This window comes from Rattus norvegicus, chromosome 19 (assembly GCF_036323735.1).
Source record: "Rattus norvegicus strain BN/NHsdMcwi chromosome 19, GRCr8, whole genome shotgun sequence".
NCBI lineage: Eukaryota > Metazoa > Chordata > Mammalia > Rodentia > Muridae > Rattus > Rattus norvegicus.
In genome coordinates this window covers 14,644,253-14,715,715 of record NC_086037.1, presented here as the reverse complement: position 1 = coordinate 14,715,715, position 71,463 = coordinate 14,644,253, and the positions used below count along the sequence as shown (strand labels likewise).

The following is a 71,463-nucleotide window of genomic DNA, read 5'->3' as shown; positions in this document are numbered from 1 at the left end:
ACTGACCCTGGACTCTGACCCCATAGGTAGCAATGAATATCCTAGTAAGAGCACCAGTGGAAGGGGAAGCCCTGGGTCCTGCTAAGACTGAACCCACAGTGAACTAGTCTATGGTGGGAGGGCGGCAATGGGGGGAGGGTTGGGAGGGGAACACCCATAAGGAAGGGGAGGGGGGAGGGGGATGTTTGCCCGGAAACCGGGAAAGGGAATAACACTCGAAATGTATATAAGAAATACTCGAGTTAATAAAAAAAAAAAAAATGTCCATGTCGATGGTCCAATAGAACTGAGGTGGTAGAAGGCAGCATTCTGACAGCTGGCTTGCATTTCCCCAGCAAATCAGTATCTGAAAAACTTCCTTCCTCTCCTAGGTCTCAGAAAGTGCAAGAGAGCTGGAATTGGACACACACCAGGAAGAGAGCTTCCTGAAGAATAAGTTGTTTTCTCAGGAGTCCCTGATGACCAACACCCTGAATGGTAACAACAGTTTTTGGAAGAGTATTCATCCTCTGAATTAATTTGTCATTTCTTAGAGACCCTAAATTTATATATCACTAAGCCAGCCTGACTGATTGAGTTCTTACTCACTTTCTTCTTCAGAAAACACCACTTGAGAGACAACTTGGGGGACCGCCTTTCATTATGTGTGCTAGAGGAGACACAGCAATACATCTGTGCTTCTACATGTTCGTTAAGAATCTGCTTTTAGAAATATTTTTGTTATGATTTTAATTGAAGTTTTCTTTTTGTTGTTTCATATTTATATGTTCTTGTTACTATTTTTATTTTCAAATATTTTTAAATATTTTTATTCATTTTAACCCTGTTTTGTTATAAAAATGTATTCGTTATGAATAAAAATTGAATTCTATCTCTTGACTCTTAAGACCATCATTCTTACTCAAGGGTTCTGTCCCCTCCTGTGGACTTAGAACTGACAGCTACAGATGGATCTCTGCATGTTCCATGGAGCCTGGCCTAATAAGTGAATTCAAAGTCACCAAGGGGTACCCAGTGTGACAGTGTCTTTTGTGTGAATAATGTGGCTGTTTCTCTGACACACACTTTATGATGTAATCACTGACACACTTTACCCAATTGTTAGGGTCCATGTGGTTCTTCTGAGAGAGCAGCAGATGCTCTACCCTGTGAGTCATCCCCACAGCTCCTGTAGGTTGCTTTTGTTATTCCACATGAGGTGCTGTATTAGGTGGACAGGATCACCTCCAATTAAATAGAGAGATCTCAGGAGATGTGTGTTCACAGGGAACTTACTGAGCCGTGCGTGCTCAGTGTGTTAGGTTGTCAGGCATCCCTACAGGGCTCTGGTGTTCCCACTGCTCATTGTGGGTCAGGATCATCCTCCAGCATCACTTAGTTTCCATAATAGAGCAGATCTTTTACCTATTATCAATGATGACCACATGTATTATGCACATCTGATAAAATACAGAACAGAAACTAGCTTCCTCTAGGCCAGCTCGACATAATCAGTTTTTTGATTGTTAACAAGAAAATTATTTTAATCTGAGCCATTTAGGGAGGAACCTCAAGAACATCCATAGTGAATATAGCCTGCAGCTGTGAACACAGGTTTCTTTTGGAGAGCAGGCCTGTGCAAGCCCAACCGAGGTAGGACAGTTCAAGCTACCCTTTTTCCATGGCCAATCAGGTATCATATTGAGAATGTATTTTTTCCAGGTGACTGATTTCCAATTTATGGAAATGATCTAACTTACTGAGAGTGGAGGTGAGTCAGAGAGTTAAAGTACAGAAGGAATAATCCAGTATGTCCACAAAAGCTTGCTGTCACCCCAGGGCTTTTAAAAGCTCAGCAGCTAGAGAAGCAATGTAGTATTTGGTTATTCTCATGCTTGGGTCTAGTCATTCATTATAAGCTGAACATAACACAAAAAGAGTCATCTGTGTCACAATAGAAGCTAGTTGTAACTCGATTTACACCACACTATCACATCACCACCGTATTTGAGGTTCTCAGTTACTATCTAAGAACCTGGAAGAGGCCTGGGTCTTGCTACACAAACTCATAATTTATGTCTTCATGACACTGTGTGCTTTGTTCTGTTAATGCTACCTTTGGCATACAAAGTACACCTTGGATACTTTGTGCTGACATCTGTGACCTGAGACAATAGTTCATGTCATGCCTAACCTGCATAAACTGTCCTTAGAGTACAGTGTGGTATGAGGGGCCTTCTTTTCCTGTGAGATAGCAAAACATTACCACTCTTCAGTCAAGTCTGTCAGCCATTGTCCAGTGCCTGTCTTGAGATGTCCACCTTTTCAGCTGAGAGTCTTCATCCAGGCTGCTCTGTAACTTTGTAGAAGATTAATAGGTTCCAGCCCTAGGATTTAATTCAGTGTGACTGTACTTGCCGAACATGCTCAAAGCCCTGTGATCCACCCTAGCCCTCTGTGCTTTAGAGAAAGAAAATAAAGAACCACATTGCACTTGAAGTTTCTCCTCCAACAAAAGGAGAGCCTGCATAGGGCCTTTAAGTAACTCTAAGCCCCAGCTTCCCTACAACTCCCTCCATCAATTCCATTATTGGTGTGTTTTCATTACTACTCACTTTCTTCTGTGTGCAAAGAATGTGCACCATGTCAGTAAAGTGTGTGTGTGTGTGTGTGTGTGTGTGTGTGTGTGTGTGTGTAGTCCCTAGTGAAAACTGTGGAGGTACATGCAGACTCATGCTACTGCTGTCCCATGGCACCTTGCAGGGAACACTGAAATGGTGGGCTACTTTACGACAGCCTAAACCAGGCTATGCATGGTTTTCAGTAAGATTTTGACGTCATTACCACTACAGAGAGCAGAAACAGCTCAGCAGTTACATGTTGCTGTTAACAAGATGAGGCCAAACCTCATCCCATAGAATGTCAGGTATGATTTGATGGCAGGAAATTAATTCAGGGCTCAAATCAAATCAGTCAATTACAAATAAAGTGAAAAATACAAAGAGTCAAGAGAACCAAGTTCTGTGTGTTGGGTTTTTTGTTTGTTTTATTTTTTTTGTTTCTTTTTTTGTATTTTTGTTGAGAAGATCCACCAGAGAGGCAACCCCTTCCTCAAACAAACTGCACACCAGAGACAATACCTAAATTGACACAATTAGAAATGAATGGGGGAATCTAACATGAGGCAATGAACAAATTCAACAACCATGAGGTCTTACCTCAGAGGCCTTTACTCCAGAAAACTGAAAATCTATTTGATATTGGTACTTTCTAGACAGATAACAATTACCAACATAAACACAGATCTGGGAAGGTACATGGATAATTCTCAGAAGAAAATAGATACAGTCAGTATAGTTTGCCCCTCCCAAAATTAAAAAGCAAAATTTCTGGACCCTATGGCTTTAACACAGAATGCTATCAGATTTTAATGAAGACCTAATAACAATAGTGCTTCAATTATTCCACTATATTGAAAGAGAAGGAACAATGTCAAACTCCTTCTCTGAGGCCATAATCAACCTGGTGTCTCATCCACACAAGGAGCTCCCTACAGAGAGTGTAAGCAAGCCAGGGGGCCAGGGTGAGTGCTCATGGTAGGAGAGACTAGCAGAGGTGCTGTGGCCTTGGTGTGCACAGGCTTAGGGCTGGGGCAGGGTGCGTGGTGAGTGTCTGTGGCCACTTGAGCTGGGTCCCAGTGGGTGCCCAGGGAGGTCACAGGCCAGTTGTGCATCTTCTACCTGTCTGCGGGGCTTCTGGCCCAGCCACGCACAGCCTTCATCCTGGACATCCACAAGGACAATGAAATCAGGAAATGGGGGGATCCCCTGAGACTCTCTGGCTTCTTTCGCCCTGCACTTGCAGTTGCAGCCAGAGGAAAAGCTGTGAGTTCCCCAACTCTTCCCAACCACTCAGGTCTCCATGCTTTCCCACTCCAGAGAGAAGGAGGGCAGGGCGAGCTCTGCTGCTGCCTGTTCCATGCACCCAAAGCCTAACTTTTGTCTGGAGGTCACTGCTTGCCCCTGACCCTGCCCCTGACCATGAACTTGCCCCTCCCCCTACTCCTGACCCTGCCCCTGACCATGAACTTACCCCTCCCCCTACTCCTGACCCTGCCCCTGCCCTAGGCACCTAGGGGAAGTGAGGAGAGCCTGAGGGACAGACCCCAGGTCAGGACCCCCAGAGGCTTGTGTCTCCCTTTTCCTAGAAGTGTTATCCTCAATTCTCCACACTGGGTTTCATTTGCAAGGAATTGGCAGTTGGAGGGCTTTGCTGAGCCTGGGGTAGTGGTGGGACTTATGATTGAGGGAAGTCTTTCAGGGAGATGGAGGCCTTTCTCAAACTCTCTGAAATCAGGTACCCTCCCTGGTTTGAGAGCCCTGGGAAAGTTGGGAAGCCACTTTTCCCTGTCCTGTGTGACTTTCCCTCCAGGGTGGGCTCTCCTGCAGGAGACACTTTCACAGGCTTCTTTAAAAGCACCTTTTCCTCAGATCCAGATCAGCTGTGAAAACAGGCTTCTCCATGTCAGGGTGAGAGCTCCCCCTCCCAGCTCAGAGCTACAACTCCTTAGGATCCTCCAGTCACAATGCTGGGTGGGTCCCATGGAGGAGTTAGAGCAAAGTGCCCCTTCTGAGAGTTGACTTCTGAGAAGAACAGACCAGAGAGAACAGAGTGCATCCCAGGGGAGAAAAGAGGCCTGAATGATTTTATTTTATTTTATTTTATTTTTTTTGGTTCTTTTTTTTCGGAGCTGGGGACCGAACCCAGGGCCTTGCGCTTCCTAAGCAATCGCTCTACCACTGAGCTAAATCCCCAACCCTCTGAATGATTTTAAATTGGAGAAAAACCCCATATCCACCATCTAACAACTTTAGGGTGTGTGCATGTGTGGACTTCAGAACCTTAAGGTCAGATTTTCTGATAACAGCTGCTAGGGGAAGCTGAAGTCTACTGTGGGTGGGATTGTCCCAGGCAGGGAGGGAATCTGACTCTGCAGGCCTGGCCAGCTTCTTCATTCTCCTGAAACTAAGTGTTGGTCAGCTGTAAATCTGAAGTGAGAGTGGTGTTTGTCAACTCAAATGGATGACATTTCAAGTCTCACACATTATGTGAGAGAGACACATTTAGCCACGGGTGATTTCAACTTACTTCTGTAGAAGTGACTGGGAGCCAACAGAGGGAAAACATTCTTGCCTTTAGCATTCTGTCTGTATTAGAGACTACAGGGACTGGCTTCCTGGACAGACATGGCCAAGCAGACACACCATGTAATGGGGAAAACCTGAGGTAAGAAATGTCCTGGGGACAGTGATTTCAGATTGTGCCTTTACCCAGGAATGTCTGTTGCCATTAAGGCAAGCGGCCTTGGGCCTGCTAAGTTGTCACTATGTCAGGGTGTCTCTGCTCTTACACCTGCATCAGGACCTTCTTAGATGAAGGCCTCTCTTTAAAAAAAATGTATATAATGCAATGTTTCTCAAACTCTGGGCTACGACCACTCACAAAGAATGTATATCAGATACCTTGCATATTATGACTTATAAGAGTAGCAATATTAGTTATGAAGTAGTACTGAAATAATTTTAGGTTGGGAGTCATCACAGTATTACAGGTGTGCAGCACTAGGAGTGTTGAGAACCACTGCCATAGAATCTGACAGATGGGAGCAGACCAGAAAATATTCCTCCATTCACATAACAATTAAAACCCTAAATGCACAGATCAAAGGAAGAATATTAAAAGGGGTAAGGCATAAATATGCAGTAACAAATGAATTCAGACCTATCTGAATTACACCAGACTTCTCTCTCTCTCTCTCTCTCTCTTTTTTTTTTTTTTTTTTTTTTTTATTAACTTGAGTATTTCTTATATACATTTCGAGTGTTATTCCCTTTCCCGGTTTCCGGGCAAACATCCCCCTCCCCCTCCCCTTCTTTATGGGTGTTCCCCTCCCCATCCTCCCCCCCCTTGCCGCCCTCCCCCCAACAATCTAGTTCACTGGGGGTTCAGTCTTAGCAGGACCCAGGGCTTCCCCTTCCACTGGTGCTCTTACTAGGATATTCATTGCTACCTATGAGGTCAGAGTCCAGGGTCAGTCCATGTATAGTCTTTAGGTAGTGGCTTAGTCCCTGGAAGCTCTGGTTGCTTGGCATTGTTGTTCATAAGGGGTCTCGAGCCCCTTCAAGCTCTTCCAGTTCTTTCTCTGATTCCTTCAACGGGGGTCCTATTCTCAATTCAGTGGTTTGCTGCTGGCATATGCCCCTGTGTTTGCTGTATTCTGGCTGTGTCTCTCGGGAGAGATCTACATCCGGCTCCTGTCAGCCTGCACTTCTTTGCTTCATCCATCTTGTCTAATTGGATGGCTGTATATGTATGGGCCACATGTGGGGCAGGATTTGAATGGGTGTTCCTTCTGTCTCTGTTTTAATCTTTGCCTCTCTATTCCCTGCCAAGGGTATTCTTGTTCCCCTTTTAAAGAAGGAGTGAAGCATTCACATTTTGATCATCCGTCTTGAGTTTCATTTGTTCTAGGCATCTAGGGTAATTCATGCATTTGGGCTAATAGCCACTTATCAATGAGTGCATACCATGTGTGTTTTTCTGTGATTGGGTTACCTCACTCAGGATGATATTTTCCAGTTCCAACCATTTGCCTACGAATTTCATAAAGTCGTTTTTTCTGATAGCTGAGTAATATTCCATTGTGTAGATGTACCACATTTTCTGTATCCATTCCTCTGTTGAAGGGCATCTGGGTTCTTTCCAGCTTCTTGCTATTATAAATAAGGCTGCGATGAACATAGTGGAGCACGTGTCTTTTTTATATGTTGGGGCATCTTTTGGGTATATGCCCAAGAGAGGTATAGCTGGATCCTCAGGTAGTTCAATGTCCAATTTTCTGAGAAACCTCCACACTGATTTCCAGAATGGTTGTACCAGTCTGCAATCCCACCAACAATGGAGGAGTGTTCCTCTTTCTCCACATCCTCGCCAGCATCTGCTGTCACCTGAGTTTTTACCTTACCCATTCTCACTGGTGTGAGGTGAAATCTCAGGGTTGTTTTGATTTGCATTTCCCTTATGACTAAAGATGTTGAACATTTCTTTAGGTGTTTTTCAGCCATTCAGCATTCCTCAGCTGTGAATTCTTTGTTTAGCTCTGAACCCCATTTTTAATAGGGTTATTTGTCTCCCTGCGGTCTAACTTCTTGAGTTCTTTGTATATTTTGGATATAAGGCCTCTATCTGTTGTAGGATTGGTAAAGATCTTTTCCCAATCTGTTGGTTGCCGTTTTGTCCTAACCACAGTGTCCTTTGCCTTACAGAAGCTTTGCAGTTTTATGAGATCCCATTTGTCGATTCTTGATCTTAGAGCATAAGCCATTGGTGTTTTGTTCAGGAAATTTTTTCCAGTGCCCATGTATTCCAGATGCTTCCCTAGTTTTTCTTCTATTAGTTTGAGTGTATCTGGTTTGATGTGGAGGTCCTTGATCCACTTGGACTTAAGCTTTGTACAGGGTGATAAGCATGGATCGATCTGCATTCTTCTACATGTTGACCTCCAGTTGAACCACCACCATTTGCTAAAAATGCTATCTTTTTTCCATTTGATGGTTTTGGCTCCTTTGTCAAAAATCAAGTGCCCATAGGTGTGTGGGTTCATTTCTGGGTCTTCAATTCTGTTCCATTGGTTTATCTGTCTGTATCTGTACCAATACCATGCAGTTTTTATCACTATTGCTCTGTAATACTGCTTGAGTTCAGGGATAGTGATTCCCCCTGAAGTCCTTTTATTGTTGAGGATAGTTTTAGCTATCCTGGGTTTTTTGCTATTCCAGATGAATTTGCAAATTGTTCTGTCTAACTCTTTGAAGAATTGGATTGGTATTTTGATGGGGATTGCATTGAATCTGTAGATCGCTTTTGGTAAAATGGCCATTTTTACTATATTAATCCTGCCAATCCATGTGCATGGGAGATCTTTCCATCTTCTGAGGATTTCTTCAATTTCTTTCTTCAGAGTCTTGAAGTTCTTATTGTACAAATCTTTTACTTGCTTGGTTAAAGTCACACCGAGGTACTTTATATTATTTGGGTCTATTATGAAGGGTGTCGTTTCCCTAATTTCTTTCTCGGCTTGTTTCTCTTTTGTGTAGAGGAAGGCTACTGATTTATTTGAGTTAATTTTATACCCAGCCACTTTGCTGAAGTTGTTTATCAGCTTTAGTAGTTCTCTGGTGGAACTTTTGGGATCACATAAATATACTATCATATCATCTGCAAATAGTGATATTTTGATTTCTTCTTTTCCGATCTGTATCCCCTTGACCTCCTTTTGTTGTCTGATTGCTCTGGCTAGAACTTCAAGAACTATATTGAATAAGTAGGGAGAGAGTGGGAAGCCTTGTCTAGTCCCTGATTTTAGTGGGATTGCTTCAAGTTTCTCTCCATTTAGTTTAATGTTAGCAACTGGTTTGCTGTATATAGCTTTTACTATGTTTAGGTAAGGGCCTTGAATTCCTATCTTTCCAGGACTTTTATCATGAAGGGGTGTTGAATTTTGTCAAATGCTTTCTCAGCATCTAATGAAATGATCATGTGGTTTTGTTCTTTCAGTTTGTTTATATAATGGATCATGTTGATGGTTTTCCATATATTAAACCATCCCTGCATGCCTGGGATGAAGCCTACTTGATCATGGTGGATGATTGTTTTGATGTGCTCTTGGATTCTGTTTGCCAGAATTTTATTGAGTATTTTAGCGTCGATATTCATAAGGGAAATTGGTCTGAAGTTCTCTTTCTTTGTTGGGTCTTTGTGTTGTTTAGGTATAAGAGTAATTGTGGCTTCATAGAAGGAATTCGGTAGTGATCCATCTGTTTCAATTTTGTGGAATAGTTTGGATAATATTGGTACGAGGTCTTCTATGAAGGTCTGATAGAATTCTGCACTAAACCCGTCTGGACCTGGGCTCTTTTTGGTTGGGAGACCTTTAATGCCTGGTTCTATTTCCTTAGGAGTTATGGGGTTGTTTAACTGGTTTATCTGTTCCTGATTTAACTTCGGTACCTGGTATCTGTCTAGGAAATTGTCCATTTCCTGCAGATTTTCAAGTTTTGTTGAATATAGGCTTTTATACTAAGATCTGATGATTTTTTGAATTTCCTCTGAATCTGTAGTTATGTCTCCCTTTTCATTTCTGATTTTGTTAATTTGGACACACTCTCTGTGTCCTCTCGTTAGTCTGGCTAAGGGTTTATCTATCTTGTTGATTTTCTCAAAGAACCAACTTTTGGTTCTCTTGATTCTTTCCATGGTCCTTTTTGTTTCTACTTGGTTGATTTCAGCCCTGAGTTTGATTATTTCCTGCCTTCTACTCCTCCTGCGTGTATTTTGCTTCTTTTTGTTCTAGAGCTTTTAGGTGTGCTGTCAAGCTGCTGACATATGCTCTTTCCTGTTTCTTTCTGCAGGCACCCAGCGCTATGAGTTTTCCTGTTAGCACAGCTTTCATTTTGTGTCCCATAAGTTTGGGTATGTTGTACCTTCATTTTCATTAAATTCTAAGAAGTCTTTAATTTCTTTCTTTATTTCTTCCTTGACCAGGTTATCATTGAGTAGAGCATTGTTCAATTTCCACGAATATGTGGGCATTCTTCCCTTATTGTTATTGAAGACCAGTTTTAGGCCGTGGTGGTCTGATAGCACACATGGGATTATTTCTATCTTTCTGTACCTGTTGAGGCCCATTTTTTGACCAACTATATGGTCAATTTTGGAGAAAGTACCATGAGGAGCTGAGAAGAAGGTATATCCTTTTGCTTTAGGATAGAATGTTCTATAAATATCCGTTAAGTCCATTTGGCTCATGACTTCTCTTAGTCTGTCTACGTCTCTGTTTAATTTCTGTTTCCATGATCTGTCCATTGATGAGAGTGGGGTGTTGAAATCTCCCACTATTATTGTGTGAGGTGCAATGTGTGTTTTGAGCTTTAGTAAGGTTTCTTTTACGTATGTAGGTGACCTTGTATTTGGGGCATAGATATTTAGGATTGAGAGTTCATCTTGGTGGATTGTTCCTTTGATGAACATGAAGTGTCCTTCCTTATCTTTTTTGATGACTTTTAATTGAAAATTGATTTTATTTGATATTAGAATGGCTACTCCAGCTTGCTTCTTCTGACCATTTGCTTGGAAAGTTGTTTTCCAGCCTTTCATTTTGAGGTAGTGTCTGTCTTTGTCTCTGAGGTGTGTTTCCTGTAGGCAGCAGAATGCAGGGTCCTTGTTGCATATCCAGTTTGTTAATCTATGTCTTTTTATTGGGGAGTTGAGGCCATTGATGTTGAGAGATATTAAGGAATAGTGATTATTGCTTCCTGTTATATTCATATTTGGATGTGAGGTTATGTTTGTGTGCTTTTCTTCTCCTTGTTTTGTTGCCAAGATGATTAGTTTCTTGCTTCTTCTAGGGTATAGCTTGCCTCCTTATGTTGGGCTTTACCCTTTATTATCCTTTGTAGTGCTGGATTTGTAGAAAGATATTGTGTAAATTTGGTTTTGTCATGGAATATCTTGGTTTCTCCATCTATGTTGATTGAGAGTTTTGCAGGATACAGTAACCTGGGCTGGCACTTGTGTTCTCTTAGGGTCTGTATGACATCTGTCCAGGATCTTCTGGCCTTCATAGTTTCTGGTGAAAAGTCTGGTGTGATTCTGATAGGTCTGCCTTTATATGTTACTTGACCTTTTTCCCTTACTGCTTTTAATATTCTTTCTTTATTTTGTGCGTTTGGTGTTTTGACTATTATGTGACGGGATGTGTTTCTTTTCTGGTCCAATCTATTTGGAGTTCTGTAGGCTTCTTGTATGGCTATGGGTATCTCTTTTTTTAGGTTAGGGAAGTTTTCTTCTATGATTTTGTTGAAGATATTTACTGGTCCTTTGAGATATGCACCGCCCTTTCCGAGAGCTTCCGTGCACTATGGTTCCAGATGGCCTTTGGTGTTTTCCTCTGTTGTTCGAGATGTGTGTGCAGAGTGCAGTCTCTTCTGGTTTCCCAGGCATGTCTGCCTCTCTGAAGGTTTAGCTCTCCCTCCCACGGGATTTGGGTGCAGAGAACTGTTTATCCGGTCTGTTTCCTTCAGGTTCCCACGGTCTCTCAGGCGCAGGGGTCCTGCCGCTCCTGGGCCCTCCCTTGTGGTTCCGAGCCTCAAGTTTGCTGGTGGGGTACTGCCTAAGTCCTCTCCGCTGTGGCAGCAACCGGGAAGATCTGCGCTGCTCTTTCCGGGAGCCTCCGTGCACCAGGGTTCCAGATGGCGTTTGGTGTTTTCCTCTGGCGTCTGGATGTGTACAGAATGCAGTCTCTTCTGGTTTCCCAGGCGTGTCTGCCTCTCTGTAGGTTTAGCTCTCCCTCCCGTGGGATTTGGGTGCAGAGAACTGTTTATCCGGTCTGTTTCCTTCAGGTTCCCTCGGTGTCTCAGGCGCAGGGGTCCTGCCGCTCCTGGGCCCTCCCCTACGGGAACCCAGAGGCCTTATACAGTTTCCTCTTGGGCCAGGGATGTGGGCAGGGGTGGGCAGTGTTGGTGGTCTCCTCAGCTCTGCAGCCTCGGGAGTGCCCACCTGACCAGGTGGTGAGGTCTCTCTCCCACGGGGTTTGGGAGCAGAGAGCTGCTACGGGCCGGGATCCGCCAACAAAATATTTCTAAACATCATATTCTTAACGAACATTTAGAAGCACAGATGTATTGCTGTTTCTCCTCTAGCACACATAATGAAAGGCAGTCCCCCAAGCTGTCTCTTAAGTGGTGAATTCTAAAGAAGGAAGTGAGTAAGACCTCAATCAGTCAGGCTGGCTTAGTGATATATAAATTTAGGGTCTCTAAGCAATGACAAATTAACTATGAGGAAGAATATTCATCCAAAAATGTTGTTAATAGTCAGGATGTTTGTCAGCAGGGGACTCCTGAGAAAGCAACTTATTCTTCAGAAGTCCTCTTCCTGGTCTGTGTCCAATTCCAGCTCTCTTGCACTTTCTGAGACCTGGGAGAGGAAGGCAGTTTTTCAGACACTGATTTGGTGGGGAAATGCAAGCCAGCTGTCAGAATGCTGCCTTCTACCACCTCAGTTCTATTGGACGGTCGACATGGACCTTTTAACTAATATCATTGTTGCTAACTCTGCGGGCAGGGCAAAATCTCCAGCAAGCCTGACAGTAATGTGGGCTGCCAATCTGGGACCCAGACTTATACAAGTGCAAACCAAGAACAGGGCAATGGGAAGAGACCTCATTGGGTTGCAGAAAGAAAGGAGATGTCCATATGTCACCAAGATAAAAGTCAATGACAAGGATGAATTCGACTTTTACAATTGGTTCTAATCCCACAAAGGTGCTTCCTACCTAGGAGGTCACATGACCACAAAATGTCATTTGTCACAGGACCAAGACCTTGTTCAAAACTCTACATAGCATATCACACAGTCATGCCATAATATGATATGTTATTCATCTGTCACCATTACTGGACTGCAGCTTCAAAAAGAGAAGCAAAATATACTTGCCAATAGTTCAGTTTCTGAAAAGTGGTTAACTTCCCAGAATACTTGTACATAGACAGAGCAATGAACAATTCCATTACAGGCCATGGTTGGCTCGTTGGGAGTGTAAATTAGAAAGCTTGTAGGGGAAAGCAAAGATGTGTGAAATTGGAAAATGGTATCAGATATTGTTAAGCTCACACAGCTGCTTATTCCTACCAGATATTGCTGGGGTCTGGCGGTTTCTGGTCTTCTCCTATTCATATTTATCGTTCTTGTTCAATTCAATCAAATATTTCTGTATCAGTGCACAATCAATCTGTACCACCTTGCTCTCCTGCATAGATGTCACGAAGTTCTTCATACATGTGTTCTCCATCAGGAGCAGCTGAGCAGGTTACTGGAAATACATTCTGCATAGTAAGATCTTGCTGCCCCTTTCTCCCATTCCTACTTCCAAGTTCCACTAACAACCCTAGAACCCATATACCCATGAAGACGTAGAATACATCTTGATACATATAAGGCTGCTGCAGAAACAGGAAACAGCCAATTCAGGGAAGAAGAAATTTTTTTGATGGCCCAAGCATCAAATAGGGTCCAAATCTCTCAAAAAGAACATGGATCTACAACTATCCATGAAAGCCCAATGCATGGGGGCAACATCAATTAGTAGTGGGCAAACACCCTCAAAGGAGGTCAGTAGAACCAAGAGAAGGTCATGCTAACCATGTGGTCCACACACTGAGTTTTGTAAAACCTAGTTTGACACCAGAGGCCCAGGTCAGCCTAATAACCTTCTGCTGACTTCAATCAGTGCTGTTCTATCTAGAGTCTTCTGCAGATGCCTAGACAATCCTGGGATGAGTAACAGTCTTTTGTGGAACTGAAAACTGAGTCCTAATGACCCTGGCACACTGATGTGTAAACAGCACAAGAGATAGAACCAGAGCTGAAGACCGTCCAATCCAGAACAAAGAAATCAGAAATGGCCATTCCACAGGTGATAGGCTTTCTAACCAGGACTTACCTAGAGAAGGTAATCTCCTTCTTCAGCTTATGGTTGTTCTCATGGATCTCATTGTTCTCCATCTCTAAGTTGTGCAGAATTGACATGACCGCCTCCTCCATTCTCTCCAGGTCTTCATAATATGGATTTGGCCTGAAGTAGGGCCTGACCACAAATGATAGAATACAGCGAACATCAGCATTTAGGAATATATGAACTCAGGGAGGGTCCTGTACTACCCCAGCCCTGGAAGGACACCTTCTGAATTGTACATATTGGGATCTTCTTCAGCTTCAGAAACTTGTTATTCTGGGGCCAGGACACCGGAAGCTCAGCATCCAGATGGAGGGTTCCATGGCTCCCTTTGTTCAATACAGAAGACTGGACCTGGAGTCAAGACAGTTATGTTATCAAAAGCCTCAGCCACAGCTCTTCCGGGCACCCCCTACACACCCAGAAAATGTGATTTGATTTTTCCTGTTTTGACAACAGAAATTATTCATTCTGAATAACTAATAGTGTAGAGACAGGCATTACACATAATTATGGAGTAGAGATCACATCTGGCCACAAAATAATAATCTGCCCAATGGATACAACTGTACAGACAAATATGACCACACAGTCAAAGAACTGTGCTGTTGACAGTGGGGCTCCCAGAAAAACCATTCACATCTCCATGAATGTGTTACAGGTAAATACTCAGGCCAAGACATAGACCCCTAGACTCAAATTTGGAGGGAAATATAAACATATAAATGTTGTACATATGCATTTGGATGTGTGCACATGCACATACACAGACTGAGACACAGCCACAAAAAAAAGTGTAATGTAAACAGAGTCAGAGAAAGAGAAAGAGAAATATGGAAACAGAGAGCACTGTGAGAACCAGGAGAAATGCATGCACCATTGCTGTCTCAGAGGGCAAGACACACAGACAAGAACAAACAGGCCTGAGCCTGAGACTTTCTAGTCAAGCATTGAGATGAACAGTTTGGGACCAGGCCCCTCAGGCTGCTGCCTGGATCTTCCAGCACTCAGTCCCCTGCCTAGCACGTACAGAGACTCACCGTAAACTCACTGCAATTTCAATCTTGCAAAGCCACCATCTGTCAAGGGCTTTGCAAATGCACACTGGGCACTCACTCTCCCTGACTTTATCCCCGAATTCTTCATTTAGACCACAAGTTCTGCTTTTCAATAAATGGAAGCAGATGAGTCCATTTTCCATCTTGCTCCTCAGGAAGGGTCAGGTTCTGAATCTCCTCTATATGGGAGGTGAGGTTTAAAAAAGGGTCATTACAGAGACACAGCTTTCTAGAACCCAAAACCTTAAAAGGATGAGATGAAGGTGACATTGAACACCCAGGAATGGAACAAGAGCGTTTGGAGCGATTCATACCTGTTCTTCATGGATCACTCTGTCACAAACATCAGGCCATCTCTTAGGTCGTTTCGCTCCTCTGTAATGAGCTGCAGCTCTTAAATCCACCTCTTATTTTCCTTCTTGGCCTGCTTCTTGCTTAGCTCAGTTCCAGTGGATGATGTTTCTCTCCCAGCCTCTGTAGGTAGAAGGACACAAGTGAACCTGCATGGGGAGAATGCATAGAGTGTACATAGACCACAGTGAGGCCTAAACAGGGAACAAGCCTGGAACCCAGTGTCATTGCTAGGTGATTGGTCTATGCTTAAGAGGCCTCCTCAGGGGATCTCAGTTCTCCCACTACTCTATAGAGACCAAGAGATGTAAGCAGCCAGGTGCTCCCTATGCTGGATATCACGTGCTTACATGTACCATGGAGATGGCTTCTCCAGGATTATTATCAGCTGAACAGGGTACAGCTGGTTCAGGACCCTCACCCCTGTGGTTTCAGAACTTAGATGTTAAATTCACCATTCACAAAACTTGAGTGATTGGAGACACTCAGATGTCCTACCCTGATACTCTAGGCCAATATCTTTGGATTTAAAACGCATTTCCAGGGAGGACATGGTCAACAGACTTATCAATTCCCCTATTTGAAATACCAAACCCCCGAAGTGCCAATGGGTTACAGGCTGAATCTTGGTCTACACGTTCCAAATAGTTTTGTTATTTTAGAAAAATGTTTGTAACACACAACCTCTAATATATAAAGCTAACGATGACCCTGCAATTAGAAGAAATCAGAGAAGGTCTAAGAACATAAGGTTATTGCCTGGAGCACAATTCTCCCCCTGTTCCTAGTGTCAGATATCCACTGTATTTAAAGAAGCAATGATAGTGAAATACATTGCTGCCCTGTCTAAACTCAGAAAAGGTGGACCCTCCATGACTCCTGATGGTGTTTTTATATCAATGTAACATAACAAATGAAGTGAAAAATAAAGGCCAGAAGTTCACAGTATAATAGCATTGGCCTTACCATATCCTCCCAGTGGGGATGGGGAAACTAAAATTCTGAAATCCTTGATTTTAAGAAATTGTAATATTCATGGAAATTCAATTCCTTTTCAGATGCTCCAGTTGTTGTGGCCCATGGCTAGAAAGGTCAGCTTAAGCCTGCAGCCCCCCTGACAGGAAGCTCAAAATATACTGCCCAGAACTTACTAAACAATCCACAGAAGTGCTGTCTTTGTCCATCATTACTTTGAGATGAAAGGCCAGACTCCTTCACTATAGTCTCTCCACAATCAACGTTCCCCCTCCCAAAACGCTTGCGAAGACGGGAAAACATGTCTTAGGGTGTAACCGCCAGATTCAGACTGAGAGAAACTAAGGCACTGGTTGTCACTACAACACTGGTGACATAGCAGAGGATGCCAAGAACTCCCTAGGAGACAATAGAATGTCCAAGAAGGGACAGCTGATGTCATGGGGAACAGACTTTGCCTCTCTGCTAATGTTCTCCCTGTACTGAGCATAAGCTGAGGTGCCCTTTCCAGGAGAATTTCCTGGGGAGAGCCACTGAGCATCTCCTGCTTCCAAAGCCAAATTTTCCTCAAGGCTTGATTATAAAACCCTTAGTAATCCCTATGCATCTAAATGAATGTTTCCTTTCATATCTTGCCCCAAAATGTCTCATCCTAACTCAAATCGTCCTCATTCACCAATGTTAGCCATTAAAACGTCCTGAGATTTCACATCAGTTTGAATATGCACTCAAAAGTTCTCTTTGTCTCATTTGTACAGGTGCTTTAAATCACATCAAGAAATAGTCTGCATGGTAGGTTACAACATGGGTGTGTGTTAGGGGAACACTCATGAAGTCATGTGCTTAGCAATCGACAATTGCCAAGAAATTCCTTAGGAGAAAGAGTTGATGTCTTTAAAGTGCTAGGCAAAGTGTGGAGACCAGTTGGAAGAGGAAAGTGCAATATTCGGAGCACGAGTGAAGGGAACCTCATGCTGCTTGTGGGGTTCTCCTCTCTGTACCAATGTCGCCAAAGGAGCACTGATCACAGGCCTGAGTAAGATACATCATGTGCTTTTATCAGAAAAAATAAAATAGTCAAGAGATATAGGGGATGCACATAAACGGCTAAATGGTGCTTATCCATTAAGTGGATAGAGCAAGGTCCCAGCACCTGTACACTGGGAAATGGCCACCCCACCAAACACAAAACCACCTATCATAGTAAATAATGAATACTTTATAGAATGCACACATTAACACTGATAGATCACTTCCGTAGTTCAAATTTTGGGGGCAAATTCATATAGCAACTTATATAGCAAAAAACAAGAAAGAAAGAGAAGAGAAAAAGTCAAAACAAAAAGCTCAAGCTTCTCTCTCATATGAAGATTGCAGGAAGTGTTATCTGGTAGTCAGTTCTGATTAGGCCATTTTAGATAGAACAGTGCATAGTGACCGTTAATGTGATGGGCCCTATATAAAGCTTTTTGCAATATTGGAATTTTAACAAACCTCATCCAGAACATACAGAAGAGGCAAGGATGTGATCACCATGTCCTTGCTCTCTATCAGGGTATTTTTCTGCGTCCTTGATTGTCAGGCATCTAACAGCAACAATCTGATATAGCTGGTAGACGTGGGAAAACGTGGCTAAAACTATAGTTGTGGGTTACACACCTCAACTGTCAAAGGCTAATGCTGTCCTCACAGTCCTTGGAGGCCAATCTTGTAAGCCTATGTATTGGAAAGTGGAAAGAGGTTCATCTGAGCTCAGAGTGAACCTGGCCAGCCAGGGAGAGGGCAACATGTGATACTTGAGATCCTGTCTAAAACCAGCACAGAAACCCACACTTCATTCAAAGCATCATCTACTAATTCTCGATTATCTACCATTCTCTCCCTACCAGCCGTTCTGTTTGGAATGGTAGAAAAAAAAACTGGAACTGATCTTTCTATTCTAAGGACCTTGATCTCTCTTTCCTTAGGTCCACATTAAGAGTGCATACAAATGGATACCAGCATCTGAACATCTTAGTATTTTCTACTCTGTATATGTAGCATAATACTGTGCCTATGAAAGTCTCAAGCTTCCTTGAGTGTTGTTGCCCCATCAAGAAGTGTGAAGTTCTGAGTTCAAACCCCAGTGATGCTTTAAAGGGACTAGAAGAAAGCCATCAGAGATACTCCACTTCTTTGTCCTTAGATTAAATCAAGCTGATACAATGTGAACCTGGTGGGCTATTTAACCATGCATCTTTATTCCAACCCCCCCCCCATTCTGAGTTCAGTCCATGCCAGAATTCATTCCCCAGCATCGTAGATATTTCTTTGTATATTTCCACAAGAGCCAGGTTTCTTTCTCTTTTCTTAAATAGAATTAGTTGTAGTCAATCAACTGTTGCCCTATGTAAGAAATGATTAGTATATATTGTATCTTACCGCACTGTATTTGTGTATACAAGTACGCTATTGGAAATCCAGCATTACTGAGGGATTGGAAACCAGCACTGTGGCCTTGCCTTTCTGTGCCTAGTCCTGGGTCACAGGCAGCAGGGGGCAGACCTTGAGTTCCTCTTCCGGGACAGAGTGGTGTTGAATGGGCACTGAGCAGGCAGAGAAACACAGCTGAGGCAGCTCCTTTCAGTTATCAAACACATCATCTCCTTCCCATCTTAAGGGCTACTGCTGAGGTCTTGCCCCCGTACCTACCTTAATAGCAGCAAATTTGTTACACAGCAGCCAGCTCTTTCCTATTGTTCTGTAATATGCCTCCACATCATGGATGCCAAGAAACAAACTAAGAAAAACAAAAAAATCTGACATTGAACTGTGTGGTGCTGGTCACATACCCTCTTATGTTCTGTATGTTATGAGATTTGTTAATCTTAACAAGTTCCCCAACTATGAGTTTCACGTAGGACCCATTAGAATCCAAGAAAATAAGAACCCTGAGTCAGGGCCATAGACAGCAGCATTTCCAGCACTTGTGCATGAGCCCATGTGGATCTTTGCAATGAGCTGGGCCATAGCAATGTCCAGTACACAGTTGTGAGCTGTTGCTCTGGTTGAACTGTATTGGTGTGTGCATTCAATGAACTACACCTATTTACATGAATTCAGTGTTGGTGTGGTTTGAATCCAGACCCCTTGACACCAAATCTTCCCTTCAGCAGCATTTAGGAGAAGAAGCTAAGGTCAGGAGACGTGACATCTTGCCATAAGTTATGTGACAAGAGGGATGGTGAAATGATCCCTTGTGATAAGAATCAAGGTTTCTTCTGTGGTATTTAGGTCTATACTGGCCCTGTGCAACAGCTTCAAGAACCCATTTCTGATTTCCCTTGATGATGCACTCAGACAGGATTGGAAACAACCAAAATGGTAGTCAGACTTGATTTAAAAAGTGTAGGGAACACTGCAAACTCATGTTTCAGGATATTTGATTACATTGTAAGCCTCATGATTTTGTTATTTACTTAAAAGAAAATATATGTCTGGTGGTGTAGGTCAGCACTAACACAGACATTTACCTCTAGAGCTTGTTGGTTTTTATTGATAGAGAAACTGCATAGAATTGCTATAGGGACCTGTGTCTTAGGTCTGTTTCCCTAGTATATCCTCTACATCTCTCATGATGGTGATCCTGTTTCTGGCTAAATAATGTCTGTTTACTGGGGAATTGAGTTTAGTGACATGCAAATATTATTTTTTTTTTTTGGTTCTTTTTTTCGGAGCTGGGGACCAAACCCAGGGCCTTGCGCTTCCTAGGTAAGCGCTCTACCACTGAGCTAAATCCCCAGCCCCCGATTATTTAAAACTATGTATTAAATTTTGTCATTTTTTTAATTTTTGTGGTTTTTATTGGCTTCTTTTGATTGACTGTCATAGTTTTATTAAATTATTTCCTGTTTCCTCTGGCATTTTATCCTTCCCATCAAACTAAAGTAATCCTTTAAGGATCCTCTACAGCGCTGTCTTACTGGTTATACACATTGTGTTAAATTTATGTATACTATGCCCTAATCAGCACAGTAGCTGGGCAGCTGCCTGCCCTCCATGGTATCAGATCTACTTTCCAAACAATAACGCTCAACTCTTACTGACTGTGTAGCATCTTGGCTGCTCTTTGTTCCCCTTGGACAGCCCTCAGGACCAGGCTCTCCTCTCCCTTAACCCATGGCTGCTGTCCTCTTCCTCTCTCTTCTCCATCACACTCATTCTTCCTTTATTACTTGGCAGCTTCTTCTTCCTTCTTCCCTCCTCATGATCCTCTCTAGCAAAGCCCTCAAAGCTCACTTCCCCCATCTCTCTGCTGTGCAGCTGTTGGCTGTTGGCTTCTTCATAATCACAGTTAACTGGGAGCAGGGTCAGCTTCTTTGGGGTTAACCAGTCTTGAGTTCCACAAATTAGCATTAAATACAAGCAGAATTAGACCAATACACTACAGGGATTTCTTTAGTTTTGTTTTTGTGTCAGTTTTCTTTTAGCTTTTCATTTTCTATTTTATTTTCAGATATTTTTTTATTAAATGGTTATTTTATTTATTTATATTTCAAATGTTTTCCCTCTTTCCAGACTACCCTCATCAAATCTTACATCCCATTTCTGCTCAGCTTTGCCTATATGACATTGTTCCCCGACCCACACCTACCCATTCCCACCTCACACCTCTAGGATCTCCTTTTGGTGGGGCAACAGGCCTCAGGGTAGTCAATGGCCTCCCACCACATGGATTCCACTTAAGTCACTCCTCTTCTACACAGTTACCTAGAACCATAGACCCATCCTTGTATACACTTTGGCTGGCAGTTTTGTCCCTAGGAGCTGGGAGGTTGGTAACAGAGGGTCTGGTTAGATATTAAAGACCAATAGTTGCTGCTTTCTCCTCTTTTTCTGGTTGTAGGTGAAATTATGTTTGTGTGCTTCTTTCTCTCTCTTTTTTTTTAAATTATTGTGAGGTGATTAATTTCTTGGTTTTGTTCTTGGGTATAGTTTAGCTCATTGTCTTGGGAGTTTTCCTCCTTTTGTCCTCGGTTATGCTTTCTTAGAGAAAAAAATATTGTTTAAATTTGGATTTGTCATAAAATGTCTTGGTTTCTCCATTCATGGTGATTGCGAATTATGCTGGGTATAAGAACCTGGGTCTGTATTACATCTGTCCAGGATTTTTGTCAACAGTCTCTGTTGAGAAGTCTGGTGTAATTCAGATAGGTCTGAATTCATTTGTTACTGGATATTTATACCTTACCCCATATAATATTCTTTCTTTTATCTGTGCATTTAGTGTTTTAATTGTTATGTGAATGGAGGAAATTTTTCTGGTTAAATTAATTTGCGATCTGTAGGCTTGCTGTACCTTTATGGCCTTTTATTTCTTTACCTTATGGAAGTTTTCTGCTATGATTTGTTGAAGATGTTTACTGGACCTATGAACTGGAAATCTCAATTCTCTTCTATGTCTCTTATCCTTATGTTTGGACTTTTAATTGTGTCCTGAAATCCATGGATGTTTGAATTCAAAAAAGCCTACATATTTATCTGAGATGGGTGTTTTGTGCTTTGTTAGTGACCTCCTTGACCCCAACTCTTCCATTTAGGAGCACGTTGGATAATGACACATGGTCAGCAGTGGTGACCTCTTGCCATAAAGTATATGAAAATAGGGAGGTGACTTTATGTGTGTCAAGTATCAGTAGTCTCCTGGGTGGTTTTGGTCCCCAGTTGGCTGTATGCAACAGTTTCAAAAGCCCAGGAATGATGTTCCTTGGGATTCCCATGGTGATGAACACAGACATGACAGAAAAAGACCAGAATACACAGGACAGTACTTGACTTATGTAATAGAGAGAACATTACTAAGTTATGTTACAAAATATTTGATCACACTGTGATCTCCCTGAATGTATTATTTAATGAAAAACTATTGTGTGATATAGCATCGCCAGGGCATAGACATTTAATGCAAGAGCTCTTTTTTTACTGTGAACATGGACTTTATTACTGTTCAGCTCACCTACCTCACACCTTTACTGCAAAGCTAAAGGGCACTTAGGTCTAGAGCAGATCAAGGCACAACTTGATAGGAAATTAAGATAACTAGGGCAATGGGAAGTCTTTGAGTTGAAGGATTTTTAAGAAAGTGTGCAGAGGGAGCTACAATGCCCTTCTTCTGGGGGAACAGTGAATTAGGAAGGACAGTTGGGAGCTTTACTTGAATTCAGCATCTGACTCCTGAGACTTCATTGGTAAAATTGATGTCTGGAAATTTTGTGTTGTAAAACAACACATTGGCTCTGCAGCTTTTGGCAAGGGCCATGGACAGAGAGATCACAGCAGCTCGGAACAATCTGAATGGAAATCAGGTTTTCTTAAGTCACCTGAGAAGTCCTCAAGGAGAGAGGAAAGAATGGGTAGCATAATAAGAGAAGGCTTTAGGATCTTGTAGAGTGCTACTCTAGATGCCTTGAAAATAGAAGCAGAAAATGTAAAGCTAAATGACTTCCAGGAATTAGCTCATTTCTGTTTATGATTATTTCATATTGGCACTTTATACTTGATCATTTTTTTTAATTTAAAACAAGAGCGTTTTGTTTTAATTCGAAGTGGTCTTAGCATCACAAAATGCTTTCAATCCCTGTATGGCGCCCCACATCTAATACTACCATGCTAGAGATTCTACTTTTAAATGCATCACCATCGACAGCTTCCATTTAACCAGCAGGGTCCATGCCAGGCAGACACTGAGCAGGTTGTATGTTCTGTTAATCTCCACAACAACCCAATTCAGCAGAAACTCCCCCATTTTACAGGTGAAGAAACCACAGCTCAAAGCAAATGGTTATCAGGGTCCCCTCAGTCTCTCGGGCTGTCACTTAGACCCACATCCTTCTCTGTAAAGGGAAGCCATGGGCCGATGTGGGCTGTGCAAGCTGACTCTGCTGAGATGATCAATGCTATTCTTGACCCTGGGAGAATTTAAGACAAGGTGAGCCCACAGACTCCTGGGATAGATTCTGCCTCTGGGTTCTAGGGTGGGACACAGTATCCCTTGTCGTGGGTCTCTACTCACATGAGGAGTCTGCTCCCATGTGTCAGCTTCTATGGCAGTGGTTCTCAACAGTCCTACTGCTGCAACCCTTTACTACAGCTCTTCATGCTTGGTGACCCCCAGCACAAAATTATTCCATTACTACTTCATAACTAATATTGCTACTCTTATAAGTTATAATATCTGATATAAATTTGTGAGTGGTTGCACCCCACAGGTTGAGAAACATTGATATATATATATATATATATATATATATATATATATATATATATTTTTTTTTTTTTTGAGAAACCTTCATCTAAGGAGGACCTGATGCAGGTGTGAGAGCAGAGACACCCTGAAGTAGAGACAAGTTTAGGAGGCCCAAGGCTGCTTGCCTTAATGGCAACAGAGATTCCTGGCTGAAGGCACAATCTGAAATCACTGTCCCCAGAACATTTCTTACCTCAGTTTTCCCTCATTAAAATGTGTGTCTGCCCTATAAAGAAGGGGAGGGGGAGGGATTAGGGGGATGTTTGCCCAGAAACCAAGAAAGGGAATAACATTTGAAATGTAAATAAGAAATACTCAAGTTAATAAAAAAAAATGTGTGTCTGCTTGGACATGTCTGTCCAGGAAGTCAGTCTCTATAGTCTCTGATAAAGACAGAATGCTAAAGATGAAAATGTTTTCCCTCTGTTGGCTCCCAGTCACTTCTATAGAAGTAAGTTCAAATCCCCCGTGGGTAAATGTGTCTCTCTCACATAATGTGTGAGACTTCAAATGTCATCCATTTGAGTTGACAAAAACCACTCTCACTTCAGATTTACAGCTGACCAACACTTAGTTTCAGGAGAATGAAGAATCTGGCCAGGCCTGCAGAGTCAGATCCCCTCCCTGCCTGGGACAATCCCACCCACAGCAGACTTCAGCTTCACCAGCAGCTGTTATCAGAAAATCTGACCTTAAGGTTCTGAAGTCCACACATGCACAAACCCTAACGTTGTTAGATGGTGGATATGGGGTTTTTCTCCCATTTAAAATCATTCGGGCCTCTTCTCTCCCCTGAGACGCACTCTGTTCTCTCAGGTCTGTTGGTCCTGGAAGGACCTCGGTTCAACTGAAGGCCTGGGAGGGAGGGGGAGGACCTTTTGTTGTAGGAATGAGCATGGATCAAGAATGTAGCCCCACTGTGACTGGGCAACTAAGCTCCAGAAAATCTTTCCCAGTCACAGACCTGGGTCATGTGGGAGCCTACACTGTTTCATAAGAAGAGCTGGTTGCTTTCTCCTGGAAGAAGCACTTGGGGGTTGATTGTCACTTCTGAACCTTCTGTTCTAAGTCACTTCTCAGAAGGGACACTTTGCTCTGACTTCTCCATGGGACCCACAGAGCACTGGGAGTGGAGGATCCTATGGAGTTGCAGCTCTGAGCTGGGAGGGGTAGCTCTCACACTATCTTGAAGAAGCCTGTTTTCACAGCTGATCTGGATCTGAGGAACAGGTGCTTTTAAAGAAGCATGTGAAAGCATCTCCTGTAGGAGAGCTCACTATGCAGGGAAAGTCACACAGGATAGGGAAAGTGGCTTCCCAACTTCCCCAGGGCACTCAAACCAGGGAGGATTGTTGAATTTGTTCGTTGTCTATTGTTATATCCCCCTTTTATTTCTAATTTTGTCAGTTTAGGTATTGTCTCTCTGGTGTGTAGTTTGTTTGAGGAAGAGGTTGTCTCTCTGGTGGATCTTCTCAACCAAAAAAAAAAAAAAAAAAAAAAAAAAAAAGAAAAAGAAAAAGGAACCAAAAAAAAAAAAAAAGCAAGCAAGCAAATAAACAAACAAACAAAAAACCAACACACATCTCGTGGTTCCCTTGACTCTTTGTATTTTTCTCTTTGTTTGTAATTGATTGATTTGATTTGAGCCTTGAATTAATTTCCTGCTGTCAAATCCTACCAGACACTCTATAAGATGAGGCTTTGCCTCATCTTGGTAAAAGTAGCATGTAATAAATGAATATTATGTTGATCTCGCTAGTGGGGATGACATCACAATCTCACTGAAATCCATGCACACCCGGTTTAGGCTGTATTAAAGTAGCCACCATTTCAGTGCTCCCTGCAAGGTGCCATGGGGCAGTAGTAACATGAGTCTGCCTGCACCTCGACAGTTTTCACTAGGGAATGCCCCCTCACGTGCGCGCGTGCCCACACACACACACACACACACACACACACACACACACACTATTTACTGACATGGTGCACATTCTTTGCACACCAAGAATTTAGTGAGCTGTTATGAAACACATCAATAATGGAATCAATGGAGGGAGCTGTGGGGAAGCTGGGGCTTAGAGTTACTTAAAGGCCCTATGCAGGCTCTCCTTTTGTTGGAGGAGAAATTTCAAGTGCAATGTCGTTCTTTATTTTTTTTTCTCTAAAGCACAGAGGGCTAGGGTGGATCATAGGGCTTTGAGAATATTCGGCAAGTACAGTCACACGGAATTAAATCCTAGGGCTGGGACCTATTTAATCTTCTACAAAGTTACAGAGCAGCCTGGATGAAGACTCTCAGCTGAAAATGTGGACATCTCAAGACAGGCACTGGACAATGGCTGACAGACTTGACTGAAGACTGGAAATGTTTTGCTATCTCATAGGAAAAGAAGGCCCCTCATACCACATTGTACTCTAAGGACAGTTTATTCAGGTTAGGCATGACATGAACTATTGTCTCAGGTCACAGATGTCAGCACAAAGTATCCAAGGTATTGTATGCCAATGGTAGCATTAACAGGACAAAGCACACAGTGTCATGAAGACATAAGTAATGAGTAGGTGTAGCAAGACCCAGGCCTCTTCCAGGTTCTTAGATAGTAACTGAGAACCTCAAATACGGTAGTGATGTGATAGTGTGGGGTGAATCTAGTTACAACTAGCTTCTATATTGACATAGATGATTCTTTTTGTGTCATGTTCAGCTTATAATGAATGACTAGACCTAAGCATGAGAATAACCAAAACTACATTGCTTCTCTAGCTGCTGAGCTTTTAAAGCCCTGTGGTGACAACAAGTTTTTGTGGACATTCTGGATTGCTCCTTCTGTACTTTAACTCTGTGAGTCACCTCCACTCTCAGTAAGTTAGTTCAATTCCATAAATTGGAAATCAGTCACTTGGAAAAAATACATTCTCAATATGATCCCAGTTTGGCCATGGAAAAAGGGTAGCTTGAACTGCCCAACCCAGGTTCTGGGCCTGCACAGGCCTGCTCTCCAAAAGAAACCTGTATTCACAGCTATAGGCAGCATTCACTATGTATGCTCTTGAGGTTTCTCCCTAAACTGCTTAGATTAAGATACGTTTCTTGCTATCAAAAGAACTCATTATGCCAAGCTGACTTACAGGAATCTAGTTTCTATTCTGTATTTTATCAGATGTGCATAATACATATGGTCATCATTGATAACAGGTGAAAGATCTGCTCTAATATGAAAACTAAGTGATGCTGGAGGATGATCCTGACCCATAATGAGGAGTGGGAACACCAGAGCTCTGTAGGGATGCCTGGCAAGCTAACACATTGAACAGGCAAGCTCAGATAGTTCCCTGTGAACACACATCTCCTTTGATCTCTCTATTTAATTGGAGGTGATCTTGTCCACCTAATACAGGACCTCATGTGGAATAACAAAAGCTACCTGCAGGAGCTGTGGTGATGACTCACAGGGTAGAGCATCTGCTGCTCTCTCAGAAGAACCACATGGACCCTAACAATTGGGTAAAGTATGTCAGTGATTACATCATAAAGGGTGTGTCCGAGACACAGCCACATTCTCCACACAAAAGGCACCATCACGCTGGGTACCCCTTGGTGACTTTGAATTCACTTATTAGCCCAGGATCCATGGAACATGCAGAGATCCATCTCTAGCTGTCAGTTCTAGGTCCACAGGAGAGGACAGAACCCTTGAGTAAGAATGATGGTCTTGCTTCCTGGTTGCTGCCGCCGCAGAGAGCCCGAGGGCAGCACCCCGAGAGCGAACTTGAGCCTCGGGACCACAGGTAGGACCAACTTGTCTGTTGCAAGAAGGCTTCCTGGTGAACTCAAGACACAGGTCCACAGGAACAGCTGAAGGCCTGTAGAGAGGAAAAACTACACGCCCGAAAGCAGAACACTCTGTCCCCATAACTGACTGAAAGAGAGGAAAACAGGTCTACAGCACTCCTGACACACAGGCTTATAGGACAGTCTAGCCACTGTCAGAAATAGCAGAACAAAGTAACACTAGAGATAATCTGATGGCGAGAGGCAAGCGCAGGAAAACAAGCAACAGAAACCAAGACTACATGGCATCATCGGAGCCCAATTCTCCCACCAAAACAAACATGGAATATCCAAACACACCAGAAAAGCAAGATCTAGTTTCAAAATCATATTTGATCATGATGCTGGAGGACTTCAAGAAAGACGTGAAGAACTCCCTTAAGGAAACACAGGAAAACATTAATAAACAAGTAGAAGCCTACACAGAGGAATCGCAAAAATCCCTGAAAGAATCGCAAAAATCCCTGAAAGAATTCCAGGAAAACACAATCAAACAGTTGAAGGAATTAAAAATGGAAATAGAAGCAATCAAGAAAGAACACATGGAAACAACCCTGGATATAGAAAACCAAAAGAAGAGACAAGGAGCTGTAGATACAAGCTTCACCAACAGAATACAAGAGATGGAAGAGAGAATCTCAGGAGCAGAAGATTCCATAGAAATCATTGACTCAACTGTCAAAGATAATGTAAAGCGGAAAAAGCTACTGCTCCAAAACATACAGGAAATCCAGGACTCAATGAGAAGATCAAACCTAAGGATAATAGGTATAGAAGAGAGTGAAGACTCCCAGCTCAAAGGACCAGTAAATATCTTCAACAAAATCATAGAAGAAAACTTCCCTAACCTAAAAAAAGAGATACCCATAGCCATACAAGAAGCCTACAGAACTCCAAATAGATTGGACCAGAAAAGAAACACCTCCCATCACATAATTGTCAAAACACAAAATGCACAAAATAAAGAAAGAATATTAAAAGCAGTAAGGGTAAAAGGTCAAGTAACATATAAAGGCAGACCTATCAGAATCACACCAGATTTTTCACCAGAAACTATGAAGGCCAGAAGATCCTGGACAGATGTCATACAGACCCTAAGAGAACACAAATGCCAGCCCAGTTTACTGTATCCTGCAAAACTCTCAATTAACATAGATGGAGAAACCAAGATATTCCATGACAAAACCAAATTTACACAATATCTTTCTACAAATCCAGCACTACAAAGGATAATAAATGGTAAAGCCCAACATAAGGAGGCAAGCTATACCCTAGAAGAAGCAAGAAACTAATCATCTTGGCAACAAAACAAAGAGAGTGAAAGCACACAAACATAACCTCACATTCAAATATGGATATAACGGGAAGCAATAATCACTACTCATTAATATCTCTCAACATCAATGGCCTCAACTCACCAATAAAAAGACATAGATTAACAAACTGGATATGCAACGAGGACCCTGCATTCTACTGCCTACAGGAAACACACCTCAGAGACAAAGACAGAAACTACCTCAGAGTGAAAGGCTGGAAAACAACTTTCCAAGCAAATGGTCAGAAGAAGCAAGCTGGAGTAGCCATTCTAATATCAAATAAAATCAATTTTCAATTAAAAGTCATCAAAAAAGATAAGGAAGGACACTTCATATTCATCAAAGGAACAATCCACCAAGATGAACTGTCAATCCTAAATATCTATCCCCAAATACAAGGTCACCTACATACGTAAAAGAAACCTTACTAAAGAACAAAACACACATTGCACCTCACACAATAATAGTGGGAGATTTCAACACCCCACTCTCATCAATGGACAGATCATGGAAACAGAAATTAAACAGTGATGTGGACAGACTAAGAGAAGTCATGAGCCAAATGGACTTAACGGATATTTATAGAACATTCTATCCTACAGCAGAAGGATATACCTTCTTCTCAGCTCCTCATGGTACTTTCTCCAAAATTGACCATATAATTGGTCAAAAAACGGGCCTCAACAGGTACAGAAAGATAGAAATAATCCCATGCGTGCTATCGGACCACCACGGCCTAAAACTGGTCTTCAATAACAATAAGGGAAGAATGCCCACATATACGTGGAAATTGAACAATGCTCTACTCAATGATAACCTGGTCAAGGAAAAATAAAGAAAGAAATTAAAAACTTTTTAGAATTTAATGAAAATGAAGGTACAACATACCTAAACTTATGGGACACAATGAAAGCTGTGCTAAGAGGAAAACACATAGCGCTGAGTGCCTGCAGAAAGAAACAGGAAAGAGCAAATGTCAGCAGCTTGACAGCACACCTAAAAGCTCTAGAACAAAAAGAAGCAAATACACCCAGGAGGAGTAGAAGGCAGGAAATAATCAAACTCAGAGCTGAAAGCAACCAAGTAGAAACAAAAAGGACCATAGAAAGAATCAACAGAACCAAAAGTTGGTTCTTTGAGAAAATCAACAAGCTAGATAAACCCTTAGCCAGACTAACGAGAGGACACAGAGAGTGTGTCCAAATTAACAAAATCAGAAATGAAAAGGGAGACATAACTACAGATTCAGAGGAAATTCAAAATATCATCAGATCTTACTATATAAACCTATATTCAACAAAACTTGAAAATCTTCAGGAAATGGACAGTTTCCTAGACAGATACCAGTTATCGAAGTTAAATCAGGAACAGGTAAAGCAGTTAAACAACCCCATAACTCCTAAGGAAATAGAAGCAGTCATTAAAGGTCTCCCAACCAAAAAGTGCCCAGGTCCAGACGGGTTTAGTGCAGAATTCTATCAGACCTTCATAGAAGTCCTCATACCAATATTATCCAAACTATTCCACAAAATTGAAACAGATGGACCACTACCGAATACCTTTTATGAAGCCACAATTACTCGTATACCTAAACCACACAAAGACACAACAAAGAAAGAGAACTTCAGACCAATTTCCCTTATGAATATCGACGCAAAAATATTCAACAAAATTCTGGCAAACCGAATTCAAGAGCACATCAAAACAATCATCCACCATGATCAAGTGGGCTTCATCCCAGGCATGCAGGGATGGATTAATATACGGAAAACCATCAACGTGATCCATTATATAAACAAACTAAAAGAACAGAAACACATGATCATTTCATTAGATGCTGAGAAAGCATTTGACAAAATTCAACACCCCGTCATGATAAAAGTCCTGGAAAGAATAGGAATTCAAGGCCCATACCTAAACATAGTAAAAGCCATATACAGCAAACCAGTTGCTAACATTAAACTAAATGGAGAGAAACTTGAAGCAATCCCACTAAAATCAGGGACTAGACAAGGCTGCCCACTCTCTCCCTACTTATTCAATATTGTTCTTGAAGTTCTAGCCAGAGCAATCAGACAACAAAAGGAGATCAAGGGGATACAGATCGGAAAAGAAGAGGTCAAAATATCACTATTTGCAGATGATATGATAGTATATTTAAGTGATCCCAAAAGTTCCACCAGAGAGCTACTAAAGCTGATCAACAACTTCAGCAAAGTGGCTGGGTATAAAATTAACTCAAATAAATCAGTTGCCTTCCTCTATACAAAAGAGAAACAAGCCAAGAAAGAAATTAGGGAAACGACACCCTTCATAATAGACCCAAATAATATAAAGTACCTCAGTGTGACTTTAACCAAGCAAGTAAAAGATCTGTACAATAAGAATTTCAAGACACTGAGGAAAGAAATTGAAGAAGACCTCAGAAGATGGAAAGATCTCCCATGCTCATGGATTTGCAGGATTAATATAGTAAAAATGGCCATTTTACCAAAAGCAATCTACAGATTCAATGCAATCCCCATCAAAATACCAATCCAATTCTTCAAAGAGTTAGACAGAACAATTTGCAAATTCATCTGGAATAACAAAAAAAATCAAGATAGCTAAAGCTATCCTCAACAATAAAAGGACTTCAGGGGGAATCACTATCCCTGAACTCAAGCAGTATTACAGAGAAATAGTGATAAAAGCTGCATGGTATTGGTACAGAGACAGACAGATAGACCAATGGAATAGAATTGAAGACCCAGAAATGATCCCACACACCTATGGTCACTTGATTTTTGACAAAGGAGCCAAAACCATCCAATGGAAAAAAGATAGCATTTTCAGCAAATGGTGCTGGTTCAACTGGAGGTCAACATGTAGAAGAATGCAGATGGATCCATGCTTATCACCCTGTACAAAGCTTAAGTCCAAGTGGATCAAGGACCTCCGAATCAAACCAGACACACTCAAACTAATAGAAGAAAAACTAGGGAAACATCTGGAACACATGGGCACTGGAAAAAATTTCCTGAACAAAACACCAATGGCTTATGCCCTAAGATCAAGAATCAACAAATGGGATCTCATAAAATTGCAAAGCTTCTGTAAGGCAAAGGACACTGTGGTTAGGACAAAACGGCAACCAACAGGTTGGGAAAAGATCTTTACCAATCCTACAACAGATAGAGGCCTTATATCCAAAATATACAAAGGACTCAAGAAGTTAGACCGCAGGGAAACCAATAACCCTGTTAAAAAATGGGGTTCAGAGCTAAACAAAGAATTCACAGCTGAGGAATGCCGAATGGCTGAGAAACACCTAAAGAAATGTTCAACATCTTTAGTCATAAGGGAAATGCAAATCAAAACAACCCTGAGATTTCACCTCACACCAGTGAGAATGGCTAAGATCAAAAACTCAGGTGACAGCAAATGCTGGTGAGGATGTGGAGAAAGAGGAACACTCCTCCATTGTTGGTGGGATTGCAGACTGGTACAACCATTCTGGAAATCAGTCTGGAGGTTCCTCAGAAAATTGGACATTGAACTGCCTGAGGATCCAGCTATACCAATCTTGGGCATATACCCAAAAGATGCCTCAACATATAAAAGAGACACGTGCTCCACTATGTTCATTGCAGCCTTATTTATAATAGCCAGAAACTGGAAAGAACCCAGATGCCCTTCAACAGAGGAATGGATACAGAAAATGTGGTACATCTACACAATGGAATACTACTCAGCTATCAAAAACAACGACTTTATGAAATTCGTAGGCAAATGGTTGGAACTGGAAAATATCATCCTGGGTGAGCTAACCCAATCACAGAAAGACATACATGGTATGCACTCATTGATAAGTGGCTATTAGCCCAAATGCTTGAATTACCCTAGATCCCTAGAACAAACGTAACTCAAGATGGATGATCAAAATGTGAATGCTTCACTCCTTCTTTAAATGAGGAAAAAGAATACCCTTGGCAGGGAAGGGAGAGGCAAAGATTAAAACAGAGACAGAAGGAACACCCATTCAGAGCCTGCCCCACATGTGGCCCATACATATACAGCCACCCAATTAGACAAGATGGATGAAGCAAAGAAGTGCAGACCGACAGGAGCCGGATGTAGATCGCTCCTGAGAGACACAGCCAGAATACAGCAAATACAGAGGCGAATGCCAGCAGCAAACCACTGAACTGAGAATAGGGCCCCCGTTGAAGGAATCAGAGAAAGAACTGGAAGAGCTTGAAGGGGCTCGAGACCCCATATGTACAACAATGTCAAGCAACCAGAGCTTCCAGGGACTAAGCCACTACCTAAAGACTATACATGGACTGACCCTGGACTCTGACCCCATAGGTATCAATGAATAGCCTAGTAAGAGCGCCAGTGGAAGGGGAAGCCCTGGGTCCTGCTAAGACTGAACCCCCAGTGAACTAGACTATGGGGGGTAGGGCGGCAATGGGGGGAGGGTTGGGAGAGGAACACCCATAAGGAAGGGGAGGGGGGAGGAGGATGTTTGCCCGGAAACCGGGACAGGGAATAACACTTGAAATGTATATAAGAAATACTCAAGTTAATAAAAAAAAAAAAGAATGATGGTCTTAAGAGTCAAGAGATAGAATTCAATTTTTATTCATAACAAATACATTTTTACAACAAAACAGGATTAAAATGAATAAAAATATTTAAAAATATTTGAAAGTGAAAAATATTATCAAGAACATATAAATATGAAATAACAAAGAGAAAACTTCAATTAAAATCATAACAAAAAATTTCTAAACAGCATATTCTAAAGGAACATGTAGAAGCACAGACGTATTTGCTGTTTCTCCTCTAGCACACATAATGAAAGGTGGTCCCCCAAGCTGTCTCTCAAGTTGTGTTTTCTGAAGAAGAAAGTGAGTAAGACCTCAATCAGTCAGGCTGGTTTAGTGTTATATAAATTGAGGGTCTCTAAGAAATGACAAATTAACTCTGAGGAAGAATATTCATCTAAAAAATATTGTTACCATTCAGGATGTTTGTCATCAGGGACTCCTGAGAAAGCAACTCATTCTTCAGGAAGCTCTCTTACTGGGGTGTGTCCAATTCCAGCTCTCTTGCACTTTCTGAGACCTGTGAGAGGATCACAGTTTTTAAGACACTGATTTGCTGGGGAAATGCTAGCCAGCTGTCAGAATGCTGCCTTCTACCACCTCAGTTCTATTGTACAGTGGACATGGACCTTTTAACTGATATCATTGTTGCTAACTCTGTGGGCAGGGCAAAATCTCCGGCAAGCCTCACAGTAATGTGGGCTGCCAATATGGGACCCAGACTTATACCAGTGCAAACCAAGAACATGGCAATGGGAAGAGACCTCATTGGGTTGCCGGAAGAAAGGAGATGTCCATATGTCACCAAGGTTAAAGCCAATGACAAGTACTAATTTGACATTTGCACTTGGTTCTAATCCTGGAAAGGTGCTTCCTACACAAGAAGTCACATTAACACAGAGTGTCATTTGTCAAAGAACCAAGAACTTGTTCAAAACTCTACATAGGATCCCATCTATCACATGGATATGCAATAATGAGGTATGTTATTCATCTGTCACCATTTCTAGACTGCAGCTTCAAAAAGAGCAGCAAAATATGCTTGCAAAATTATTCAGTTCCTGAAAAGTGGTTAACTTCCCAGAATACTTGTGCTTAGGCAGAGCAATGAACAATGCCATTACATGAGGTGGTTGGCTGGTTGTGAGTGTAAATTAGAAAGGTGGTAGGAGAAAGCACAGATGTATCAAATTGGCAAATTTCATCAGATATTGTTAAGCTAACTCAGCTGCTCGTCCCTACCAGATGATGCTGGGTATGGACGTTGCTGGTCTTTATCTTTCTTGTTGAAGTCAACCAAATATTTCTGGTTCAGTGCACACTCAAGATGTCCCTCCTTGCTCCCCTGCTTCCGTGGGACCAACTTCTTCCTGCATGTGTTCTCCATCAGGAGCTGGCTGAGCAGGTTTCTGGAAATACAGTCTGCATAGTAAGATCATGCTGCCCCTTTCTCCCATTCCTACTCCCAAGTCCCACTAACTCTACCAGGTCCCAGATACCCATGAAGACTTAATAAAATACATCTCGATACACATAATGCTGCTGCACAAACCACAAAGAGTTAATTCGGGGAAGAAAAAATTGTTTGCTTGGACCGAGCACCAATTAGTGTCCACATCTCTCAAAAAGAACACGGATCTACAACTATCCATGAAAGCCCAATGCATGGGGGCAACATCAATTAGCAATGGGCCAACACCCTCAAAAGAGGTCAGTAGTACCAAGAGAAGGTCATGCTAACCATGTGGTCCACACACTGAGTGTTGTAAAACCTGGTGTGACCCCAGAGGTACAGGTCAGCCTAATAACCTGCTGACTTTAATCCGAGCTGTTCTATGTAGAGCCTTCTGCAGATGCCTAGACAATCCTGGGATGAGGAACACTCTTTTATGGAACTGAAAACTGAGTCCTAATGACCCTGGCACACTGATGTGTAAACAGCACAAGAGATAGAATCATAGCTGAAGACTGTCCAATCCAGAACAAAGAAAGTCAGAAATGGCCATTCCACAAGTGATAACCTTTCTGACCAGGACTTACCTAGAGAAGGTCATCTCCTTCTTCAGCTTATGGTTGGTCTCATGGATTTCAGTGTTCTCCATCTCTAACTTGTGCAGAATTGACATGACCGCCTCCTCCATTCTCTCCAGGCCTTCATAATATGGATTTGGCCTGAAGTGTGGTCTGGCCCCAAATGATAGAATACAATGAACATCAGCATTTAGGAATATATGAACTCAGGGTGGGTCCTGTACTACACCAGTCCTGGAAGGACACCTTCTGAATTGTACATATTGGGATCTTCTTCAGCTTCAGAAACCTGTTTTTCTGCGTCCAGGACACCAGAATCTCAGCATCCAGATGGAGGGCTCCCTGGCTCCCTTTGTTCAATCAAGAGGAAATCTTCAGTCAAGCCAGTTAAGCTATCAAGTGCCTAGGCCACACCTCTCCATGCTCCCCCACCCCAACACAGCCAGAAACCTGTGATTTCTTTTCTCCTGTTTTGATAACAGACCATATATCAAAACAAAATTATAATCTGCACAAAGAATAAAAATAAACAGACAAAGGTGGTCACATAGTCAAAGAACTGTGTTGTTGACAGTGGGGCTCCCAGAACAGAGCATTCACATCACCATGAAGGTGTTACAAGTAAAAATCAGGCCAAGACATAGACCCCTAGATTCCAATGTGGAGGGAAATATAAACATTTAAAAGTTGTCCATATGCATTTGGATGTATGCACACACAGACTCACAGACTAAGACACACCCAAAAAAAGTGAAATGTAAACAGAGTCAGAGAAAGACAAATATGGAAACAGAGAGCATTGTGAAAACTAGGAGAAATGCATGCACCATTGCTGTCTCAGAGGGCAAGACACACAGACAATAACAAACAGGCCTGAGCCTGAGACCTTCTAGTCAAGCATTGAGATGAACAGTTTGGATCCAGGCCCCTCAGGCTGCTGCCTGGATCTTCCAGCACTCAGTCCCCTGCCTAGCAAGTACAGAGACTCACCATAAACTCACTGCAATTCCAATCTTGCAAAGCCACCAGCTGTAAAGGGCTTTGCAAATGCACACTGGGCACTCACTCTCCCTGACTTTATTCCTCAATTGTTCATTCAGACTACAAGTTCTGTTTTTCAATAAATGGAAGCAGATGAGTCCAATTTCCATCTCAATCCTCAGGGTCAAGTTCTGAATCTCCTCTATATGGGAGGTGAGGTTTAGCACAGGGTGGTTAGGGAGGCACAGCTTTCTAGAACCCAAAACCTTAATAGGATAAGATGAAGGTGACCCTGCAGACCCAGGAATGAAACAAGAGCCTTTGGAGCGATTCATACCTGTAGTTCTTGGATCTCTCTGTCAGGAACCTCGGGCGATCTCTCAGGTCATTTCTCTCCTCGGTAATGAGCCGCAGCTCTTCAATCAGCCTCTCCTTTTCCTTCTTGGCCTGATTCTTGCTTAGGGCAGTTTCAGGGGATGATGTTTCTCTCCCAGCGTCTGTAGGTAGAAGAACACAAGTGAACCTGCATGGGGAGAATGCATAGAGTGTACATAGACCACAGTTAGGCCTAAACAGGAGAACAAGCCTGGAACCCAGTGTCACTGCTAGGCGATTGGTCTATGCTTAAGAGGCCTCCTCAGTGGATCACAGTTCCCCCACTACTATATAGAGACCAAGAGATGTAAGCAGCCAGGTGTTCCCTACGCCGGACATCATGTGCTTACATGGACCATGGAGATGGCTTCTCCAGGAGTATTATCAGCTGAACAGGGTATAGCTTGGTTTCCTCACCCCTGTGGTTTCAGAACTCAGATGATAAATTCACCATCCACAAGACTTGAGTGATTGGAGACACTCAGATGTCCTACCCTGATACTCTAGGCCAACAACTTTGGATTTAAAACGCATTTCCAGGGAGGACATGGTCAACAGACTTATCAATTCCACTATTTGAAATACCCAATGCCCAAGAAGTACCCATAGGTTACAGGCTGAATCTTGGTCTACACGTTCCAAATAGTTTTGGTATTGTAGAAACATGTTTGTAACACACATCTCTAATATATAAAGCTAACAATGACCCTGCAATTAGAAGAAATCAGAGAAGGTCTAAGAACATAAGGTTATTGCCTGGAGCACAATTCTCCCCCTGTTCCTACTGTCAGATATCCACTGTATTTAAAGAAGCAAAGATAGTGTAGTACATTGCTGCCCTGTCTAAACTCAGAAAAGTTGGACTCTCCATGACTCCTGATGGTGTTATTATATCAATGTAACATACCAAATGAACTGAAAAGTAAAGGCCAGAAGTTCACAGTATAATAGCATTGGCCTTACCATATCCTCCCAGTGGGGACAGAGAATCTAAAGTTCTGAAATCCTTGACTTTCAGGAATTGTGATATTCATGGAAATTCAATTCCTTTTGAGATGCTCCAGTTGCTGTGGCCCATTGCTAGAAAGGTCAGCTTAAGCCTGCAGACCCCTGACAGGAAGCTCAAAATATACTGCCCAGAACTTACTCCACATTCCCCAGAAGTGCTGTATTTGTCCATCATTACTTTGAGATGAAAGGCCAGACTCCTTCACTCTAGTCTCTCCAGAATCAACGTTCCCCCTCCCAAAACGCTTGCGAAGAAGGGAAAACATGTCTTAGGGTGTAACCGCCAGACTCAGAGTGAGAGAAACTAGGGCACTGGTTGTCACTACAACACTGGTGCCATCACAGAGGATGCCAGAACTCTCTAGGAGACAATAGAATGTCCAAGAAGGGACAGCTGATGTCATGGGGAGCAGACTTTCCCTCCCTGCTAATGTTCTCCCTGTACTGAGCATAAGCTGAGGTGCCCTTTCCAGGAGACTTTCCTGGGGAGAGCCACTGAGCATCTCCTGCTTCCAAAGCCAAATTTTCCTCAAGGCTTGATTATAAAAAACCTTAGTAATTCCTATGCATCTAAATGAATGTTTCCTTCCATATCTTGCCCAAAAATGTCTCATCATAACTCAAATCGTCCTCATTCACCAATGTCAGCCATTAAAACTTCCTGAGATTTCATACCAGCTTGAATATGCAGTCAAAAGTTCTCCTGTCTCATTATTACGGGTGCTTTAAATCACATCCAGAAATAGACTGCATGGTAGGTTACAACATGGGTGTGTGTTAGGGTACACTCATGAAGTCATGTGCTTAGCAATTGACAATTGCCAAGAAATTCCTTAGGAGAAAGAGTTGATGTCTTCAAAGTGCTAGACAAACTGTGAAGACCAGTTGACAGAGTAAAGTGCAAATTGGAGCCACCAGTGAAGGGAACCTCATGCTGCTTGTGGGGTTCTCCTCTCTGCACCAATGTCGCCAAAGGAGCACTGCTCACAAGCCTGAGTAACATATACCATGAGCTTCTGTCAGAAAAATAAAATAGTCAAGAGATATAGGGGTGCACATAAACGTCTAAAATGAAGCTATAAACATCATTAAGTGGGTAGAGTAAGGTCCCTGCACCTGTACACTGGGAAATGGCCACCACACCAAAAACAAAAGCATCTATCATAGTAAAAAATGAATACTGTATAGAATTCACACATTAACACTGATTGATCACATCCATAGTTCAAATTTTTGGGGCAAATTCATGGCCCTAACTATCTTTCTCTCAACTTATATAGCAAAAAATAAGAAAGAAAGAGAAAAAAAAGTCAAAGCAAAAAGCTCAAGTTTCTCATATGAGGACTGCAGGAAGTGTTATATGGTAGTCAGTTCTGATTAGACCATTTTAGATAGTGCACAGTGACCCTTAATGTGATGGGCCCTATATAAAGCTTTTTTCAATGTTGGAATTTTAACAAACCTCATCCAGAACGTACAGAAGAGGCAAGGATGTGATCACCATGTCCTTGCTCTCTATCTGGTTATTTTTCTGCGTCCTTGATTTTAGGCATAGAACAGCAACAATCTGAAATAGCTGGTAGACATGGAAAAAGGTGGCTAAAACTATAGTTGTGGGTTGCACCTCAACTGTCAAAGGCTAATGCTGTCCTCACAGTCCTTGGAGGCCACTCTTGTAAGCCTATTCATTGGAAGGTGGAAGGAGGTTCATCTGAGCTCAAAGTGAACCTGACCAGCCATGTAGAGGGCAACATGTGATACTTGAGACCATGTCTAAAACCAGCACAGAAACCCACCCTTCATTCAAAGCATCATCTGTGAATTCTTGATTATTTACCATTCTCTCCCTACCAGTCTTTCAGTCTGGAATGATAGAAAAGAAATGGAAATGATATTCCTATTCTCAGGACATTAATCTCTCTTTCCTTAGGTGCACATTAAGAACCCATGCAAATGGGTATGACCATCTGAACAACTTAGTATCATCTACTCAGTATATCTAGCCTAATACTGTGCCTATGGCAATCTCAAGCTTCCCTGAGTGTTGCTGACCCAGCAAGAAGTATGAAGTACTGAGGTCAAACCCCAGTGATCCTTTCAAGGGTTTAGAAGAAAGCCATCAGAGAAACTCCACTTCTTTGTCCTTAGATTAAATCAAGTTGACACAATGTGAACCTGGTGGACTATTTAACCAGACATCTTTCTCCTAACCCCAGCTTTCTGAGTTCAGTCCATGGGAACCTGCATGGGGAGAATGCATTGAGTGTACATAGACCACAGTGAGGCCTAAACAGGAGAACGAGCCTGGAACCCAGTGTAACTGCAAGGAGTTTGGTCTTTGCTTAAGAGACCTCCTCAGGGAACCCTCCTCAGGGATTTACACTTGCCTAGGAAGTGCAAGGCCCTGGGCAAGGCCCTGGGTTCAGTCCCCAGCTCCAGAAAAAAAAGAACCAAAGAGAGAGAGAGAGAGAGAGAGAGAGAGAGAGAGAGAGAGAGAGAGAGAGAGAGACCTCCTCAGTGGATCTCAGTTCTCCCACTACTCTATAGAGACCAAGAGATGTAAGCAGCCAGGTGTTCCCTATGCCTGCCAACACACGCAATAAATGCAGTAAATTTTAATTTCTGTTCAATTGTTCACTAACTTACTTACATTTGCATATGCTTTGGAAGTGGTGGGGCTTCATGATCAGCATTGCATTTAATAATACATAACCAATCATCCCTCCTAGAATGACTCTGTATATAAAGAAAATTTATTAGAATGGCTTATAGGCTGTGGTACAGCTAATTCAACAAGGAATGGAAGGTCTAAAACGCAGTAGTTACCCCTGTTGAAGCCAATCCCCCTAGCATAGCTGTAGCCATTTTGTTCCATGCCTGCCAGATAGTTCATATTCTTGCTGTAATATGTCGCCTATCATTGTTGTCTGAAAATAATTTAACTCACAGCAGGGTCAGGCATGATCACATAACTTGTGTATGTTTTTCTTATTGGTTATTTTGTTTATTTATATTTCAAATGTTAACCCCCTTTCCAGTTTTCCCTCCAAAAACCCTGCATTCCACCTCTTTCCCCAGCCCCCTCGAGGGTGCTCCCCCACCCACCCGTTCCCAAACCCCTGGGAGGAAGTTGTTTATGTTGTGAGGTTTCTTAATCTTAAATTCCATAAGTATAAGCTTCATGTAGGACCAATAAAATTAAAGGTCAATATGAGGGCTGCAGTGATGGCTCCATGGTTAAGAGCACTGACTGCTCTTCCAGAGGTCCTGAGTTCAAATCCCAGCAACCACATGGTGGCTCACAACCATCTGTAATGAGACCTGATGCCCTCTTCTGGTGTGTCTGAAGACAGCTACAGTATACTTATATGTAAATAAATAAATCTTTAAACAGATAAAAAGTCAGTATGAACTTTTGTTGTCTAAAATGGCTTGAGTCAGGGCTGACAACCAGACAGCCCTTCCAGCACCTGCCTATGACCTCACAGGTTTAGACTTTATAAACTGACATAGAAAAATGTCCAGGGTCCTAGCCTGACAAATTCTCAGCTAGGTCTCTGATGATCAGTCTTAGGGTGGGCATTCAAAAAACCATCCCTCTCTAAGTGAGGTCACAGTTTGTGTGGTTTATGGGGCAACTCCTGAACCCCAACAGTTTTGTCCATAAGCCTGGATATTTCAGCTGGTCTTCAGTACATGCAGAAATCCTGAAGAAGTAGGCAAATTAATAAAGCAAACTTCCTTCTTCCATGTCCTTGATATGAGCTGCCAGCAGAAGGTGTGGTCCAAACAACAACCTACAGATTGGGTAAAGATCTTTACCAAGCCTACAACAGACAGAGGGCTTATATCCAAAATATACACAGAACTCAAGAAGTTAGACCACAGGGAGACAAATAACCCTATTAAAAAATGGGGTTCAGAGCTAAACAAAGAATTCACAGCTGAGGAATGCCAAATGGCTGAGAAACACCTAAAGAAACGTTCAACATCTTTAGTCATAAGGGAAATGCAAATCAAAACAACCCTGAGATTTCAACTCACACCAGTCAGAATGGCTAAGATCAAAAACTCAGGTGACAGCAAATGCTGGCGAAGATGTAGAGAAAGAGGAACACTCCTCCATGTTGGTGGGATTGCAGACTGGTACAACCATTCTGGAAATCAGTCTAGAGATTCCTCAGAAAATTGGACATTGAACTACCTGAGGACCCAGCTATACCTCTTTTGGGCATATACCCAAAAGATGCCCCAACATATAACAAAGACACGTGCTCCACTCTGTTCATAGCAGCCTTATTTATAATAGCCAGAAGGTCGAAAGAACCCAGATGCCCTTCCACAGAGGAATGGATACAGAAAATGTGGTACATCTACACAATGGAATATTACTCAGTTATCAAAAACAACAACTTTATGAAATTCATAGGCAAATGGATGGAACTGGAAAATATCATCCTGAGTGAGGTAACCCAATCACAGAAACATACACATGGTATGCACTCACTGATAAGTGGATATTAGCCCAAATGCTCGAATTACCCTAGATGCACAGAACACATGAAACTCAAGAAGGATGACCAAAACGCTCATGCTTCACTCCTTCTTTAAAAGGGGAACAAGAATACCCTTGGCAGGGAATAGGGAGGCAAAGTTTAGAACAGAGGCAGAAGGAACACCCATTCAGAGCCTGCCCCACATGTGGCTCATACATATACAGCCACCCAATTAGATAAGATGGATGAAGCAAAGAAGTGCAGGCTGACAGGAACCAGATGTAGATCTCTCCTGAGAGACACAGCCAGAATACAGCAAATACAAAGGCTCATGCCATCATTAAACCACTGAACTGAGAATGGTATCCCCGTTGAAGGAATCTTAGAAAGGACTGAAAGAGCTCAAGGGGGTTAAGACCGCATATGAACAACAATTCCAACCAACCAGAGCTTCCAGGGTCTAAGCCACTACCCAAAGACTGACCCTGGGCTCCAACTGCATATGTAGCAATGAATAGCCTAGTAAGAGCAGCAGTGAAAGGGGAAGCCCTTGGTCCTGCCAAGACTGAACCCCTAGTGAACGTGATTGTTGAGGGGAGGGCGGTAATGGGGGGAGGATGGGGAGGGGAACACCCATACAGAAGGAGAGGGGGAGGTGTTGGGGTATGTTGGCCCGGAAATCGGGAAGGGGAATAACAATCGAAATGTAAATAAGAAATACTCAAGTTAATAAAGATAAAAAAAAAAATAAAGATGGTGTGGTCCAGATTAGAAGTGGGCCTTTCCATCTCAAAAGATCTGAATTAAAGATTTATCTCCTCATCTCAAAGATTTGGATCAGAAGTAGGTCTTCTTGCTTCAAATAATTTAATTAAGAAAAAAAATCCAATGGTGCTCATGCCTTTAGCCTCAGCATCCAGGAGGCAGAGGCAGGTGGATCTCTGAGTTCAAGGCCAGCCTGGTCTACAAAATGAATTCCAGGACAGCCAGAGCTACACAGAGAAACCCTGTCTCAAAAAAAACAAAGAAGAGGAGGAGGACCAAGAGGAGGGGGTTGAAGAGAGGAAAACAGAAAGAAGGAAGTAGAGAGAGAGAGAGAGAGAGAGAGAGAGAGAGAGAGAGAGAGAGAGAGAGAGATCCCCCTCACAGGGCATCAAGCCATTTGGCATTAGTTAATTCCAGGTACACTCAAGTTGACAACCAAGAACAGCAATCACATTACCCGTGGTTGTGATCTCACCCTGGTAGGCTCCTGAGTAGGAGGCTGAAGCAGGAGAATTGCCATAAGTCTGATGCCAGCATGAACTACACACGTGTTCCAAGCCAAGCCAATCTCGGCTACAGTTTGAGATTCTGTCTGAAAAATATGAAAGAGAAAGAAAACATAATTTCCTAGAGCAGTGTTTCTCAACCTTCCTATGGCCTCAACCCTTTAGAACAGTTCCTCATGCTGTGGGGATCCCAACTACAAAATTATTTTGTAGCTACTTCACAAGTGTAAATTTGCTACTGTAATGAATCTTTATTGTAGTGTAAACTATCTGATAGGAGACCCCGTGTGGGTCACTACCCACAGGCTGAGGGCCTTTGCCCTAGAGGCAGTCTTGGCCTAGTTTATATAGTTCATATTATAATGGGCTCTCTCAGCGTTTGAAGGTCAAGTATATTCACTTGTAACATCAAAACTTAAAAACTCAGTGGAGCTGCTGGCTGGTACGGTCTGACATCCCCCAGAATACCTTTGCCATTTTGTTCCATGCCTGCCAGCCATTTCATATTGTTGCTGTAACACGCCTGCGGTCACTGACGAGGAGAAGGGACTTGGCTCAAGGACATGCTGACCACACACCTTGTTTTGTTCTGAATGTTCTGTATGCGGTTTGCTAATCTAGAGAAATTCTACACCTGAAGGAGTGGTTCCCTGAAGTGGACACAGGTGAAAGGCTAAGGCAGATGTGTGAAGGAATGTTTCACTGAGGCAGACACAGGTAAAAGGATGTTCTGCTAAAGCACGCATGTGAAAGGACACGTGATGAAGGGTTCTGCACTAAGGACACACATGCATTGGTCTGCCTTGCATTCTGTAGTTGAGCTGCATTTGTTGGGACTTCATAGAACCACAGCAAAAACCCTTCTGGTGGGCTGTGTAGTTTCTCGCTGTTTCCTTGGACTTGGGCTGATGGGCAGAGTGATATCAGCTGAGACAGACACATGTGCTGACGCAGGACACACGCTGAGGCCAGACCCATGGAGTACACGGGATATTGAGAAGGAGTTTGGATGGAGTTATGCTTGCGTACTTGTTGGTCTGGGGTCTCTGCTGATCTCTGCTCGCCTGAGAGCTGCTCTTACTGACTGTAGCATCTTGGCTGCTCTTTGTTCCCCTTGGACAGCCCTCAGAACCAGGCTCTCCTCTCCCTTAACCATGGCTGCTGTCCTCTTCCTCTCTCCTCTCCATCACACACGTTCTTCCTTTATTCTCTGGCAGCTTCTTCCTCCTTCTTCCCTCCTCATGATCCTCTCTAGCAAAGCCATCAAAGCTCACCTCCCCCATCTGTCTGCTGTGCAGCTGTTGGCTGGTGGCTTCTTTATAATCACAGTTAACTGGGAGCAGGGTCAGTTATTTGGGGTTAACCAGTCTTGGGTTCTACAAATTAGCATTAAAATACAAGCAGAATAAGGCCAATCCACTACAGGGATTTTTGTTTGTTTGGTTGGTTGGTTTGGTTTAATTTTCATTTACCTTTTTACTTGTTATTTTATTTTTGGCTATTTTTTATTAATTGGTTATTTTATTTATTTACATTTCAACTGTTGTCCTGCTTTCCACACTCCCCTCATCAAACCTTACATCCCATTTCTGCTCAGCTTTGCCTATGTGACAGTGCTCCTGCACCCACACATATCCATTCCCACCTCACTCCTCTAGGGTCTGCATTTGGTGGGGCTACAGACCTCACTTTGAACCATAGAGCATCCTTGCATACACTTTGGCTGGCAGTTTGGTCCCTGGGAGCTTGGGGATTAGGGAAAGAGTATCTGGTCAGATATTAAAGCCAATGATTGCTGCATTCTCTTCTTTTTCTGGTTATAGGTGAAATTATGTTTGTGTGCTTCTCTTTTTTTAAATTATTGAGAGAAGATTAATTTCTTGGTTTGTCTTGGGTATAGTTTAGTTTATTTTCTTGGAGTTTTCCTCCTATTAGCCTCTGTTGTGCTTTCTTACAGAAAAGAATTCTTTAAATTTGGTTTTGTCATGAAATATCCTGGTTCCTCCTTTTATGTTGATTGAGGATTATGCTGGATATAGTAGCCTGTGTCTGCATTACATCTGCCCAAGATTTTCTGACTTTTAGCATCTCTGTTGAGAAGTCTGGTGTAATTCAGATACGTCTGAATTTATTTGTTACTAGATATTTATACCTTACCCCTTTTAATGTTCTTTCTTGATCTGTGCATTTAGCATTTTAATTATTATGTGAATGGACGAATTTTTCTGGTACAATTAGTTTGATGTTCTATAGGCTTGTTGTACCTTTATGGCCTTTTCTTTCTTTACCTTATGGAAGTTTGCTGCTATGATTTGTTGAAGGTGTTTACTGGATCTATGAACTAGAAATCTTAATTCTCTTCTCTATCTATTATCCTTAGGTTTCAACATTTAATTGTGTCCTGAAATTCATGGATGTTTTGGATTCAATAAACCATACATGTTTATCTGAGATGGGTGTTTTGTGCTTTGTGGGATGACCTCCTTGACCCCAGGCTGCATGAAGAATCTCAGCTGACAATGGGGACATAAATTATGAGTATGTGTAGCAAGAACCAGGCCTCTTCCAGGTTCTCAGATGTTAACTGAGAACCTCAAATACAGTAGTAATGTGATAGTGTGGTGTGAATCTAGTTACTATTCTCTATTTTGATATAGATGACTCTTTTTGTGTCATGGTCAGCTTATAATGACTAGAAGACCTAAGCTTGAGAATAACCAAAGACTACATTCCTTCTCTAGCAGCTGAGCTTTTAAAAGTCCTGGTGTGACAGCAACTGTTGGTGGACACTCTGGATTATTCCTTCTGTACTTTAACTCTCTGTGTCACTTCCACCACCAGTAAGTTAGTTCAATTCCTAAATTGGAAATTCCTCACCTGGAAGAAATACTCTTTTTTTTTTTAAAGATTTATTTATTTATTTATTTATTTATTATATACAAGTACACCGTGACTGTCTTCAGACACACCAGAAGAGGGCATCAGATATCATAACAGATGGTTGTGAGCCACCATGTGGTTGCTGGGATTTGAACTCAGGACCTCTGGAAGAGCTGTCAGTGCTCTTAACCACTAAGCCATCTCTTTAGCCCAAGAAATACTTTCTGAATATGATCTGAGATTGGCCATGGAAAAAGGGTAGCTTGAACTGTCCCACCTAGGTTCTGGGCCTGCACAGGCCTGCTCTCCAAAAGAAACCTGTGTTCACAGCTGTTGGCTGGCTAAGAAAGATTTCACGAGACATGATACACAGCCCTCGGACTTCTGCTTCAGTCATCTGCACAATTTTTCCCGGACGATATCCTCATACCTCCAGCAGGCGGGTGATGAAGCTGTCCACTCTCAGCTCCCCTTCAGCCATCTTGTGGGCACCAGACTCTCCTCCCTGCAGCAGGAACAAGGGCTTCTCCATGGTGGCTGCAGCAGCAGTGGCGGTTTGGCATTCTCACCTAGGAGGCCCTATGCCTTTCTACCCCAGTTCCAACTCACGTCAGGCCCGGGCCTTCCCCCCATCCACTTCCAATGGAGCAGGGAGAGCAGCACCCACTAGAAATAAAAGGGAAGACCTTGGTCCTGCCAAGACTGAACCCCCAGTGAAGGGGCTTGTTGGGGGGAGGGTGGTAATGGGGGGAGGATGGGGAGGGGAACACCCATAGAGAAGGGGAGGGGGAGGGGTTCGGGGGATGTTTGCCTGGAAACCCAGAAAGGTAATAACAATTGAAATGTAAATAAGATATACCCAATTTAATAAAGATGGAGAAAAAAATAGAAAGAAAAGGCACACATTTAAAACAGAAGAATATGGACCCTAATTTTAAACCACAGCTCTGTCAATTAACTATACCTTTAAGGAAGCTCAGAAAAGCAGGCCAAACAATTAATATTTTCTCGGTTTAAATAAATAATAATGTCCGTTTCTTGCTATTGTGGAGGGAATTAAATAGATAATATGTAATCATGGAAGTTTTGAAGTACCATCCATTTTTCTGTTCATTAAATCAATCTTACTCATTTCATTGATCAAATATGTATGTTTTCCGTTTCACAGTTATATGTATAATAAAACCAGTATAAAAACCTTCAGAATATTCAGTTATTATAGATATTTGTCATTTCTTACAGAGGGCAACTATGATTGACTACACCCAATTCTATAAAAAACAAAACTCAGGAAACCTGGCCCTTGGCAGCAATGAATCAAGAAATATCTCGGATGGTGGGGCATGAATTCTGCCAAGCAATGACCTCAGATAGGTGGGGTTGTGAGGAAGATGTATGGTTGAATAGCCCAATAGATTCACGTTGTATCATCTTGATTTAATCTAAGGACAAAGAAGTGCAGTATCTCTGATGGCTTTCTTCTAACCCCTTGAAAGGTTCACTGGGGATTGACCATAGAACTTCATTCTTCTTGCTGGGACAGCAACACTCAGGGAAGCTTGAGATTGCCATAGGCACAGTATTAGGCTAGAAATGCTGAGTGGGTGATACTAAGTTGTTCAGATGGTGATACCCATTTCATTTGTTCTTAACGTGGACCTAAGGAAAGACAGATCGAGGTCCTTAGAATACAAAGATCATTTCCAGTTCTTTTCTACCTTTCCTGAATGAAAGACTGGTTGGCAGAGAATGGTAAAAATTCAAGAATTGGTAGATGATGCTTTGAATGGAGGTTGGGTTTCTGTGCTGGTTTTAGACAGGTTCTCAATTACCCCATCTTGTTCTCTACGTTGCTCGTCAGGTTCACTTTGAGCTCAAATAAAGCTGCTTCCACTTTCCAACAGGTAGTCTTACAAAGGGGCCTCCAAGGACTGTGAGGACAGCATTAGCCAATGAGAGCTGAGGTGTGTAACCCACAACTATAGCTTTATCTGAAAGACACTCAGACAGAGGAGACTCTCTCTCGCTCCAGTCCTGAGGACAATCACCACCCCATGAACACACAGGACTCAGTCTTGATGTAAAAACAAGAGGTTTACTTTGGGATACCAATGCACTGGGGCTCGACACGGTCCTCACGCAGGAGGGATGTGAGGAGCCTCAAACAACAGAAATATACAGCTTAAATAGTCAGTTAAGATTACACAGTTTCCTTAGCTCAGCTATTTCGTGCCAAGGATAACTAGGCAGATCTTTCTCGTCCTGGAATTCCTGGGATAAGGCCGTAACCACATCAATGCAGCTATTTCAGTACGAAGGACTTCTGACTTGATATATGTTTTCTTATCCTGGGGTTCCCAGGACAAGGACCAAGAATATCTGTCTTGGCAGGTGTTTCTCTTCTGGAGTTCCCAGGACAAGGCTATAGCTATGTCAGCCTATAGCACAGCTGCATTCAGTACCAAGGACATCTCACTTCTATAGTGGTAAGTCAGCTTCCCAGAGATGTTTCCTGTCTTCTAATTGCCCTGCAGTAAATATGTTCTGTACGCTCTGTTCTTATGGTCCGGCAGCTTCCTAGAGAGTGGGTGGGAATGTGCTTTCTGTACTTTGTGGTCTATTGCCTAATGTGTAGGGGCTAAGCGAGGGCCAGCTTAAAAGATTCTCATTCGTAAGAAATGGCTGTACTGATATCAAACGGTGATCTTTGATATCCACTTTCTTCCAAGTCTACCAGCCATCTCAGATTGTTGCTGTAATATGCCTGACAATCAAGGACATAGAAAAATAACTTGATACACAGCAAGGACATTGTGATCATATCCTGTGTTGTTATGTATGTTCTGGATGAGGTTGGTTAAAATGACAATATTGCACAAAGCTTTATATAAGACCCATCAAATTAAGGGTCACTATACACTGTCATAGCTAAAATGGCCTGGTCAGAAGTGACCACTGGATCACTCTTCTGTAACTTCACATGAAAGCCTTGTGCTTTTTGTGTTTTTTTATTTTTCTATTTTTTCTTACTTATTTATTTATTTATTTATTTATTTATTTATTTATTTATTGTTTTATATGTTGTCAGGAAGATAGTTCAAGTCATGGATCTGCCCCCAAAATCTGAGCTTTGCTACTAATACTGTAAACATTATTAGTGTATGCATTCAATAAAATAACTTGTTTTTTTTTTTAAGTAGGATAGATGCATTTGTGTTTTGTGGGGTGATCCATGAAACAGGAGTGAAGATGCTTGTTTCTTACTCTGTCCACTGAGTTATGTCTCCAGGCTTGTCCTACTCCTTTGGCTGCACCCCCCCCACACACATCTGCTGACTATTTTATTTATCAGATGAAATCATACGTTATAGCTTAGGGAGGCCTGTAAGCAATCCTGCTTTGGTAACTTAGGTGCAGAGAGGAGAGCCCCACACTCAGCCTGAGGGTGCATTCACTGGTGGATCCAATATTTCAGTTTCCTCTGCTAACAGATCACCACATTGTTGCCAGGACCATAATGAGTGCAATTCTTTCTCCTAAGGAATCTGGTGGCAACTGTCAAATGTTAAGCACAAAGCTTCAGGTTGTACCTATAACACACACCCACATCGAAACCTACCCTACAGGCTATTTCTGGGTGTGATTTCATGCACCTGCACATCATGAGACAGGAGACCTCTTTGGCTACTTATAGGAACTGGTGTGATTTCTCAGTAATCTTTAATGGGTAATATTGCTGACTGAGGAGAATTTGAGGTAGGATGAAACATTTCTGTGCAGGGACTGGGGAGGAAGCACTCATTTAGATACACAGCAATGACTTAGGTTTTTCTAATCAAACCTAGAGCCAAATTTGACTTTGGAAGCATGTGGTGCTCAGTGGCTATGCCACAGGGAAGTCTCCTGAAAAGGGTCCATCAGCTTTTGCTCAGTACAGGGAGAACATTAGCAGGGAGGCAAAGTCTGTTCTCCGTGACATCAGCAGACCCTTCGTGGACATTCTATTGTCTCCTAGAGAGACCTTGGAATCCCTGTGATGTCACCAGTATCGTTGTGACAACCAATTCCCTACATTTTCTCTTAGTGTCCAAAGGATATATCGACAGGCATGTTTGCCCGTCTTCTCAGGCGCTTTGGGAGAGTTGATGTTGATAGAGAAGAGTCTAGAGTGAAGCAAACGAAACCTAAAGGTAATGATGGACTCAGGACATGGGGAATGTGGAGTAAGTTCTGGGCAGTGTATGTTGAGCTTCCTGTCAGGGGTGAGTGTGGGGGCCTTCAGCTGGCCTTTATAGCAATGGGCCACAACCACTGGAACATCTCCACAGATATTGAATTCCATGATTATCACAATTCCTGAAACTCAAGGTTTTCACATCATTAGTTTCTCCATAACCACATAGAGGATATGGCAATGCCTATGCTATTATTGGGTGAACTTCTAGTCTTGACTTTTACAGTGCATTCGGTATGTTAAATTGATATAATAACACCATCAGGAGGCATGGAGGGTATAACTTTTCTGAATTAAACAGGGCATCAATGTACTTCACTTTCATTGCTTCTTTAAATTCAGTGACTATCTGACAGTAGTAAGAGGGAGAGAACTGTGCTCCTGGCATGACCTTATATTCTTAGAACTCCTCTGACTACCTCTGGCTGACGGGGCCAATCTTACCTTCATATATTAGACGTTCTGTGTAGCAGATATTTTTCTAAAGTAGCCAAACTGTATGGAGCAGGTAAAGAAAGAGCCTGTAACCTATTAGCACTTCTGGGGCATTTGTCATTTCAGTAGGGGGAATTAATAAGTCTGTTGACCATGTCCTCCCCCTACATGACTTTTTAATGCAAAGTTATTGGACTAGAGTAACAGTGTAGGATATCTGAGTATCCCTGATCAATCAAGTCATTGTGGATGCTGAATTGATGATCTGACTTCTGAATCCAGAGGGGTAAGGGTCCTGAAACCAGGTTGTAGCCTGCGTAGCTGATAATAATCCTGGAGAAGGCATCTCTCTGTTACTTGTAAGCCTGTGTGGGCGGGCATGGGGAACACCTGGCTGCTTACATCTCTTGGTCTCTATATAGTAGTGGGGGAACTGTGATCCACTTAGGATGCCGCTTACACATAGACCAAACTACTTGCAGTGACACTGGCTTTCAAGCATGTTCTCCTGTTTGGACCTCACTGTGGTCTGTGTATGCTCTATGCATTTGCCCCATGCGGGTTCACTTGTGTTCTTCTACCTACAGAGGCCTGCAGACAGACGTCATCCCTTGAAAATGTCCTAAACAAGGTGCAGGCCAACGAGGAAGAGGAGAGGCTGAATAGAGAACTGGAGCTAACTACCAAGGAGAGAAATGAGCTGACAGATCGCCTCCTTTATGTGACAGGTGGATCCATGAGCAAGAGGTATGCATTGCTCCAAACAAATGACCTTGTTCTAAACCTCATCTCCCATAGTGAGAAGCTTCAGAACCTGACCCTTACTGAGGAGTGAGATTGAAAATGGACTCTCTGATTCAGCCTGTTGAAAATCTGAACTTTCAATCTGAGTGAAGATTTCAGGGATAAAGTCACTGGAGCATGAGTTCCCAGTGTACAATTGGAAAGCCCTTGACAGGTGGTAGCTTTGCAAGGTTCTAGGTGCTGTGAGTTTGTGGAGAGTGTTTGTACTTGCTAGGAAGGTGACTGAACCCTATCATCTCCTGGCAGCAGCCTTAGGTGACAGGTCCCACAGTGTTCATATCAATGCTTAAGTAGAAGGCCTGAGGCTCTGGCCTGCTCCTTCTTGTCTCTGTGCCTTACACTCTGAGACAGTAATGGTGCATGCATTTCTACTGATTCTCATTGTGCTCTTTCCATATTTGTCTCTCTTTCTCATTCTCTGAGTCTGTTTACTTTTCTTTTCTTTTTTCTTTTTTTTTTTTTTTTGGTTCTTTTTTTCGGAGCTGGAGACCTTACTTTTCTTTTCTTGTGGGTGTGCCCCAGTTTGTGTGTCTGTGTGTGCACAGCTTTGCATGCATATGCACAACCTTTATATGTTTCTCTATCACTCCACCTTTGGAATTTAGGGGTCTGTTTTTTGACCTCAGGATTTACCTTTATAATAGTTTCATGGAGGTGTAAGTGCTTTATTTTGGAAGCCCCACTTTCAACAGCACACTTCTTTGCCTGTGTGGTCACATTTGTCTATACATTTGTATGCCTTGGGCAGATTATAAGTTTGTGGCAATATCTGGTCTCATCTCCAGAATTATGTGTACTGTCTGCCTCTAGAATATTAGTTATTCGGCTTGTAGCATTCCACTTGTCAAAACAGGAAAAATGAAATCAGAGGTTTCTGGATGTGTGTGTGTGTGTGTGTGTGTGTGTGTGTGTGTGTGTGTGTGTGTGTGTGGTTGGGTAAGCCCTGTGGCCTAGGCTCTTGACAGCATAACAGGTTTGAATGCAGATCCAGCCCTCCTGATTGAAAAAAGTGAGCCAGGGGACCCTTTATCTGGGTGCTTAGTTTCTGTTGTCCTGGGCACACAATTCCAAGTTTCTGAAGCTGAAGAAGATCCAAATATGTAGAATTCAGAAAGTGTCCTTCCAGGGTTGGGGTAGTACAGGACACAGCCTGAGTTCCTATAATCCTAAACCTCGATGTTCATTGGGTTCTATCTTCCTGGGGCCAGCCCCTACTTCAGGCCAAATCCATTTTATGAAAACTTGAAGATAAAGGAGAAAGAGGTCATGTCATTACTGCACAACTTAGACACAAAGAACACTGAACATCGTGAGAAATTTCAGGAGCTCAAGAAGGAGATTAACTTCTATCGGTAAGTACTGGTCAGAAGGGCCCATCACTTGTAGAATATCCATTGCTGCCTCTCTTTGTTCTGGACTGGAGAGACTGCAGCTCTGGGTCCATGTCTTCTGCTGTTTAAATATCACTGTGCCGTGGGTCTTTTGTACTCAGATTCGATTCCATAAGAGACTGTCAGTTATCACCACAGTCTATGTCTATCACAGATGTCTATGCATCTTTAGAAGGCTCTGGATAGAACTACACTGATTCAGGCATCAGAGTGTTATTAGGCCAACCTGTGGCTCTGGGGTCATACCAGGTTTAACAAAGCTCAATGTGTGGACCACATGGTTTGCATGACCTCCCTTGGTTCTACTGTCCTCTTGTGGTTATTTGCCGCCTTCTAATTGATGTTGCCCCGATGCATTGGGCTCTCATGGGTAGTTGTAGATCCCTTGTTCTTTTGGAGAGACATGGACTCTTATTGGTGCTTGGGTCACAGAAACAATTTATTCTTCTCTGGATTGGACGTTTGCTGTTTGTGCAGCAGCCTTACATGTATGGAGATGTATTCTATGAAGTCTTTATTGGTATCTGGGTCCTGGTGGACTTTGTGGGATTTGGCAGTTGGAATGGGAGGAAGAGGCTTCAGGATCTTACTATGCAGAGTGTGTTTCCAGCAACCTGCACAGCCGGCTCCTGATGGACCAGGCATGTATGAAGAAGAAGTTGGTCACATTGAAGCAGGAGAGCAAGGAGTTACAGCGATATTTGTTTGAGTTGAACCCGAATGATGAAGACGAACAGGAGAAGACCAGCAACCTCCAGACCCAGCAAAATGTGGTAGGAACAAGCAGCTGAGTCAGATTAACAATGTCTGATACCATTTGCCTATTGGATACATCTTTGCTTCCCCTATCATCTTTCTAATCTCCCCACACCCAATCAGTCATCCACCTCATGTGATAGAGTTATTCATTGCTCTGTCTATGCACAAGTATTCTGGGATGTTAACCACTCTTCAGAAACTGAATTATGGGCAAGTACACTTCTCTGCCCTTTTTGTAACTGCAGTCCAGAAATGGTGACAGAGGAATAACATATCACATGACTGCATCTCCCTGTCATAGATTGGATGCTATGAAGAGTTTTGAACGAGTTCTTGGTCGTGTGACAAAGGTCATACAGGGGTCATGTGATGGTTGGAAGCACCTTGTAGGGATAAGAACCAAGTGCAAATGGCAAATGAGTCCTGGTCATTGGCTTTGATCTCAGTATCATGTGGCCTTCTCCTTTCTTCCTGCAACCCAGTTAGGTCTCTTCTCCTTTCCCCGTTCTTGGTTTTCACTGGTAGAAGTCTGAGGAGCAGCTTGTTCTCCCACAGTACTGTGAGGGTTGCTGGTGATGTTCCCCAGTCTGCAGAGATATCAGCAATGATTTCAGTGAAAAGATCAGTGCTGTCTGTCCAATGCAGCTGAAGGGACAGAAGGCAGCAACTTCACAGCTGGTATGAATGTCCCCACCAAATCAGTGTCTTAATAGCTGCCTTCTCCTCCCAGGTCTCAGGAACTGCAGGAGACATGGAATAGGACAGATCCCAAGAAGACAGCCCCCTGAAGAGTGAGTTTCTCTGTCAGGAGTTCCCTGCTGACGACAATCCTCAACAGTCAAAGACTTTTTTGGGGAGAATATTCTTCTTCTCAGTTAATTTCCTCATTGTATAGAGACCCTAAATTTATGTATCCGTATGCCAGCCTGTCTCATTGAGGTCTTTCTCCTCTCTCATACAGATAACACCATTTGAGAGACATCTGAGGGGACTGCCTTGACATCTCGTGTCCTAGAGGAGAAACAGCACTACAACTGTGTTTCTAAATGTTCATTAAGAAAATGCTGTTAAGAAATATTTTTGGTTATGATTTTCATTGAAGTTTTCTTTTTGTTATATCATAGTTATATATTCTTGTTACTGTTTTTCATTTTTTATACCATTTTAGTTGTTCATTTTATGCCTGTTTTTTGTAAATTGTATTCCTTATGAATAAAAATTGATTTGTAACTCTTGACTCTTAAGACCATCTTATTCAAGGGTCCTTTCCCCTCCTGTAGACTTAGAACTGATAGCTGGATATGGATCTTTGCATGGTCCAGGCAGCATGAGTAAATAGGGAATTTAAAGCCACCAAGGTGTACACAGGGTGATAGTGTCTTTTGTGTGGATAATGTGACTTTTTCTATGGACACACACTTTATGATGTAATCACTGACATACTGTATCCATGCTGTCATGTGTTCTGCTCATCCTAATCTATATCAGTCTACAACACACATTCCTTATTGACTGTTTGCCCAGATATTGAGTAACACACACTCATGCCTGTAGAGCTGCAGAAAAAATGACAACTTTCACAAAGGAATATAGAATAATCCTAATCGAGAACCATGTGCCTCGGTTTTTCTTACAATACAGCATTAGTATTAAACCACAAAGATAATGACCATCAACGTCATTTTGGGAAATAGGTTTTTATAGGTGCTGTTTCACTTGATCATTCATATGCTGTGTTTTTTATTGTTGCTGATTATATTTATTTTTATCATGTAACTCAATGGATCTTTTTTTTTCAAATGTATGTCTGGGCCACTCCTGAGTGCATTTCCCTCATGATCCAAAAGAGGGAATAGCATTCCCCATTGTAGATGATTGTTAGGGACCATGTGGTTCTTCTGAGAGAGCAGCAGATGCTCTAACCTGTGAGCCATCACCACAGCTCCTGTAGGTAGCTTTTGTCCTTCCAGGGCATGTGCTATACTAGATGGACGCCATCATCTCCCATTAAGGAGAGAGATCTCAGGAGATGTGTATGTACAGGTGGTTGAGCGGTGCCTGCTCAATGTGGTAGCCTGCTAGGCATCCACACCGGGCTCTGGTGCCTCCACTGCTCATTGTGCATTCAGGATCACCCTCCAGCATCACTCAGTTTCAATTCCAAACAGATCTTTCACTTACTATCGATGATTATATACAATAAGCACATCTGATAAAATACAGAAGAGACTAGCCTCCTTCTACAGGCCAACTTGGCATAATGAATTCTTTTGATAGAAAGCAAGATAATTATCTTAATCTATGCAGTTTAGGGAGGTCCTCAAGAGCACCCATAGTGAATGCAGACTGCAGCTGTGACCACATGTTTCTTTTGCAGAGCAGGTCTGTGCAAGCCCAGAACTTAGGTGGGATAGTTCATGTTTCACCTTTTACATGGAAATCTGTGATCGTATTGAGAAAGTATATTTTCCACGTGACTCATTTACAATTTATGAAATTAAACTGACTTACTGAGAGTGGAGGTGACTCAGAGAGATAAAGTGCAGAAGACTTATTCAGTATGTCTGCAAACAGATGCTGTCTCATTAGGGCTTTTCAATGCTCAGCAGCTAGAGAAGCAAGGGAGAGGCATTGGTGACTCTCAAGCTTAGGTCCTCTAGTCATTATAAGCTGAGCATGACACAAAAAGGGTCATAGGTATCACACTAGAATCTAGTAACTAGATTTAACCAACCTATCACATTAATGCTATGTTTGGTGGTATTTTTTGCTCTCTTAGGACCTGGAAGAGGCTTGGGGTTTTCTAATCCTACTCATAATTTATTAATCTTCCCAACACTATGTGCTTTGTTCTGTTAATGCTAACAGCGCCATCCAATACCTAGGATATTTTCTACTGACATGTGTGACATGAGACAAAACAGTCCATGTCATCCCTCACCTGAATAAACTTCCTTAGAGGCCAGTGTAGTTGGAGGGTCCTTCTTTCCTCTCCAAGATCAAGAAACATTTCCAGTCTTCAGACAACTGTGTCAGCCATTGTCCAGTGACTGTCTTGAGATGTCCACATTGTGAGCTGAGTGAGGGCAGGGCAGGGCAGGGTAGGGCAGGGGATTGTGGCAGGGCATTTTGGCAGGGCATTGGGGCAGGGCATTGGGGCAGGGCATTGGGGCAGGGCACTGGGGCAGGGCATTGGGGCAGGGCTGGGCAGGGCAGGGCAGGACAGGGGATTGGGGCAGAGTCCATGAGATTTCAGTAGGCAACAGGCCAGCTGGGGCTAGTTTGGGTACAGGGCTTCTAGTGTGGGTGTGAGAGGAGGAAATTAGGAATGGTCAGATTCTGATGCAGCATATAGGGGGGAAGGAGCTTAGACCATCTCAGTGCCATATAGGGACATTGTAGACCCTGATGGGCACTGTGGGGATGGTAGGGTCCCATATACTGCTCACTGCAGGTGTCAGGAGAGCATACAGTGGCTCTGTCAGACTTATGACAATCAGGCAGGCACTGGGTGCAAGTGAGAATCATGGGACAAGCCCTGTGTGCAGCCTGGTTTGGGGACATTCCCAGGTGCCCCATGGACAGCAAATTAAAGGCAAAGGACACAGGGAAGCCAGCAATTCCCATGCACAGGACATACATACCTGTAGATCTTTCTAGAATTTCCATAGACTATCTGTCACTAGTCCTCATTATAGAACGCACCAACATTCTGCCCTCTACTTCAACTTGGTGAGACAGCTATTCTAACTCCAGCAGGAAGGCCTCAGGGAAGACAGTAAGAACTCGCAGGTGACCCCTTTTACTATTGAAACAGGGTCTTCCTATGGAGCCCAGAGTGGCTGTAGGATACTAATGCTCCTGCCTCACAGTGACTAGAATTCCAATCAACCCTCAAGAGCAGTTGATTCATCACTAGATCAGACTAAGGACATGTGAGGCCCCAGGGTGCTAGGATTACAAGGGTCCTAGTAAGTTTCTCCAGCCTAAATTACAACCTGAGTCAGTGCTGCTATTTGGGACACCGCCTGATGCCCAGTGACATCACACCTCGGAACTCTTTGTCAAACATAAGCTGTTATGGGAATGAAGTACCCACACAATAAAAACTGGTCTGGACACTCCTAGGTCAAGAATCCCCTGTTGGAAATGCCTTGGACCGCAAAATTTTAAATTCTAGATCCTTCTGGCTTTTAGAAGATTTATAAATACAAAAAAAGAAAGATGGGCATAGTAATTTAAGCCTGTGATCCCAGTCATGGGAAACTGAGTCAGAGTGATGGAAGACTGTAAGTTACAGGCCAAACTGTGTTTCAAGAAAAAAAAAAAAAAAGGCATGGTGAAGGTTCCGCTCAAGTGGAAACCAAAAGGGTTTCACATGGGCCCTGCCATCCACTGGTCACTACATCCACTCTCATCACCACAGCCACAGGCAGACACTGGGGAACATTTCCCACTGTCTCTCTTTGGGATGCAATCCACCCCATGATTCTATGTGAGGAATCCCCCAAAGGTTGCATCATGTGAGGGACCTAGAAAGTTCCAGGATTGGGAGAATTTAGGAGTTTATAATTAGGGATGATCTACAGCTGTGGCAAAGCCTTTTCCCAGCACATGGCAGCCCTAGGTTTGCCCCCAACAGTAAAAATAAAATCCCCCAAAATAATTCAAACAAAATATCCTGAAGCCTGTGCCCTGACCAGTCTCCTCAAAAGTGCTAGGAACCTGGGTCCACATTTAGGACCCAGCACGACCTCTGTGACCCATGAGAAGGGATCTAATATGGGAATTAGTACAGTATGACTTATCCTTGTGGATACCTTTGGTGACAATAACCACCTGACCCCTGAAAACCCATCTACTTGGGGGGCTCAGCACTCATGTCACCCAAAAAGCCCAGATCCTAGGGCCAGCATGGGCAGGTGGTGAAGAAAGTTTGTCTCTCGTGAACATCAGTTGCCGCTCCTGACCTGACTCTATCCTCAGGAGACAATGTCACCCCAGAAAGTGTGGGTGTCAACGGCTCTTCCCAGGCCAAGGCTGGAATACTGCTTAAGTTCCACAATGCACAGCAGTGCTCACTCTAGACCTAAATGTTCTACAGCTGAAAGGGGTGGGTGTTCTGCTGGCCACGCCCCTCCCCTGCAGTATTTAGTGCACTCAGAGTGGTGCTTCAGATGTGAGGGACTTCTTGAGGCTACTCCCATGGAGAATGGCAGATTCATCAGAACGGGGCACAGGGTGAGTTCAGAGCACAGCTGGGAGGAATTTAGGGATGCCAAGCCATGACTAAGACCAGATCCTGGGCTGACAGGCAGTTGAGCTGGAGAACTGGCATCCAAAGTGTGACTGCCTGAATTCCTCTTAGACCAAAAGCCCTGGATCTGAGCTACTTTGGTGCGTGCTCCTAAGTGGGGTCCCAGACACAGCTCAGAATTGGGGCTGTGCATGGACTTTGGTGCTGGCAGCAGGTGGCTTAGCCATAAAGTGCCGAGCTTTCCCATCTGTGCCCACTCAAACTGCTCTGTTTCATTTTAGGTGTGTTTGGTATAGTTTTGAGACAGGTTATCTAGTAGCAGCCCAACTCGCTTTGAGCAACACTGTAACATAAAAATAACCTTGAATTCAAGATCCTCCAACCCCTCTGTCCCAAGTCCTGGAATTAAGACCTCCAGCTGTGACCATTTTACTGCAGCATAGGATCCATCTGTATTAGAGTGAGCTTTGGAAATACTGGAGCTCCGACTGTTCCTTAGAATTCAGGTTTCCTTAATTCTTAGCAGGAGTTTTGTGATGATGCTGATGAGAGAGTCAGGAGTTACACTGGGAGAGGTAACAGTCCTGGCAGCCCTGAGTGCTCAGTGAAAGTCAAGACAGAAGCCTGCTGATTAGCACCTGAGTGAAAGTGGGAGGATTCAGAGTTCAAGAACAGACTCAGTTACATACCTAAGACCATATTGCAACATTTTTGTTTCATTTTTGGCTTGTTTTCTTTGAGACAAGGTGTTAATATATAGCCCTGGCTGTCCTGGAACTCACAATGCCTCTACCTCCCAACCGACGGAATTAAAGGCATGTGCCAACATGCACTGTCACTAATTAATTTTTAATTAAGCATGGTGGCACAATCCAGTAATCCCAGTGCTTAAGAGGCCGAGGCAGGCAGATATCTGGCTTCCTGACAAGTCTGATCTACAGAGAGCCTGTCAGAATAGCCAGGGCCAAACAGAGAAACCCTGTCTCAAAAAATAAACAACAAAATGAATTTGTTTTAAAGAAGAGAGGAACAATTTAACAGAATTAGAGGCAGAGAAACAAAAGGTAATGGGCAGTGCAGAGTCTAGCTTCTGAGATGAAACTGGACACCATGGGGTTAGGGTGGGGATTCTCATCTTGGACTGGGAGACAGAGGGTTGCTTCAGGGATGGAAGGCTCAGTCAGTCATTAGTCAGGATTCTGAATCAAGAGGGTGTTGTAAGATCCAAAATGTGTGAGCAGTGTTCTGCATGAGACTAGAAGAACCTGCCTCCCCATACAAAACAGCCAATGAAGAGTAATCACAAGCATACATCTGGAGGTCCACAAGAGGTTAACGTCCACCTTAGTGTGGATTATTCAGAGCACAGGTGGAGAGGAGTAGAAGAGCTGATGGTGGCTGAGGCAGGAGAGGAGTTCGGGTGTGAATTTGAGCCAGGAAAGGAGCTTGTAGGTCGGGCAGAGCAATGAGAGGTCTAACAGCATAGCTGTTGAGATCCTTCAGATTAATTTGTCTTAAGAGCCTCATGCCATAGCCAAGGACAGGAGTAGATCTGACTATTGGGTGGCTGGGCTCACATAGCCCAACAGGTTTGGCCTTGCATCTGTGAGATTCCAAATCTCTCCCTTTAGACACAGCCATGGAGAAGGTGTAGCAGTGAAGGTGCAGATGGCTTTGCAATGCTTGGCTTATGGTGTTGAGTACTTCATGCTCCACAGAGCTAGGAAATGTCCTAGAAGCCAGGGAGGCTGAGCAAGAGGAAGACAGGTTTCTGGGAGAGAGAAATGATAACCAAAGTCACTAAGAACTTCCTGAATCACAGTGTCTGTTAACCATATATTTTATTTACTTATTTTTATGGGCCTGAGTGTTTCACCTAATAAATGCTTGTGCACCATGTGGTATGTGTGGTGCCCGTGAAGTCCAGACTGATTCCCTAGAATTGCAATTACAGGTTAATAGGAGCCACCATGTGGACACTGGGAACTGAACCTTGGTCTTCTGCTCTTAGCCACTAAACCAACCATCTCTTCAGCACCACCCCCCAATTGTATAGTCATTAAGATTTAATCATTTGGCCTTCAGTATTTGAATTAATACAGATGTGACAAGAGTTATAGTTAACATCGTGGTTCAGGTATAGACAGGCAGGCATCTCATTGTATACAAAATATGAATCCTTCCTTCCTTCCCCTCTTTCTTTCACTTCTTTCTTCCTTCCTTCCTAACTTTCTTTCTTTCTTTCTTTCTTTCCTTTCTTTCTTTCTTTCTTTCTTTCTTTCTTTCTTTCTTTCTTTCTTTCTCTTTTTGTTTTATCTTGGAGACAGTGTTGTTTTTTGTGTAGCTGACCTGGAATTAGCTCTGTAGAGGAAGCTGCCTTGATTTCAGAAATCTGTCTGCCTCTGCCTCCCAAGTGTTAGGATCAAAGGCCTGTGCCACCACCACCACACATCCTTCTGTTTAAAGGAAAAATGTAGTCTTACAGGGCAGCATGAATTTAGCCCCGGTATAGACATTTTCCTAGGCCTCAGGAGCTGTAGAGTTCATGAAGGATTTGCTGCCTTCCCCTTTAGCCTGGCTAACTATGAGAGCTGCACACCCATGGGTGTTTGCTTCACAAGAGTCTGGAGGATGAGGGTCACAGGCTGAGGTAACTGTGTAGAGCAAAGGATGCTTGGTGAAGGTCAAGTGGGTAAAATGATGAAATGCTGAGAGAAGAGGCCTATGGTAGGCACCTCCTACACCTGAGACTTCCAACCCAGAAAAGCAGGGGGTAGAGAGTGAGGATGCAGAGTGCACACAGGTCAGGACAAGGCCATGTTACTGAAGCCTCCATGTGTGATGGGCAGGCTCTGGGGCACCATGAGGGACATCAGGAGCTTCTGCACTTTGTAGAATTACAGGGTTCCATGTTACCTCACATGCCCATGATTTGCCCCCTACTGCATGGAGAAGCCAACACCAGAAGCCTCCAGCTCCCAGCCCTGCTTTTACCATGTAGGTTGATCCAGAAGAGCTTGGAAGTCCCTGGACCTGGAGCCTCAGGTGGTTGTGAGCCACCTGACCCTGGTGCTGGAGACTGAACTCAAGTCTTCTGCAAGAGCAGCAAAGACCCGTGTGCTGCCTGGCCCAGCCAGGGCTGTGAAATGGTGTTTATTTTCATCTGAACAAGCCCAACAACAGTTTAGGTCCCTAGAAGCCACATAAACCTGGATGCAGTATGTCTGTCATCCAGCACTTCCCACAGGGAGATAGGAGCCTAAAGTGGACAGTCTCTAGGATTAGGGGGAAGGGCTAGCCTAGCATACACAGCCATGGACGAGAGGTAGAAGGTGAGACCTGTGCTCAGGTTGTCCCTGACCTTTACACAAGCACATGAGCACCTGTACTCACAGAAACGCCATACAGACATACGTGAGAAAAGAAATAAAAACAAACAATATTGAAAATACAATATACTGGGGCTGGAGGGAAGGCTCAGTGGTTAAGACCACTGACTGCTCTTCCAGGGGATCTGAGTTCAATTCCCAGGAACCACACTGTGTCTTATAACCATTTCTAATCTCATCTTCTACCCTCTACTGTTGTGTCTGAAAACAGGGACAGTGTACTCACTCATATGGACAAATTAAATAGTTTTTGTTTTAATCCTTTTCTAAAAAAAGAAACCCATCTGTGACACATGATCATTGTGTGATTCCAAATGTCCCTAAGTCAGTACAGTCCTATTACTACATGGTGCACCAGTTGTGTCAGCCTTGGTAGTAGAGTGGCACAGTTGAAAAGATGCTGGTCACAGTGACCAGGCAGCCTAGAAAGCTCACCATGAGCAGAGAAGGCTGTGCTGTGTCCTAGTCCTCTACCCCACACTGCCCCTCATCCTACGAATAGAGCAAAAAAGAACAGATGAGGAATCTTCCAGGTTTCTTTCCTCTTTGATTTCTTTATTAACCTAGCCCCTGTGCTACATGTAACCTTGTCACATCCTCTGTCCCATCCCTAAGCCCTCATACCTCTCAGATAAGAGAGGGATCTTGCTTTGGGGGGAAGCTCTGGTCCCTCTCTGTCCTAAGAGGCTCTGAGCCATCACTGAAAGAGAGTCCTCTGAGGATTGAGGGAAGTCCATAGCCAGTGCTCTGACTTCCAGGAAGGTTTGAGGAAGGTGGTCCTCTTCTTGTGGTGCCTCTAGTAGGAGCACCCCACACTTTGGCCCAGCTCCCACTATCAGGAAAAGGCGGGTGGCTCTGGTCTTTGCACAGCTCCAGCGGAATGAACAGTGTATCTCTCCTCTCTCTCTTGGAGGAAGTCTCAGCCTCTGGTGCAGGTGATGTTCCCAAGGCAAAGGATAGGGAAGTGCAGAGTGAGGACGCACAGGATCCTTTAAAACCTTGTCTGCCTTGTCTTCATTAATTTTTCTGTTTAATTTTTATTCCATGTGTATTGATCTCATTGTAGGGGTGTGCATTCCAAAGCATGAGTGTTGAAGGTAGAGGAAAAAGCATGGGAGTCACTTTATCCTACCGTGTGGGGTCCCAGGCTCTGAACCGGGTTGTTGAGCTTGGCTACAAAGAGCTTTCATACTGAATTTCCTGCTGGCTCTGATTTCAGGGAGAGCGTCTCATAGAGCCCAGATTGTCCAGTAAACTACTGATCATCCTGCCTCAAGTATTGCCATCTAGTTCATGAAAGGGTTGAGTTATTGACACGAGGAACTGGGGATGGGCAGAGGTGCATGACTGAGGTTTTCTCTGCTCAGAGGCATGCCTTTGGGGACTGATAGTTTTCATCACTGAGATGTCATTTGACTGCAGTGCTTCTCTGGAGAGAAGGAGTCTCTTTTGCCAGGGCATCAGGCTCTCCAGACAGGCCTGGAAGGTGGAGGTCTAGAGACCAGGCCTGCATTCCTCTTCAGAAGCTGCATTTGCCACTCTGGACAGTGCTATAGCACAGGGTCACATATCCAGTTCTACCCTGAGACCTGCTGATAAAGAATGTCTATCCTGGGACAATGTCTATCATCGGTTCAAGGTGTGGCCCAACCAACTTATTATGAAGGATGATAGTGGTTGGTTGAAAAAGGCAGTAACTTTCTATGAACCATATATTAAGTTTTTATGTATACTAAAATTAACAATGGAAAGAACAGTGGTAGGAGAGGAAGCTAGAGGACAACTGCTGAAACTGCTTGCTTTTGAAAATGCTAATGAAGAGTACAGGAGAGCATAATTACCTATAAAGGAGACTGGGGATATTAATGCTTATATAAAGGCATGTAAGTATATCTTCTCTGAAAATGGAAAGATGCATTTTTGGCATGTATTGATCCAGATAGAGTTATTAAATTATACATTGAAATACTCTTGAATATCCTATAGGCACTTTAGCTCAAGATGAGTTGCCTTTAGAGTGGATATATATTAAATTTAACTTTAACAAAACATTAACAACATATGAGGAACAAATTTCTTTAATTATTCAGCAAGGCATACAAAGACCTGTTACACTGTGGGGATATGATTGTGCTGCTTTTGTTTTCTCATTAAGCAAAAATAAAGTGGAATATTTAATGCAGACGTCTGAAGTTTTTCAATTAGCCATGATTTCTTACACTAGAAATACTGAATTTCATTTTCCCCATAGTAAATTCTGGGATTGCTTAAGAAAACAAAAAAAAAATGTGATAAATACACTAATTTCTGTTGATCCTTTACCATCTGCCGTTACTGTGTTTACAGATGGCTCCAAGACCAAAGATCTAAGACAGATGGCTTATTGGACCAAAGATAAATTTTGGGGACAAGAATCTTCTTTTGGGTCAGTACAACAAAATGAAATATTAGCAGTAATTAATGTATTGCTGGATTTTACTCATGATGTAAAAATATTATAGCCGAGTCAGCTTATGTTGTAGGAGTAGTACAGAATATTGTAACTGCTGTTGTTTCTACATCTAAGCCTATATTAAATGTTATTCTCACATATTAAAGGACTATTGTTATTCTGAAACTCTAGAATATTTATTACACATATTAGATCACATTCAAGATTGCCAGCATCTTTAACACATGGCAATCATATGGTAGTTCAATTAGTGGCATTTGGTACCCCAGAAGAAAACATGCCAATACAGGATATTTGCATATTAAATATAAGGTTCCCTATTCTGAAGCCAAACAAATTATTGCTAATTGTCGTATTTGTAAGCCTTCACTTATAAAATGTATTCCATCTGAAATTAATCCCAGAAGAATGCAACCTAATACATCGTGGCAGATGGATGGAACCCATATTTCTGAGTTTGGTCGCCTTTCATATATACATGTAAGCATAGATAATTTTTCAAAATTTGTATGGGCTACACCATTGCCAGGAGTACGCACTGCTCATGTTATACAGCATCTATTGGAAACTTCTGCTGTTATGGGACCGCCTTGTAAAATTAAAACTGATTATGGACCAACATATATTTCTTATCAATTAAACAATTTTGTCGGCTCTTCCGGGAAAATGGCGACTCCTGAACGTGCTCCAGAGTTACCACCTTCCAAGGAGCCTGCGACCTCCATGGGCCCTGCTGGGGAACCCTGCCTGCGGGGCCAGCCTCAGCCAATGCACAATGTGCTCCCTGCCCCGAGGCTTCAAGCCCCCAGTTCCTGAGGACATGGGGCGGCAGAGTTTGGCGGAGCTGTGGGAGAGGTTGAGGTGCCAGGAGAGACTTTTGCGCAAAGAAAAATTCATTTGCAAATTGCCCGACAAAGGTAAAAAGATCTCCGACACCACTGCCAAACTGAAAGCTGCCATTTCAGAAAGTGAAAAGGTCAGAGGGAGAACTGAACTACTTCATCCTGTCAGTGTTGACTGTAAGCTAAGGCATAAAGCATCCACAAGAGTTGATACCGACATAGACAAGGCCCAGAATTCTGACCTGATGCTTGATACTTCATCATTAGTTCCTGAATGTTCGTCAGTAGACATTGAATCATCTAAAACAACCTCAGAAACTCAGGGACCTACACAGCTCACTCACAAAGGCAATGAAGAGACTTTGGAGACTGGCTGCACAGTGAGTACCAGCCTGTCTGTCAGCATCACAGCCCAGGCTCCCCCATCTGAAGTTAATGAACATCTCCCCCAGCATTCAAGTCAAGAGGAAGAGGTTTCCAGCAGCGTCGACAGTCTGTTAATCACTAAATTGCAAAAGATCACAACTGCAGACCAGACTGAACCCTCAGAAGAAAACACCAGCACTGAGAACTTTCCAGAACTGCAGAGTGAGACTCCTAAGAAGCCTCATTACATGACAGTGCTAGAAATGCGAGCTAGAAACCCAGTGCCCCCTCCTCATAAGTTTAAGACCAATGTGTTACCCACACAACAGAGTGACTCACCAAGTCATTGTCAGAGGGCTCAGTCTCCTGCTTCCTCAGAAGAGCAGCGAGGCAGGGCTAGGCAGCATCTTGATGATGTCACAGCAGCTCACCTTCTTCTGCTCCACCCCCTGCCTGCACAGCTGCTCTCCATAGAAGAGTCCCTGGCTCTGCAGAAAGAGCAGAAGCAGAATTATGAGAAGATGCGGGCAAAGCTCGCAGCACAGAAACTAGCTGAGAGACTGAATATTACAATGCAGAGCTCCAATCCAGAAGGGGAGTCTTCAGGGAGATACCGAGAAGTGAGGGATGAAGATGATGCCCAGCCCTAGGACGAATGCTGAAAATGAGCGCTGGGAGATCCCGGGAGTTGACTCTTGAGCTTACATTGTCTCATCCAACTTCCTAACAAGTATCAAGACAGTGTCAGACCTTGTTGAGGGACAGCAGTTTAAGTTACACAAAGGTAGCTACAAAATAAGAACCCAGTTTGTCTTTCAGAAGATGATCTTCACATGCTTGAACAGTTCAATATTTGAACATTGTGTTTGGCCATATTGTGTTATAGTTTTGCAGTATATTATGCATTGGTCTGATATTTTAGTGTGAGTAGAACACACGTTTTCTTTAAGATATCTGCTTTTTCCTTCTTCGTATTCTTATCAGATAGCACTGCTTGCACCCCTTCTGGTGAAATACTTTGTTATTTGTCACCTAAAGTGAATTAGGAAGGCCTGGTCCCCTCACTCGAGAAATGAGGGGAGCAGTCTAAAGAATGGTATGCATGCTTGCATGGACATGTTCCTGAGACGCTGGATGTGAAATGCCACACACAACACTCGGGAACCACCACCACTGTGTCTGCTGCTCTGTCCTCTCTTGGGGCGACTTCTGTCACCTGTGATGAGGTTAAGGAGCACTTGGAAGAAGTGCTGGGTGGGGAGGGTCTTCTGAGCTGGTGTGGGGAACTTCTCCTGGCTGCCCTAGGCTTGAACTCATTGCCATCTGGGATGATAGGTCCCTGTACAGGACACTCGTGCTTGGTAAGGAAACCGGTGTTTTTCTAAGAGTTACAGTTGAATTGTCAGTATATTGCTTTTTTTCCTGGTTAAACCCACAGAGGTGTTTACAGGCTGAAGAAACCTCAGTCCTGTATGTGCACATTTGTGCTGTTTAAAATGATTATATGATCATTTCCAGCAAAGATAACAATGTTATCAAAAAGCCTTTGTCTATTATGTGGAACTTGTAAAGGAGAAATAAAATACCAATCAGAGCAAAAAAAAAAAAACCATTTTGTCAATGATATCATATTGTACATATTACTGGTATAGAATACCATCCACAAGGACAAGCTTTTGTTGAAAGAGTTCACCATACCCTGAAATGACAAATTATAAAATTAAAAAGGAGGAAAAGAGATGACCTTACACAGCCTGAATGGGGTTGGCATACCAGTCCCAGAGTAATATTGGCATAAGCATTATTTTTTATTGATCTTCTTAATTTACCACAAGGTGAAGTTATATGAAGAGCAGATAGACTCTTTATTGGACTTCTCCCTGAAGGCATGGAACAGACAATATGGATAAAAATTGCCCGAGATGCTGAATGACAGGAAGGGACATTACTGTATGGAGGGGAGAGGATTTTGTCTCCTTACAGGATGGGGGACAATTCTGGTTACCCAGGAGACGGATCCAAGCACAGAATGATAAGAACTGCTCCCTACCCTCAGAAGAAGCCAGTTAAACCAGCTACATTCTCTCCTGATGGATGTTCTCCGGAGATGAAGGAGGTGTCCTCAATTACTGAGGCCCTGGCTTCTCTTAGTGTCGACAAAGGACAACGGAGAAGGATCGATGCAGTGACAACCCCATTACCTAGGTGAAGGGATTAAGCACTGAAAGGAAAACTATGTTGTCTCCTACAGGAAAGTCCTTTACTGCTGAGCACGTATTGTTAGCAGTGTGTGCTTTACTCACGGTCTCTTCTGTTGCGGCCAATGCGAGTTATCAGGCTTATATTCCTTGTCCACCTTTATTTGAACCTGCTACTTGGCGGGGAAACAGATGTGGTTTTATACACCACCCCAAGCATTTTATCATCTCTTTGGAATAATTTGACCTTTTGAATAGACGTGATGGAGCTTTGTATAATTTTCCTTATGCTGGATTAAAGATGCCTTTGTGTTTAGGAAAGAGACCAGGCCTACAAATGGGTTATTAAAATTGGCGATTACCAGGAATAATTGTTACAGTCTCCAGGATTGACAGCTTTGTCTATAACCAAAATTGGAATAACATTACATTTGTTAGCGAGCCGGTATATCCTATTAGTGCTTGGTTTACTTATGTAGGCTTAAAATATCTCCCATGCAATTGGAAATATTGCCCTGGTATGTTTGGAAAAATTATTCAAGATAAATGAATAAATTGGGGTCCTTATGGCCAATTATTAATACATGTTCAGAATGGAATGTTACCACTTGTGATTTGTCAAATGTTACCAGGATGAACTGAGAGGAGAATGAACGCCTTAATGGATGCTTGCTGATGGAATGTGGAGATGGAGGCATTGCTGATGTTCGACTGGCCTCTGTGGAAGATCCTAATGCGTTTCAAGCTCATTTGTGGAAGACTGTCATTGCATTAAAAGAAGATGTGCTTGCTAATGGAACCTTTTCTGGGACTGCTCAATCTGCCTCTCAGTATAATTTCACAACATTTAAGAAAGAAAAGGTTACTACTTGTATTCCTATGCCATATTTCTTTTTAATAGGTAGATTTAATTTTGCTAATGGATTTGCTTGTACTAACTGTCATTAGTATTCATGTATTAATTCACTTATTCAGTTTAATATAGATAAATATTCTATTATGATGTTCAGCAAAAAATATATGTATGGATGCCTGTTAATTTGAGACATCATTGGTCTCAAGATTCTCTTAATTATATGATTATTGAATTTTTTAATAATCTGCTGAGGAACAGTAAAAGAATTATTGGAGTTTGTAGCTACTATTTTAAGCCTTATTTCTGTTGCTACTTTGGCAGCCATTTCCAGCATAGCATTAAAAACATCTATTGAGACAAAGCATTTTTTTGAAGACTGGCATAAAGATTCACATGATTTATGGATAGAGCAAACTAAAACTGATACTAGACTTCAACATCAAGTAGATGTTTCAAAACAAACAGTAGAATGGTTGGGTGGAAAGATGTTATTTATTGAAAAATATGAGGATTTGAGATATGATTGAAATCCTACTACTTTTGTGTTAATAAATATATGGATAATGATACAGAACATGATTGGAAGTTAATTCAAGCCTATTTAGAAGGTAATGAAAGTGCTACAAAAGTAATTAATGCCTTGAAATATGATGCTCGAATGTCTTTTGGTAAACAGCTAGAAGATACTACTCCTATGTAAATAGCTAAATTATTGGATGATCAATTGACAGGATTAGATCCCAAGGCTTGGCTTCAAAGGATTTTCCATAGCTTGGGAGGAGCTAGTTTTGCCATAATCTTATGTACATTATGTATTTTGTTGCTTTAATTTTACATGATTAAACCCCTACAAGTACATTTTGCTATGTTGTGGAAAGTGTTTCTTTTAAAACAAAAGAAAAAGAAGGAATTGTTAAGACATAGATATGCAGCTCCCAGGGAGGGTCAAGAAAGGCCTGGTGACAGATACAAGTAGGAGCTAGAATGCCAACCTGGAGAAGAAAATGTTTTTCTCGCTTGGCCTTAAGCTATCTTCTGCTGTGTCCTGTTTCTGTGGAAGTGGTTCTCATGCTCTCTTGGTAATGGTGAGTATATTTTGATTATAATGAGAGAGGTGATTTGTTATATAAATATTTTGAGAAGAAGCCTTTGTTTATTCGTATTTCTTTGTTTAGTCTTCCCTCAGTTGTTCCTGGTATCCTGGGAATAATGATCTTATGGTATCTTGACAAAATGAAAATTGTAGTAATGCACATTCCCAGCTATATAGGGATTAATAAAGCATGCAACTGCGTGCAGTTGCTTCTGCCTTTGCTCTGCACCCCCTGTGTCCTGGGGGTATGCGACCGTACCCAGGGACCCCAATTCACTAGACATTGACAATGGGTCACCCCACAAAACACAGAAGCATCTACCTTAGTCAAAAATGGATAGTTTATTGAATGCACACACTAACACTTATTGATCACATCCATGTAACTACTGAAGCTTTTTCTGCTCTCTGTAGCAGTGATGATGACAAAATCTTACTGAAAACCATGCACACCCGGTTTAGACTGTATTAAAGTAGCCACCATTTCAGTGTTCCCTCCAAGGTGCCATGGGACAGTAGTAGCATGAGTCTGCATGCACCTCGACAGTTTTCACTAGGGACTACACACACACACACACACACACACACACACACATACACACACACACACACACACACACACACACATACACACTTTACTGACATGGTGCACATTCTTTGCACACAAGGAAGAAAGTGAGCAGTAAAGAAAACACACCAATAATGGAATTGATGGAGGGAGCTGTGGGGAAGCTGGGGCTTAGAGTTACTTAAAGGCCCTGTGCAGGCTCTCCTTTTGTTGGAGGAGAAATTTCAAGTGCAATGTGGTTCTTTATTTTCTTTCTCTAAAGCACAGAGGGCTAGGGTGGATCACAGGGCTTTGAGCATGTTCGGCAAGTACAGTCACACTGAATTAAATCCTAGGGCTGGAACCCTATTAATCTTCTACAGAATTACAGAGCAGCCTGGATGAAGACTCTCAGCTGAAAAGGTACACATCTTAAGACAGGCACTGAACAATGGCTGTCAGACTTGACTGAAGACTGGAAATGTTTTGCTATCTCACAGGAAAAGAAGGCCCCTCCTACCACACTGTACTCTAAGGACAGTTTATTCAGGGTAGGATGACATGAACTATTGTCTCAGGTCACAGATGTTAGCACAAAGTATCCAAGGTATTGTATGCCAATGGTAGCATCGACAGAACAAAGCACACAGTGTCATGAAGACATAAATTATGAGTTTGTGTAGCAAGACCCAGCCTCATCCAGGTTCTTAGATAGTAACTGAGAACCTCAAATACGGTGGTGATGTGATAGTGTGGGGTGAATCTAGTTACAACTAGTTTTGACACAGATGACACTTTTTGTGTCATGGTCAGCTTATAATGAATGACTAGACCTAA

General features: G+C 42.7%; 4 protein-coding genes across 10 annotated transcripts in view; 3 read left to right on the top strand and 1 right to left on the bottom strand.

The window, feature by feature from the left end:
* Positions 1–871, top strand: part of LOC134483126 (uncharacterized) — a 19,893-nt gene extending 19,022 nt beyond the window's left edge. For 3 of the 5 annotated variants that reach the window (XM_063278365.1, XM_063278366.1, XM_063278368.1), the window contains one exon: positions 372–871. In XM_063278365.1, coding sequence (XP_063134435.1) covers positions 372–436 — 65 coding nt within the window. In that variant the 3' untranslated portion in view covers positions 437–871. The remainder of the gene's footprint in view (positions 1–371) is intronic. The other 2 variants (XM_063278364.1, XM_063278367.1) reach the window with 1 other exon arrangement.
* Positions 872–32,980: 32,109 nt separating this feature from the next.
* On the bottom strand, positions 32,981–38,217 carry LOC134483136 (disks large homolog 5-like). Of its 3 annotated transcripts, none has more exons than XR_010060055.1 (5): positions 37,496–38,217; positions 36,311–36,470; positions 34,204–35,145; positions 33,376–33,481; positions 32,981–33,252 (listed from the first exon to the last, which is right to left on the bottom strand). XR_010060055.1 is itself a non-coding variant. In XM_063278381.1 (5 exons), the coding sequence occupies exons 1-4, from the start codon at positions 37,620–37,622 to the stop codon at positions 33,424–33,426; spliced, it is 489 nt and encodes a 162-aa protein (XP_063134451.1). In that variant the 5' UTR covers positions 37,623–38,217; the 3' UTR covers positions 32,981–33,252; positions 33,376–33,423. The 3 variants fall into 3 exon arrangements, 1 of the variants encoding a protein (XP_063134451.1); XM_063278381.1 differs by having other exon boundaries at positions 35,002–35,145; XR_010060054.1 differs by having other exon boundaries at positions 32,981–33,481.
* An 11,850-nt stretch (positions 38,218–50,067) lies between these two features.
* LOC134483358 (disks large homolog 5-like) lies at positions 50,068–53,826 on the top strand. Its single transcript, XM_063278657.1, has 4 exons — positions 50,068–50,193; positions 51,260–51,419; positions 52,685–52,828; positions 53,478–53,826. The coding sequence occupies exons 1-4, from the start codon at positions 50,112–50,114 to the stop codon at positions 53,656–53,658; spliced, it is 567 nt and encodes a 188-aa protein (XP_063134727.1). The 5' UTR covers positions 50,068–50,111; the 3' UTR covers positions 53,659–53,826.
* Positions 53,827–65,499: 11,673 nt separating this feature from the next.
* Positions 65,500–66,582, top strand: LOC134483125 (DNA-directed RNA polymerase II subunit GRINL1A-like). Its single transcript, XM_063278363.1, has one exon. The coding sequence runs from the start codon at positions 65,500–65,502 to the stop codon at positions 66,580–66,582; it is 1,083 nt and encodes a 360-aa protein (XP_063134433.1).
* The last annotated feature ends 4,881 nt before the right edge of the window (positions 66,583–71,463 follow it).

Coding starts and splice junctions, on each gene's coding strand:
- LOC134483358 (XM_063278657.1), top strand. CDS start 50,112: ATGTTTGCCCGTCTTCTCAGGCGCTTTGGGAGAGTTGATGTTGATAGA. Junction 50,194..51,259: donor GAAGCAAACGAAACCTAAAG/GTAATGATGGAC, acceptor TTCTACCTACAG/AGGCCTGCAGACAGACGTCA. Junction 52,829..53,477: donor AAGGAGATTAACTTCTATCG/GTAAGTACTGGT, acceptor GTGTGTTTCCAG/CAACCTGCACAGCCGGCTCC.
- LOC134483136 (XM_063278381.1), bottom strand. CDS start 37,622: ATGTTTTCCCTTCTTCGCAAGCGTTTTGGGAGGGGGAACGTTGATTCT. Junction 35,146..36,310: donor GAGAGATCCAAGAACTACAG/GTATGAATCGCT, acceptor ATTTGGGGCCAG/ACCACACTTCAGGCCAAATC. Junction 33,482..35,001: donor AAGGAGATGACCTTCTCTAG/GTAAGTCCTGGT, acceptor ATCCTCTCACAG/GTCTCAGAAAGTGCAAGAGA.
- LOC134483125 (XM_063278363.1), top strand. CDS start 65,500: ATGTGCTCCCTGCCCCGAGGCTTCAAGCCCCCAGTTCCTGAGGACATG.